This window comes from Cryptomeria japonica, chromosome 8 (assembly GCF_030272615.1).
Source record: "Cryptomeria japonica chromosome 8, Sugi_1.0, whole genome shotgun sequence".
Lineage (NCBI taxonomy): Eukaryota > Viridiplantae > Streptophyta > Pinopsida > Cupressales > Cupressaceae > Cryptomeria > Cryptomeria japonica.
The window spans coordinates 327,655,549-327,727,637 of NC_081412.1; the positions used below are offsets into that span (position 1 = coordinate 327,655,549).

Below are 72,089 nucleotides of genomic sequence, written 5' to 3' on the forward strand. Positions count from 1 at the left end.
CATTCGGACCTGCAAGAAATTTTTGTTAGTTTGTAAACAGAAGTGCTAATCTAACATATGCACTATCTTCTTGCTCAAAAGCACTAACCTGTAGGTCAAAAGCGCTAACCTAGACTGCAAAAGAATGATTTCTTTAATAAATGTGCTAACCTAGGACACAAATGTGCGAACCTGTGATGCAAATGCGCAGACTTTAAGAGAAAAGTGCTAACCTAAAATGCTTATGCGCTAACCTATGATGCAAATGTGCTAACCTAGAATGCAAATGCACTAACCTGCAAAACAAAAACGTTGTCAGAATTCACACATGCGTGAATCTGCATTACAAATCCATTAATTTTACTTTTTGTGAGATTTTTAAAGGTATATCCAAGGTCCATGGGCCTCACGGTGGGCACCAAAATGTTGTCAACTTGAATTTCATCCTCAGAATGTTACCTGCAATAAGTTAGTTTCATAAAATACAAATGGAAATACTACAGGAAATCCAAACTCAACTAATGAAACTACATGAAGTACATATAAAATAAAATACTAATATTACCTTCATGGCTTATGTCTCATTGTGTCCTAACTCCACTGTTCCTGGTTGCAGATGGTGTGCTCTCAAACAATGCATTGATGGCTTCCAAGATGGCATATAAAGAATGGACTGATAACTTGTAGTTAACTGATACTATGATATGAAATACTACATGATTATGCTAAAATGATTATGCTATTACTATTTGCTTGTGCTATTACTATTTTCTTCAAAATAAAAACTCACGAATGCATATGATTAGCTTGCAAAAATGCACTTGAAGTCTCTTGAAGTCTAACTCTCTCTCAACTGAAGCTCTTGATTTTATAGACCTTGAGAGGATTAGATGATGTGGCTTAGATCAACGGTCCTGATCAGATCTGCAGATTTGGATGACTGTGAGCAAAAGTGAAGGTTGAGAGAAAGGGAGAAGGAGAAGACAAGTGTCACTCATCTCACCTTGACTGGGTTGCTGACTGAGAGAATCTAGGGATGGTTGGAGGAAATTTAGGCATGATAGGACAAGTGGACTCAAGTCCTTCCTAAGATGTAGGGGTGTTGGAGAGAATATAGAAGATGGTTATGAAATATGTGTACGTACACAATATTCATTAATTTTGTTGGTTGGAGATAAATGATGAATTAATATTTATGAAATATTAATTTTCTTAGCCACATGTTTGATGAGTTGGAAAAGGGAAGATGAAGTGGAGATGGAGGGTGAGTTGGATAAGAAAGATTAAATAATTTAAGAAATTATTTAATATTTGAGACTATAGGATAGGAGAATAACTATTAAATATTAGATATTTAATTGTTTGGAGAAGATAATTAAATATTAGATATTTAATTGACTTGGTTAAAAGGATAATTAAATATTAGATATTTAATTAATTAGAAGAATAGAATAGATGAATTAATTAATAAAATATTAATTAATAGAAAGACACGAAAATGAATTAAATAAATTAATCTTTTCAAATTAACTATTTAATAGAAGAAAAATCATTAAATAAATATAAAATATTTATTTAATTGCTCATAGCCATTTTTATGTGTATAGAATGATATTGCAATATTTTGTCTTTCTTTTCAAATAATTATGAATGCAATTCAGCAGAATAAAAATGCACCTTCTTGTGTGCTATGTAAAACATCACAGCTCTACCTGGTTGAGCTAGTAGTGAAAAAAGGTAGCAATATGTTTTTAAATTAAAATATTTTGAGACAATTTGGTAATCTCTCTTCTAGGAGGGCAGAAGCTAATCTACCATTTTCATTATTTCACTAGTACATTTGGGCCTAATTTTCGACGGCTAATTGTCAGATTTGCGACGACACCATGTCGGACTTTCGACCAACTTTACCATCGAAAAATCGTCGTCGGGATTCCTAACGATGCCATTTGCATTGGTCGTCTGACGATGTTATGAACTCCTCCGATAGTGGCTATATTTGCTCTCCTGGCCACAAATTTTGGCGGATTACCATCAAAATTCCGACGGATGCTACGTTTTCTCCTCGACGACTGTCTGACATGGAAGTGACATCGAATATACAACATCATTTTTGGATGTTTCATTAGTTGTCATTGGAATTCCAATGGTAAGAGATGATGTGGGTCAAACGGCTTTGTCGTTGGTGCATGAAAGCATTGAACGAGTTCTACTTTTAAAAATTGCATAAAACATTTATTATTTATTTGATTCAGTGTTATTTGCAAAAAATGATAATCAATGATGTTTCCTTTCTCCAATAATTGTCTAGGATCTTTCCGTCAGATAATATGTAACATCGAATGACAATCCTTTCTTTACAAATGCTTATTTTATTTAATTATTATCTGAGCATGAATTAAAATTTATATATGTACGAAAGCAGAACATACAAGCTGAAGAGTCATGTGCAAGCAAATTTCGTAAAAGAAAGCAAGCATGCATTATCTTGAATGACATGGAAACAAGCTCATCAACTGCCTAGAAGAGAGCAATTGGATAAAAGAAGAGGAAAGTGTTAAAGGGTGATAAATAGATAGAGAGTATGCAATACAAACAAACAATGTTTGGAGTGTGTGATGTGATGTCTCTAATTTATGTCTGGAGGGACTAACTGGTTTTAGAGTTCCTTCGAAACCTATTGGGCCACGCTTGGAGGAAATCAATGTGTTCATGCAAGGAGCACTTTTTTTCTATTATGAGAATGATGCTTTTGCACCGAAGGATATTTGGAAGGCAATATCCAAAAATTTCTATAGTGTGGAACCAGAGTTGGCAGACTCAAAGTAATTTTCAGCTTTCAGAAGACCAAGAGGTTATGTACACAATCTCCCAATAGAAGGGCAATTTCAAGAATTACCTCTCCCCCCCATGACTATTCAGGAAGCACTTCCTCAAACAAAGGACTATTGGCCTCCATGGGATCAAAGAAAAAAATTAAAGCATAGACTCTAGACAATGTGGTGGTGTCCTTCGTGAAGAACTCTACACTATAATTGAAAATTCACAAGGGAAACTGCAAGATAGTGAAGAGAAATACAATCTTGAAAAGTGGGAAGAATGGATCTTGGTTTGGGTGGGGCCAAGTCAGGTGGATCCTCTAGAAGTTGACAAGATAGAAATCATATTAGGATTTGAAAAAGATCACACTCGTGGAACTTCATGTGCAAGTGATCAATTGCGGTGTTTGGGTAATGCATTCCAAATAGATACAGTTGCATGCCATCAAGATAAAATTCTTTAATCAAGACATTACCCATTTGGAATGCAACTGTATCTATTTGGAATGCATTACCCAAACACCACAATCGATCACTCGCACATGAAGTTCCACTAGTGTGATCTTTTTCAAATCCTAATATGATTTCTATCTCATCAACCTCTAGAGGAGCCACCTAACTTGGCCCCGCCCAAACCAAGATCCATTCTTCCCACTTTTCAAGAATGTATTTCTCTTCACTATCTTGTAGTTTCCCTCGTGAATTTTCAATTATAGTGTAGAGTTCTTCACGAAGAACACCACCACATCATCTAGAGTCTATGCTTCAATTATTTTCTTTGATCCCATGGAGGCCAATAGTCATTTGTCTGAGGAAGTGCTTCCTAAATAGTCATGGGGGGGAGAGGTAATGCTTGAAATTTCCCTTCTATTGGGAGATTGTGTACACAACCTCTTGGTCTTCTGAAAGCTGAAAATTACTTCGAGTCTGCCAACTCTAGTTCCACACTATAGAAATTTTTGGATATTGCCTTCCAAATATCCTTCAATGCAAAAGCATCATTCTCATAATAGAAAAAAAGTGCTCCTTGCATGAACACATTGATTTCCTCCAAGCATGACCCAATAGGTTTCGAAGGAACTCCAAAACTAGTTAGTCCCTCAAGACATAAATTAGAGACGTCACATCACACACTCCAGACATTGTTTGTTTGTATTGCATACTCTCTATCTATTTATCACCCTTTAACACTTTCCTCTTCTTTTCTCCAATTTCTCTCTTCTAGGCAGCTAATGAGCTTGTTTCCATGTCATTCAAGATAATGTCTGTTTGCTTTATTTTATGAAATTTGCTTGCACATGACTCTTCAACTTGTATGTTCTACTTCCATACAGATATAATTTTAATTCACGCTTAGATAATAATTAAATAAAATAATCATTTGTAAAGAAAAGATTTAGTCATTCGATGTTACATATTATCTGACAGAAAGATCCTAGACAATTCTTGGAGAAAGGAAACATCATTGATAAACTTTTTTGCAAATAACACTGAATCAAATAAATTAAAAATGTTTCATGTAATTTTTAAAAGTAGAACTCATTCAATGCTTTCATGCACCGATGGCAAAGTTGTCTAACCCACACCATTATCCATAATAGAACAAATCAATATAATAGGCTATTATAAAGAATATATACAAAAATATGAAAGAACATTAAATTACCATTACAAAACCATAAACCATTAAATAGTGAAAATAGATATAAATTTGTAAATGTCTCCCTACAAACACCACAACCATAACCAAAACAAAAAAATTTCTTACCCACAAAAACTAAGTAGCTGGTGAGTTGCAAGTCTACAACATCTCTTAGATGATCGAACCGTTTCTTAATTTTGTTCTTCTGATTAGTCAATGGATTTAGTTGCATGTACAAGTTTTCTATTTGACGCCTTCCATTTCCCTATATTTGAGACTTAATAAAATTCTTGTGAATAGAATGGTGAAATTTATCACCCAAATAAATCATATGCAAGGGAGACAAACACTTAAGGTCCATCTGATCTTGAGACATTGATGCCCACTTTAGCATCTCACATCCTAAATTGACAAGACTCATGATTGGGTGTAGTGTCCACCCTTGATTCAACTTATTTTGACTAGTGTTGGCTTTTATATTTCGCTTGATAGACTTATCTAGACTATATTTTGATGATTTGGATGATGATTACTCATGTGCTTCAGTGACTTATGATTGATGTTAGATATTATTGGACATATGCTATTTTGATGATCTATATGGATGTTGGTACTATCATGATTGATCATGTGATTTGATGATATATGTACTCAATGGATTTTATATGCTCACTATGTGATGGATTATTGATAGATTAGATTTATCATGGTTTTGATGATGATTATGATTATACTAACCCTACTTTATGTTTACATATGATGAGATGTTTATGAGATGTGTTTGACTATTGTTTGACTATCTTCATGATAAAGATGATTCCACATCACTCATTGCAAGCGGGATGTGACGTCGCGATTCTCTATCACTTGCTTGTTCTATATATGTATATGTATATGTGGTATTGTTGTTTTGTGGTTGTAGGATTTTGTAGTTACCAGACATCAACTCCACCTGGCTTCACAGGTCTGAGCGTGTCTTAGTTCCAATGGCTTATGTGGTTCGGAGATGGCATGAGATTCCCTTCACATACTCTAGGTCTAAGTTATTCACCATGTTTAGTCAGTGTCTTGGCATAATTCGTCATGTCAGTTAGTAAACTTGGTCCTTTGGTATTGTGAGTCCAGTTTATGCCAGTTGATTTACTTGATGATGTTAGAGTAATTATGTGTAGTTTTCTATTTGGAAATGTTTATTTTAATGTATTTAATTTATAAGTTTTCAATATTTAATTATTTGATATTTATATTTATTTGATAATTACCATTTATTGATTTTATGATTATTTTAATATTTGATAAGCTTTATTGTTGTTTAATATTTATTTAATATTTGCGACTAATCTTTAATGGTATTTGACTATTTAATTATTTATTGACTTTCTATGGTTTAACATTTATTTGACATCTTTTATCTATTTGGTTCTTTAATTTATTTTATTAGCTTTTGGTTTAATTGATTTTAATTCCCTTTTGGATTAAATTTATTTTCATCTTATATTTATTTAATAGTTTGACTTTTTATTTCTAAGTGGGGTGTATGAGAACAATAAATTAAATAAAGAAATAAAAACAATCCCACTTAGTTGAATAAGTATATATTTTTTACTTTACCTACCCTTCACTCTCATTGGTTAAATTCAAAATGGGTGAATAAATTATATTATATGGTGGGTTGGTAAAATATACTCCAAAATGGAATATTTTGATTGGTCGAAATTGAGGCTAGGGTTTTTGGATTATTGTTGCTTTTAATTTTCATTCCTGTGAAGTTTTTCAGTTGGATTTTTGCTATTCTCTGGAAATTTCTCCAGCAAGCTTTCTTCCTTGGTTTTGGATTGCTGCACTCTTGGTTTTTGGTTGGAGCTTGATTGGATTTTGGTTTTGCTTGTGGGAGCTCTTCTTCAACTACAAACCATCACATAGGTTGCAGGTTGGAGGCTTCTCCATTGGTTTCTTGTTTTGCTTTCAAATTTTAAAACTTGTATGCTTTGTGTTTGATTTGATTAAAAATAATAATAATAATAATAATAATTTGGTTTATGCATCCTCTTTAATCTTCCTAGATTTGGAATGGGTAGCAATGGGATTTTAGATTCTTTACTTGGTTTATAGTTCTGGAAATAATGCTTCCTGTGCATTGCCCGTGAATGTTCAACATGAGGAATATCTTGCAGATTTTGTATATATCTTGTGTGAATTATTTTAATGAGATCTCTATTGTATATTAAGGATATTTTAACCTCGTAGATGAGTTCTTATGGAGATTATAAATCTAGGAAAGAGGAGAGTCTTTGTGAGCTCCCAATCTGGCTCTGCTGTAGAGGAGACTCATGGGACTTTTTCCCCTTTTTATTTTCACACATCCCCTTTGTGTATGGATGTTATTGGCTACGTGCAATGTCTTTTTAAATGTATTTGAGTCATATATTATTCTTTCTATATTTTAGATTCAAGGTTGTAGTATTTCCTCAGTTTTTGACAGTGCTGGAGATGTTCTTCCTCCAAAAGTCTACATTATGTTTTCAATTGGAGTTCCTTGGGTGAATTGTATTATTTTATTTTGTTCACATATTATTATAGTTTATTTCGTGCCAATTCCAACGAGTATAAATACGTCATATTTGGTTGTTTATATTTCGAGCGGTTTTGATTTCGCACATAAGTAGTTTTTTGCCAAAATTTAATTTTTTTTATGTGCTAAAATATCAGTCATATGTGTCATTATGTGTATTTTTAAGGTTTTGTCCAGTTTGAAGTCTATTTGAGGTCAGTTGGATTTGGGGTTATACCAAAGGCTTTTTGAGGGCATTTATGATGTTGTTTAAAATTATTTATTATTGGTGATGTCTTCATATGATTTATTTATTTTTGTTTTGTATGCATTTTACTCCATTTGAGTTGTTTGTGCTTCCTCTCTTGTTGATGCACCAAGAGAGAGATTGAGATTCTTGTGATTATGTGCCAACAAGTGGATAGGCCTTGCTGAGATTATGTGATGATTCATTTCAGATTTGATGGCATTTCTTATGACCTTGATATGTTTATTTGGCCAAGAGGCTCATTGATTTTGGGTTCTCATGATGTTAACTTTCTCATGTTTCATGATTATGAGATGATATTGTTGTTCGCATATGGATTATTTGTGATTTCAGATTTATGTATATTCTCAGATCCAATTATGATTCTAGAGCCTCTTGTATTTTCATGTTTGAGACCATGTTAGGGGGGAGTGGGCTTCCTTGTGATGACCGGGGTCACGAGAGATAGGCTTGCATGAGGTTCCTTGTAAGGATGCATGAAGTCTAGACCACCAGGGCACATTGGAGTTTTCCATGATTTGTAAATAAGTGATAACCTAATAATTGATGGGTTGGGTAGTTAGATTAATTAATAAGATGATAAATTGATTGTGCCTCATGACTTAGTCCTAGGGAGGATGATTTAGGATAAGCATGAGAAGGCCGTGAAGACGGTAAGCTAATCTCCCTTAGTCTCTCATAGGTTGAGATGGCTCCACATGTCCATCAGGCTAGCGCCTTGTGTTATTATGTTATTGTGTTATGAGGATGGCATGTGATGACACTCCACTCCTACATGTGTTTCCCCTTATTGATTTATGGTTGTTCTTATTGGATGCACTTATGTCTTGATGAGTTTTATGCCTCTGGGAGTTCATTCTTGTTATATTGTGTAAGTTCTTGCTTGAGAGTCTTTGTGTGGTTAGTCTCCTTGGTTTTAGGTGCCAGCTTAGGTTTAGAGTGCGTGTTGGGAGCTTGTGTCATCTCCTAGCACAGGGGGTGGTTCCTTTGGTTCCACATGGTCAGGAGGTTGGTGCTTTTTAGCCATTGGGATGTTCTTTTGGATTCTACTTTCATGGACATGGATTCTTCTTCATGATGTACTATGGATGTACCTTATAACAGATTTATGTAATGGATAAGATAAAATGTATGTAATGTAACACTTTTTGTATATCATAGATAGAATCTTGTAGTAGAAAGGGCTATGCTCATGATGTATTTAATGTACTTATATTTGTAGATGAATTGTAGTTGGAAATTGGAATTAAGGCCTAGTTGTATTGTACTATTGTAGAGTGGTGATCTTATGAGTCATGGAAATGAATGGATTATAGTTGGAATAGAATGGAATTGCATTATGGATCAGTTGTATTATCTCATGGGATGATTAGAGGCTAGTTAGAATGTTAAATAATCTTGAAAGAGGAATGTTCATGGAGTAATAAATGAATATGTTATAGGATGTTAAATGGATTTAGTAAACATGTATGATTCATATAGATGCATTGGTAGAGAGGAAATTATGCATATCATGGGAAGTAAGTAATGTTGTAGGTTGCATATCTCATGAGTAGATAATTATATTATGATGCAATAATGAAGGTGAAATATATCTTTCACGTGCGTAGTATGCTATTGTGGAAATGAATTTAAGTAATGATGCTAAAGTACCCTAGGGAAAGATTAATGATGTTGTGATATTTCCGCTTGCGTTAATTCATGAAATGAGTAATGATATATGTTCATATTGGTTAATTGATGAACGAATGTAAATAGATGGAGATGTTATGTGTTGCATTAATTGTTATTAGATGTTAATTAAAAAAAAAAGTATCTCCATTTGTATATTATTGTTTAGTTTCTTTAGGGTATTTTGGCGGGCATTACATTGGGACCCAAAAAATGACCCCACATTTCTTGCCTCATGTGTGAGAAAAAATTCAAACACTTTATGTATGATTAGGTATAAAGGAAGCCTACCCTGTCATTTGAAGGGGTCTGCCTACAATTCAAGTGATCTCTTAACTATAAAATCAATTAAATTCCAAGTGAACAAGCAATCAAGCATTCATCAAGCATTGAAGGAGAATTCAAGTTAAAGCACAACATTCATGATCAATAGTCTGCATGACATCCTAAAACCTTGTGTGAGGATTCAAGAAAGATTCATCAAGGTATCATGTTGAATTTTAAGCATTTTTAGATTATATCTAAAGGGATCATTTTAAAGAGGGAGGAACAGGTCTTCTCGTAAAGATGTCTACCTCCAAAAATAGAGGAGATATTTAATAAAGATATCATCTTTTAAATTAAGAAATGGGTAGGAGATTAAGAATAAAAACCTTCCATATTGCACACTTCAAGGTATATTCAAACCTATTTGACCTAGGAAATCCCCCATCAACAAACCTATTTTCGTCATTTTGTGTGTAGGAAATTGATTCAGGAGTTACATGTGAAGAATTTGGCAAAGTAAATGATGACAATCAAAGTTAAATTGTATCTGTCTTGAAATCCTTTTATCCTGATGGCATTAAATTAAAGTTCTTTCTCTATTTTCTGGTGATCTTTGGAGCAGAGGTTGCTTTGCATTTACCTAGGATACATTTAACTTGTGTTGTATCTATGGAAATATGTATCATAGGTCGATGCAATGCAACCTCTGCTCCACCAATACCAGATAGAAGAAAAAGTACTTTAATTTAATGCAATCAGGATAAAACTCTTTCAAGACATATATTAGGTATAAAAGGAAGCCTACCCTATCATTTGAATGGGTCTACCTACAATTCAAGTGATCTATTAATTATAAAATCAATTCAATTCCAAGTGAACAAGCAATCAAACATTGAAGGAGAATTCAAGTTGGTGCAGGTGCATTTGGAAGACTAAAGGACTCAATGAAGCCATTAAAGACTTTTGAAGGTCTTAGGAGTGAAGAGCCAATCATTTATGATGTCTTAAGGTCCATTATGGCCTTTAATGATGAAAATTGTAATAATTTTGTAATTTGTCCTAAAAGGCCTAGTAAGCACCTTAGGACCAACAAAAAGATGTAATAGGAATTTATGGCTTAGGGAGTCTACAAGAGTTTAGGCAAGTTCAAAAAATCATTTCATGACCTTGTGTGTCATAAATTAAGATTTTTTGATCAAATGGTTGATGTAATGCTTTGTACGACAGAGAATGTTGGTGTACGGACTAAGACAAGCAATAACAGCAAATTTTTGTTTTCTTGAAATTTTTTGGTGTTTTGGCTTATGGTAAGTTTGTCTTGAGTGTGTATTTGAGTTCCTAATGTATTGAAGAGACCTTGAACATCTTATTTGCAAGGAAGATGCACTGATAATCCATTTGTCTCAGACTTTAGACTAGTTGCATTGACTATTCTAACATATTTGTGCAATTTAGCATTTGATTTGGTTGATTTACAATGAGAATGGTCATTCCATGAATGTAAAAGGCCTAATATTCACGAGATGGCACTCCTCTAACATGTAAAATAAATTACTAACAAGTTGATGTGCAAATTGGGTGGAGAGCCGGGGTGCTCACCAAAACAGTGAATGTAAGAGTGGAGAAATTGCTTGCTAAGGAGCAGCAGTAGCAAATCTCCCTTAAGGAGGGGCACATTTTATGATTGACAGTGTTTAGACATTTCAAATGAAAGGTGAATCCATCATCATTTGGATGGTATAGTGTTTGGAAGAGGGGTATATGAGAAACCCTACTTTTAAGGGTTTGTGAGAGGCTAAATAAGGGATTTTGCATCTAAGAAGGTTAAAACTTGTAAATAATTGCATTTCCTTAGTTTTGAATCATATACTTTCCAAAGAAACATTTTGATAGTAAATTCTGTGTACCATCCTAATCCAAAAAGCATTCATTTTGTCTACATCCGATAGTCATTGCTAAAATCAGTTTAAAGTTTATTCATTTAGGGACCTTTCATAAAATATTCTCAACTTACACACCATAAAAGGATCTTAAAATATTCATTGTTTATAATGATAAGAATTTGGTTGTTCCATACACCTTCCTTTACTATTTTAAAAATATCATCGACCAAAATATTGTGCAACAGTAGTATGGAGTGTATTTTGTATACACCTAAAAATGGTTTGAAGATAGTTAATTAAATACATACTTATTTGATTAATTCCCCTTCTCAATTAATTGAATTCACAAGCAATTTAATTAATTTCTTTATTCATCTACTAGTAAATAAATCTACATGATTTATTTATATAGTTCATCTCACATCCCCCTTTGATTAATTAATTTTAAATTAATTAATGTCTCCCCATATTAACCAATTCTTCTAATCCCTAATTAAGATTAAAATACTCAAGTTTGTTGAGATTAATTACCATTTTCCAATTATTTGAATTTCTAAATTCAAATGAGCACATGGCTCCTAACTTCAACCACCCATTCAATCTAATCTTGGGTCTAACTAACCCTATCCTATCTTGCACATTCTAACCTCCTTATCCTAACCTCTCATGGTGTGGATATTCTCTCATTGAGACACATGGAACTTTTGCCACATGTCTCCCCCCTTGGACACTTTCCCTCTCATGAGAAAGGCTCCTTGACACTTGTCACCATAGAGATGACAAGTGTCCCTTCCTCCAACCTCTTCTCCAACTTCCTCAATCTTGGCGCTTGATATCTTCAAATCAAATCTGGACCGTCGATTCCTACCACCTCAACTTTGGCCTTGGAAATCCTATAAATACCCCTCATTTTGGAGCAATATAGATCCCATCTCATTTCATCTTATGAATTGTTACTATAGGCACATCCCATCTCATATCAATTTAGGCATTGTTACTATAGGCATTTTGCATTTCACTTATCTAGTAATTAGCTTTGGATTTATCATAGCATGTTCATCTAGGTTATTAAATCATGCATTTCATATCATCTCCATAGTTAATCATGATCAATTATCTACTCAACTCTTGAGTTGTCATTTTGGAGGTCATTGCTCCGCTGAGAGCCCATTAATATAACACTTCCAAGGTCCTCAAGAATAGAGGAAAATGGGACATTTCAAGGAAGGCTTATGGTTTGCATCTTTGATTTAGTTTTCAATTAAGCTTTCAATTATGTTTTTATTGTCTCATTATATGTGTATGCCTAGTGTACTAACCACATTTTTAGCATCACATTAATTGGCGCCCACCGTGGGGCCTAGCCCCTTTGATCTTTAACAAGTTTTCTTGCAGGAAATTTCATTGACAGGTTGTTAGCTCTTTCGGAGTGCAGATTAGCTCTCTTGGGCTCCTGAATCACGTTCTTGGCTTCTTTTGTGGCATTCCGACACCTCAAATGGCATTTTTGGGAGATTCCTCAACTCTGTTTTTATGCTTTTCTGTACTTTAGCATTTTTAGTCTGTACTTTAGCATTTTTGGTATGTATGGTGGCATTTTTTGGTACATTTGGCAGCATTTTCAGTCTATTTGACAGCGCTTTTGGTTTGCAGAGTAGTGCTTTTGGTTTGGAGAACAGCGTTTCTGGTTTGCAGAACAGCGTTTTTGGTGTGCAAAGCAGCGTTCTTGGCACATATGATGGCGTTCTTGGTCAATTTGATGGCATTTTCAGTTTTTTATTAATTTTGCAAATATTGTATGTCGCATTCCTCATTTCTGCTTCTGGACTATCATTTTCTTGAACCTAATTTGCAAATTGTTGGTTTTGTAGGTACTTATTTCACCGTGAAAGACCAGAGTTATAAACTACTTCATCACCAAAGAATGCAATATAAACTACTAACTTTGTTTGTAGCTGCAGGATTTTGCACTTATATTTGTTAAATTAGGCACATAGACTAATTACAATGGAAATGAACAAACATGTCTTACGTGTCTTGATGATAGGCGAGTATGCTCTCACCTTTCTTAGGTGATCAGAAAGCTAGACTCATCCTTTGCTTTCAATTGCATATCTTTAGAGGGCCTGTCACAGTGGGAAAAAGTAATCACCTTGTGAGAATGACCCAAGTGAGTACAGCTGGACCTGAGCATTCCAACTCACTATAATAAATAGGCCTCTGATGATTACAGTCCTAGAGGATGGGATTATTCGAGTTTTCTCTTTGAGATCTCTCATATCGGGCATTTTGTAGGGCCTCACGGTCTTAATCATGTTTACATGACTACAACTTGTTTCGGTACCTTGTCAGGCTATAGGCCTCAATCATGCTTGCATGACTTCAAGGGGTAATTTCAAACAGAATTCCTGACTAAGAACTTTAAAATAGAAGCTACCCAATTCACCTCCGAAAGGGTGATAATCTTTGTGCAAGAGAGATAGTAACTCTCCCAAGACACTTGCCATATCGTGCCCCCATTAACGTTTGGAGTCGGATAATACAGTGTTGAGAATCCATTGCATGAGACTCAGTGGTTGTATTCTGATTAGCTATTGGGTGTGTACCTAAGTCAGCAAGCAAAGGTTTTCATTCTTAGCCAATCTCCTTAGGATAGACTGATTGATGTGTTTTTAACAATTAAAAACCTTTGAAACAAAAATATAATCTAATTTCTGTGTTTGTAAGTCAAATCAAGATATCATCCATTGAAATACAACAAACATTGAAAACTCAAACTTCAAACTATCCAATTCACAAGTTTTGCAGCAGATTAGCTCTTTCAGTCCAAACAATTGCATCTATGGTCCAAACAGTCGCATCTATAGTCCAAACAGTTGCACTTATAGTCCAAACAGTTGCACTTTCAGTCCAAACAGTAGCTCTTTTAGTCCAAACATTCACATCTAAAGATTAGCTCTGTCAGTCCAAACAGTCACACCTACGGTCTAAATAGTCACACTTATGGTTCAAACAGTCGCACCTACGGTCCAAATGGTTGCATTTCCAGTCCAAACAACAACTCTCTTGGTATGAATGTCAAGTTTCTCATATTTTAACATAAACTCTCCAAGGTTGAGCACAATTAGAGTTTCTGGTCTAAACAACAGAGTTCTTAGTCTAAACAATATCTCTCTTGGTCTAAAGGTTAGCTCCTTTGGTCTAATCAACAACTCTTATGAGTTGCATATCAAATTGCTCATGTTGCAACATTAAATCTCCTAATTTGTACTTGTTAGGTCTTAATCCATTGTCTGAGTCTGAAAATCACAAAGTTGGATCAAAATTGCAATCTCCTAAGTTCAAATACTTAATTTGCTAAGTCTACACATCATTATTTGAGCTTTAAAGTCATTCTATTGCAGAACAACATTTCTGGTCTTTTTGTCAACATTTTTGGTCTATTTTTCAACGTTTCAGGTATGCAGAGTAGCATTTCTGGTCAGTACAATAGCATTTTTGGTGCATTTGTCAGCATTTTTGGTAAGTTTGTCAGCGTTCCTGGTCCGTATAGCAACGTTTCTGGTAAATTTGTCAGTGTTCTTGGTCCGTATAGTAGAGTTCCTAGTCATTTTGTCAGTGTTTCTGGTAAACTGCATCAAAATCAGAAAACAAAAGCAACCCATTTCTCAAATAGTCAAACATAGAGACTAGGTCATCTTCTTGGGTCATTAAATCAGGTTATCTTCTGTCAAAAACAAACTCAAGAACAAGACACACAAAGGTCTCAAGTATTCACCTCAAACAAGTTAAAGATCAAACACCTTAAAGTGCATTATCACCCTCTTTGATAAACTGATCACTCAAACATAGTTTCTCATCAGGATCAATCATCCTTTATCACAAAACTACAATGCTTGATCAGAATAACCTCATTTTTTATCATAGGATATATCGTTCCTATTTGAACTTGGCCATATAAAAAATTCACAAAATTTGCACTCCAAAACTAAGATCGAAAAACTTGCCAACAACCAAATACTTGAAAAGATCATTTCCCCAACAATTGCTCACTTATTGCGACACATTAAGCAAGATTTAATCACAAAAAGATTCAAAACACAATGCCCATTTTCATTACAACGCAGAGACATAAGATCGCTGAAACATTGGAAATACCTAAAGATCATAGAGACATGGCATACCAAAGCAAAAGACAAGAACACATAACAAACCAACATATTAGAGAAATCAAACAAGTCCAGAACCAAAATCCAACCATGTCAAAAGTTAACAGGGATTCAAATACATATTTAAAGAAAGGTGGCTCTTTTATGCAACTATTAAAAGGATCCTTAAAAGATTTGGATGAGAAAGATCACAATCGTGCACCTATATCTAGCAATGGTTCATCCCCCCATAAGAAAATTGACTCTCCAAAGGCATCTATTCTGACACTTCTTAAAAAAGTGCGAAAAGCTTCCATAGCATCCTCACCAAATAATACACCCAAAGATGATGTTCCCCAAGGGATATCCATAATGGCCATCAAACCTATTTCAGAGGATCCTATTCAAAGCCCATCTACTTCATATCCAAGCATTGATTCCTTACAACATCCCCATAGCGTTTCCTTGCAAATTGAAGTCCTCATTCACAAAATGCTCATTAAACGTGTCCTAATAGATGGGGGAGCTAGCTTAAATATTTTCTCATTGAGTCTTGTCCATGTTCTAGATTATTCAGAAGATGCAGTTGATTCCCGGAAAAAGATCACCATCAAAGCACATAATGAAGAAGCGCATTCCTCTAAAGGAATTGTGATGTTACCCATCAAAGTGGGACCTTTGTAGAAAGATACACCATGCCAAGTTCTAGACATGGAATTACCATACAACATACTCTTGGGAAAACCATGGATACATGATCTGCAAGCTATACCATCAACATGTCATCAGTGCTTAAAATTTCCCTACAATGAGAAGGAAATCACTATCTCAGTAGACTCAAATCCATTGCAGTGTTGGAGCAATCTAAAACTGGCTCAAGAGGTCATAGTTTCACATAACAAAGAGGCAACATATTCAAGCAGTACACAATCCAAAGAACAATCATTTGCATCAATTCTATCAAGCATGGAAGAACAAATATAGCTAAAAGATCAAGGGAACAAAGAATATTCATTATCATGGAACAACAAACAAGAGCAACTTGAAATTGAAAGGGAATAAGTAGATGTAGGTGTTGATGTAGTTCACACGTATGCAAAACAAATGTTAGGAACTAGCCTACTTGAATCAGAATCACATATGGCTAACATGGACTTAACCGAGGACGATCAAGATTTTCTTGTACGAGGTCATTCTGATGAGAGTATCATCCTAGACATGGAAATACCTACTGAAAGCTCTGAAATCTCTATCATGACTCCCAATATCTCTGAAACATATCAACCTGAAGATCCTTTATCCTTAAGCTATCCTAAACCTATGGACTGGGAAAATGAAGGACATACTGACATTGAGACCTTACCTAATGACCATGCCATATCCTTATAACTTAATGAAATCCAACCTACAACAACTTTCACCAGGGATTCCGCTAATGTATCTTCTAATCAAGTGGGTGCCAAATCTCCTAGTCGCAAAAGTGAAAATCAAGAAAACAATATCAGGTCTAATATTGAAAACCATTTATTGGCAACATTGGACCGAGAAAAAGTAAAAATAAAGGATGCATCTAATGATGAAAACCTCCTCGAGGCACCGAAAGATGGGAGATTTGACACCTTACAGGTGTACTATCAAGAAAAGTCATCTATCTTAATGGAGCTAGCAGTTATCATTGACACAATTGATCTACATCCAACAACAATCTCTTTATCAGAACCAACAAGGAAAAGATATTTGGAATCCGTCAAAAGATGGCAAATCAATTTTACCTGGTCATATGTAGACATTCTAGGGTTGGATCCAGATCTTACAATACATCATCCAAATATCAGTCCAGGAGCAGACATCAATAGAGGAACACAACATGGATCAAAAGCAGACATCAATAGAGGAACACAACATGGATCAAAAGCAGACATCAATAGAGGAACACAACATAAATCAGGAAAAGGCATTCTATTTATCAAAATGGCTACAGAATGGAACATTAAACAACTTCAAGTCTTTGGAGACCCTCAGCTCGTCATCAATCAAATCAATGATGACTATCAAACAAAAGAGGAAAAGTTGATGCCTTACAAAAAGATGGTGGATGATATCAAGAAATATTTTGTTGAAATCACTTTTGAACAAATTCCAAGAAATGATAACAAAGCAGTAGATGCCATGGCCACACTTGTTTCTTTATTACAAACACAAGAAAATCAAGAGCGTTATGAATTCTTGGTTGAGGCATTGTCATACCCTTCTCATAATTATCCAGATTCCCAAACCATCTGCCAACTTATTGGACATGATTCCTCCCGCTATGGCCAAACTTACACATACCTGAGAGATAACACCTTACCTCTTGACCTATCAAAGAACCAAAAGAGAAACTTTATTCACCAATCCTCCCATTATACTCTCATCGTAGATACCCCATTTAAATGAGGTCTAGATGGTACTCTCTTAAGATGTCTTGAACAAGAAGAATCTGAGAAGGCCTTAAATGAAGTCCATAATGACATTTGTGGCACTCATTCAAGTGGTCTTACCCTTTCGAGAAAACTCATACGCTTGGGCTATTATTGGCCAACTATGGAATGAAACTCTTTTCAGATAGCTAGAATATGCAAACAATGTCAGATCCATGGAAACTTGATCTATGCACCAACACAAGAACTTCATGCTTTAGCAACATCTTGGCCAAACTGCCAATCGGGACTTGATCTAGTACTAAAGGAAAATCCACGAAATCAGTCAGATCGAGAAAATAAAGGAAAATTTGAACCCAATTGGTTAGGTCCATTTGTGGTCACAACAATATTTGGGTCAGGGGCATATCAGCTATCAACACAAGATGGAGATCAGCTCGAGGAACCCATCAATAGCATGCACCTGAAGAAGTTCTATGTCTGAAAAAGCAGAAAAATCAAAAAACAATGAAAAAACAGAAAAATCCAAAAATAGTGAAAAAGCAGAAAAATCCAAAAAATAGTGAAAAAGCAAAAACAAAAAAAAATCAAATATGAGAAAAAGTGCAATAAAAATAGATGGTGAAAACCTGGCAAACCGGCGCTATCTATCGGCTAGCTCTGCCATCTATTGGTTCACGCATTCTTCCGCTTGCATTCACTTCCATCCGCATTGTTCATATCCATCATAAAGCCTTTGTACATACGCAGGCATCCCAGGTGATTTCTCGTCATGGTTTGGATCATTGTGTATATCATAATAAAGGTTGTTTCTAGGCTAGGGGCAAAATCCTGAACCTAGCTGGGGGAAAAAGTTTAGATCATTTTGAGCTTAATCAAATAGGTAGAACAACAGTTAGACAACACTTGTCAAGCAAAAAACTGAGACACATCCAACGTTGAACATAAGATCACATTGTCAACCATTAAATATCAGATATTAATCTAAACATGACAAAACACATATCAATGGATGATATATCTTGACTCATGATTTTAACACTTTGGCAATAATGGTTCAACTATTTTATTTGGATTTTCGCTATCATGATTTTTGAGTAACTCTAGGATGTCTTGGACTAGAGGAACGAGGAAGGAACATGATATTTTTCTTGTCTATTGTCTGTAAATTAATCATTAATATGTGCAAAGTTGTCTAAGGAAATGATCATCAGAATATCATGGAAGACATTTCGGACTTGCATATAGAAATGGTTAATATTGCCTGTTTTACGCAAGCAACACTTTGGTCATCTTGGTTCAATTATACCTCGATGCTTGTGCTAACTTGCAATATCAAAACCCAGGAAAGTAGTGCTTAGGTCATCATGGTTCAATTATACCATTGATGTTTGCACTCACTTCCCACATTTTAAAGGCTCAATGATGAAACAAAGCAATGACTCCATGACCGGTCCGATCATTGCATTGCATTACATTTAAGGATAGATTTGCATTTCATTCTGCATGGGATCACAATGCTCATCTTTTCCAAGGCCAAAGCTAACATGGTGTTATCTCTCGTATTACGTGATTGAGTACATTGGACAATAACAAAAATAATCAATTCATTCATCCTGCATGATAAGTTAGTTCATCTCATGTAACCATTGCATACCAAGGCATCATTCATATAAAGCATCAAATCTTTCATTCATTTAGTAAGATCATTCCATGATATTCATCAAATCTCAAATCATATAAAATAACACCATTACATTGCATTGCATCCATCTCATATTAACATGCATGAGAAAATCATAAAAATATCATAAACATAAAAAGCATTGCAATCGCACATACATCACATAGAAATTATGAGCATCACCATACATATTTGCATACATCATGTAAATACTACATCATCATATATCCATCATCCAGAATTCATAAGCATATAAAAATTAAAGCATACATCAAGCATACGTCATGAAAATAAACTACACATCATAATCATATGTCAAATAGAATGCATCCATCATCTCATAGGTCATGTAGAGCGAATAGGATCGACTGCATATCATATCATCAAAACAAAATCAATGTCCAAGGTACAATGATATCACAAAATATATGAAATACATCACAAATATACATCGCGGGAATCATCAATATCTCATCACAAAAGGGTGTGTACATGAATACATCACTGTCTCATATCAGTGTGACCACTAAGACGTGGAGCAAAAAATCAAAAATAATCAAATCATCAAAAAATCAGAATAATCAAATCAATTAGTAATCATCAAAAATCGAAAAATCGTCACAAATTTCCAAAAATCATCAAAAATCAAAAATCATCAAAAATCAAAAAATCATCAAAAATAAAAAATCATCAAATATCGAAAAATTGAAAAAAATAATAAAAAAATATTAAATAAATAAATAAACATCCCCCCCCCCCCCTCGTGGTGGTGCCCGCGGCGCTAGCAGTGCCAACGGTGGCGCCCAAGGTGCCGCCCACAGCACTCGCAACACCCGTGGTGGTGCCCAAGGCGCCGTCCGTTGCACTTGTAGTGCCTGCGGTGGCGCCCAAGGCGCCGCCCGCTGTGCTCGCAGTGCCCGCAGTGGCCCCCAAGGCGCCTCCCGCGGCGCTCGTAGCGCCCACGGTGGCACCGCCCGCAGCACCGGAGGAGCCCTCAGTGGCACTTGTGGCCTCCACCTCCGCCCTCCTTTCCTCCGCTCCGCCCTCTGCTTCACCCCGCGCCACTGGCTGACCATCCCCCCCAAAAAAAAAAATTTCAAAAATGACATTTTTTTTGAAAATTGCAAAAATCAAAAACAAAAATTTTTAATGTATTTTGTTTTAGAAAATACATGCATGCATAAAAATTTTTGGGAGGCGTATGGATTTTTTTTTTTAAATCTGGAAAAACCCAATGCAAATCTTATGCTACTCCCCCAAATATGCCAACATCAGCATATATGAATCTTCCTACAACAGGATATCAACAAAATGTCAGTTCTTTATCTCATTTGATCCTTTCTATCATGTCTTATACAGGCTGAATCCTTCCTGAAACCAAACATTTGATCAAGTCTTATACAGGATATATCATTCCTAAAACCAGACGCTTTGATAATCTTTGTCTTATACAGGAGGTGCCATTCTTGAAACCAGACTTGATCGTGATCTTATCAATCCTATCAATTCAATCAAATTCTATCAATCATCACATCAAACCACATCAAAGTGATCGAAGAACTCACACTTTCATCAACCACAGTTGCAGGAATCATCCAATAGTCTATCAGGAAATCAATTTCGCAAAGATCCAAAAAAACTCCAAAGGTCAATTATCTCAATTGATCTCCCGAGGGGGCATCATCGTACCTCATATCTATCAATCAGTGTCTGGGGCATCATATCGGCATCATATCATCTTAAACATCGAATCAACATCATATCAAAATTTATCATCTCCAAGATCGAAACAACATCATATCAAGATTTATCATCTCTAAATCAAAACAATATCATATCAAAACCAAATCCGCATCAAATCAAGATCAAATCTGCATCCTATCGGAATCAATATCAGCAACATCATAAATCGAGTTTTGTTTGAACCAACGTGTCGTCACACATCGCTTCAAAGAGGGGCAAAATGTATACACCTAAAAATGGTCTGAAGATAGTTAATTAAATACACAGTTATTTGATTAATTCCCCTTCTCAATTAATTGATTTCACAAGCAATTTAATTAATCTCTTTATTCATCTACTAGTAAATAAATCTACATGATTTATTTATATAGTTCATCTCACATCCCCCTTTGATTAATTAATTTTAAATTAATTAATGTCTCCCCATATTAACCAATTCTTCTAATCCCTAATTAAGATTAACAAACTCAAGTTTGTTGAGATTAATTACCATTTTCCAATTATTTGAATTTCTAAATTCAAATGAGCACATGGCTCCTAACTTTAACCACCCATTCAATCTAATCTTGGGTCTAACTAACCCTATCCTATCTTGCACATTCTAACCTCCTTATCCTAACCTCTCATGGTGTGGATATTCTCTCATTGAGACACATGGCACTTTTGCCACATGTCTCCCCCCTTGGACACTTTCCCTCTCATGAGCAAGGCTCCTTGACACTTGTCACCATAGAGATGACAAGTGTCCCTTCCTCCAACCTCTTCTCCAACTTCCTCAATCTTGGCCCTTGATATCTTCAGATCAAATCTGGACCGTCGATTCTTGCCACCTCAACTTTGGCCTTGGAAATCCTATAAATACCCCTCATTTTGGAGCAATATAGATCCCATCTCATTTCATCTTATGCATTGTTACTATAGGCACATCCCGTCTCATATCAATTTAGGCATTGTTACTATAGGCATTTTGCATTTCACTTATCTAGTAATTAGCTTTGGATTTATCATAGCATGTTCATCTAGGTTATTAAATCATGCATTTCATATCATCTCCATAGTTAATCATGATCAATTAGCTACTCAACTCTTGATTTGTCATTTTGGAGGTCATTGCTCCGCTGAGAGCCCATCAATCCAACACTTCCAAGGTCCTCAAGAATAGAGGAAAATGGGACATTTCAAGGAAGGCTTATGGTTTGCATCTTTGATTTAGTTATCAATTAAGCTTTCAATTATGTTTTTATTGTCTCATTATATGTGTATGCCTATTGTACTAACCACATTTTTAGCATCACATATTTCATCTATTTTATGCCCAAATATTTCATCATACCACTTTCTTTTCAAAGGTGACTGATCGATTGCATTGTTTGGGTAATGCATTCCAAATAGATACAGTTGCATACCATTTATCTATCTTGAAAGCCTTTTATCATGATGGCATTAAATTAAAGTTCTTTCTCTATTTTCTGGTGATCTCTATATCAGAGGTTGCTTTGCATCGACCTGGGATACATTTAACTTGTGTTGTATCTACAAAAATATGTATCCTAGGTCGATGCAATGCAACCTCTGCTCCACCAATACAGATAGAAGAGAAATTACTTTAATTTAAAGCCATCAGGATAAAATGCTTTCAAGAAATATATTAGGTATAAAAGGAAGCCTACCCTGTCATTTGAAGGGGTTTACCTACAATTCAAGCGATCTCTTAATTATAAAATCAATTCAATTCCAAGTGAACAGGCAATCAAGCATCCATCAAGAATTGAAGGAGAAATCAAGTTAATAAAGATATTTAATAGAGGAGATATTTAATAAAGATATCATCTTTTAAATTAAGAAATGGGCAGGAGATTAAGAATACAAACCTTCCATATTGCACACTTCAAGGTATATTCAAATTACAAGTTACATTTATAGGGTCTGTCCTATTCGAGCTAGCTACTATTTCAACACATTCTAACACATGTATCTATTTCTATGCAATAATTAGTAGTAGCTACATAGACTAGCATGGTACACAATTTATTTTCTAATAGTGCCCTTCATATGCAATTCTTTCAAGATTATTTAGGTGTATCTACCTTCTTAGGTTATGCAAATGGAGATTAGATTAGGTTATGTATCTACTTTCTTTCTCTGTAATTCTCACTGTGTTTAATAAATTTTATCCCTTTGGTGAAAAGAAGGAGGTTGATGATAAATATCTATGTTGTCTATTAGTTGATTCCCATGACAATAAGTGGTTAATGCTAATACAAAGTAACACTAACAGGAAACTTTGATGACAATCTAATACACATCACTGTTGAACTTACCCCTGTCTCATATAACCCTATGTTGGATAGGCCCCACCATAATTAGAAGATCCTAATTACTACTATCCTAAACCTTGCATTGACCATCATAATTTCACAGTGAGTTGAGTTAATTAGTCCATTAGCGAGATTGGGAAAGAGTTTGGTATTGAGTTAGGTGTTGGTGGAAGGTTTAAGGAGGTACACTATCATCATAATTAATGTTAGAGAGTTTTGTGTGAAGAATAATGGCCATGAAAGGAGTGACTATCCTAAGTTCTTGAGACAGTCACAAAAAGTGAGTGTTGCAGCAGTGAATCTTCCTTTGACCTTTGGGTGTTTGGGAGGGTAAAGACACATGGTGGTATATGTTGAGTGGTTGGGAGGGTAAAGACCCACATATCAACTATCTACTTTGACATCCTAGGATGGTTTCCACCTACTCTAAAACCTTGTGGGCACTCTCTGTCTGATACTAACATATACATAACATGTGCCTCTCATGTAACCCTATGTTGGCTAGGCCCCACCATAATTAGAAGATCCTAACTACTAAAAACACTAGATTCTCCCCTAAAAGGTTGTTGAGTCATAGAAGGCCTAGCTTGATAGCCCTATAGTATCTCATACCTAAAATATCCTTGTGTCGATGATGGTCACATGTGACTGCCCTATGGCCCCTACTATGCTCTAGACCTTTGTCCCTAATATTGATACTATTGGGTTTTTCTTTGTAAATCATTTAATAAGTCTAAATTATCCTTTGAAGGATGGGGAGGCCTATGGACACTTTAGTCCCTTCATCAAGGTTACAAACTTCTCTCATGCCTCTTGTGTCCTCCCATGTACCTCCTTTTCCATAAGAGACTTTTCCATGGCAACCCTAAAGTCATTTGGATTTGCCATGTGTAGGAAAACTAAAATTTTGGGCTTTCCACCCCTAATGAAATAATTGACAATTAACTTGCCTTGAATGTAATCTACAAACTACAAGAACTCCAAAAACTAACTCTCATGTTGAGCCACTATGAAACCTTATTATGTAAATTGTGAAACTCATCTATGCATCTCCATCAAAAATATTTTGAAATAGAACACACTTTGAAGCACTCCAAAATGGTATTTGGAGAGGGTTTCCAATGTGAGTTGGTGCATTTTATCCTCCCAATACCACAAGGTGGAAGCAAGTTCTCTCAAAAATTGCATTTAAAATTATGCCTTTAGGTTGCTCATCTATAGATGCAACCCAAAGCCTAAGTCCAAGCTAAGTAACCAAGACTTATCCTCAACCCCATTTTTGGATCTTAAAAATGTAGAGGATTGGAGATGAAGCAACTCTTGAATATGATCCTTTGGCTCATGATATGTGCTTTCTATAGTCTATACCTCTTGTATTTATGCATGATGAGGCTAGGTAATGTGTATTGATCAATATTCTATCTCCTCTATGTGTATTTCCCAAATTCAAGGTGAACTCCTAATAAACTCCCAAGATGCAAGTATATGCTCCTCTACTACAAGTGGATCCTCATGGCTTGTAATATTTGAGGTCCATACTCAGGCTACTCATCTTGGTGAAAACTCTCAAAGTGATATGACCCTTCCTTCCATTTCCTACACCCTATTTTCTAACCCACACCTCATAACCTTTACCTCACTTCCTATCATTATTACCTTCCATATATCTTTCATATCCCCTATCTTAACCTCCTCCACTTTCCTACATCCTATCCTAAACCTTAACCTCATACACACTTACTTTTACTTCACCTACCTAACCCCATTCCATCCTTCACATCCTTTGATCTCCTCTCATTCACTTTCCTACCTTCCAAACCCCTAACATATCCTAACTTACTCTTTCACCATTACATCCTTCATCACTTACCTCCCTATCTTATACTAACCCACACCTCATAACCTTATACCTCTCAGCTTCTATTTTATACCACCTTCCTAATGGTACACTTATGCTCCCTTCCAAAACACCGACAAAAAATAGCACTCGATCACTAAACAGTGCTCTCACGGTTCTGCAATAGGGATTTTCTGTCACAACCATATATACCAGCATCCATAATTAGGATATATTTTACATAATGGCACTCGATCATGCAGGTTTAGTTCATCCCTCTCCTTAATTAGGATATATTTTAAATATGGAAAGTAGTGTTAATATGTTTCAGGCTTACTGTATTGTTCATTATTTAAAATGCAGTCTTTAATTAATACATGATTGTAGGATTGTTCAACGGTTTAGGTCTTGTAAGAAATTCTTCTTTTAAATCGATCATATCATATTACAAAAACCTCTCACCATCTCTAATATTGCCAATTAATTTGATAAATCTATAATAAACTTTAAATCTAAATATTTGAATATGTATAACAATGAATTTGTTGATTATACCCTACCTTTTTTCTTCAACCGGATCTTGTAATGCCCAATTTAGAGTGAAGCGATGATAATTGAAATGGTCACCCTGACAAACACATCCTTTGGCTCAAATGCGAAAGGAAAGGAAAGTGACACTACGATAGCTGACCATTCCTACATCCTATAGCGATTAAACCCACAGGGAACCTATGTTCACCTCCCTCCTTCGTGTTCATCGGGGGATGGCCCAACAATAACTTCTCGACTTACTAGACCCCCACTTGCAATTTCTTGAGTGCGTAATTGATCTAGGTTCTTTCACTGGAATCAGCATGGGAGGAACCACTTCATTCCGTGGCTGGAGCACTAGTAGTAGATAGCTAGGATAGTTGACAATTAAACCCACAGGTTCCCTGCAGAGGCGGGATTTTGTAATGGCAGAGGCAAGACGAAGAGGCGGGATTTATGAAATGACTTGGTCTTTTCTTCTTTTTTTTTAAGTAATGCCCACAGTCGTCAGAATTTTGATGAATGCGGGCACTTTTTCTAAAAAAACACAAATTTCATTGCCAATTCCTTCTCTGTCGAAACCAAATGTTGCATTATCGTCAGAATTCTGACAAAAGCAGGCATTTTTTCAAAAAAAAATAAAATTTGAACACAATATACCTTCTCCATCGAAAACCTCCATCGAAATTTTAGGCCAAATGTATTAGTGTTTGTCTTTTGTAACTCGACCCATTGAACACCAATCATCTGATTCAAAGTGTCATAATTTCTCAGACTATGCTCAATGAACGACAGTCCTTTCAAAATTACCTGACTGACTAAACTATCTACCACTTTAACTATGGCCTATGATCGTTTGACAATATCTAACTTATCAGAATTTATAAGTTCTATGATGGATACCCTGAGGATTAACTAGTGGTAAGATTTTCATTTGACCAAGTATATTGAATGAAGGAAGTAAGAGCACCCACATATTGTGCGAGAAAATGATTCTTTCTTTCTGCAGCTTTAGTTCTCCTAGATAGGACAAAAATAGAATGCTTGGCATGATAGATATCTCCCTTTGTTGTCACGAGTCCCATGTCAATTCTACTTATATTAAATTCCCCTTCTGTGATTTCTTGTTTAGTTTTGTCTACATTAGGGTCAAAAAAATTTAAAACATGGTGCTTTATTTGTGAGTCCACAATCATCCTAGCTATCCACCTTGCCTTTTTAGGTTTGGGTGTCTCTCCTAACAGGCTTGTTACTATATCAACTCTAATTTATGTGGTTGGCAAGTATTGTTTACTTTGTTTCTCAATTGCCTTACTTATTTATCCATGGAGTGGATGAAGAGTTTGATGCGCTTTTGATAGATAAAGTGTTAATGGTAGTATTAGGGTCAACATTGGATTATTAGAAGGAGGAGTATGTGGATCTACATCATCGATCAAAGAAACTAGTGGGCTCTATTCTCCTAATTGGTGAAGAAAATGGGTGTCTTCCTTACTAGAAATTATTTGCAAAGATATCCTTTTCTTTTTGGGTGGTGTTATGGTACCTGCTTCATAGATATATTTCAGCTTCTGATTCTTTTCAGGTGGGTCATTATCTCCACCGGATTGTGAATCTGCCTGAGATACACTAGTTTCTAATGTTAATTTTCCTGCCACCCTTTGAGAAGTTTGAGCAATTGTATTGGTCTCCTTGGGCATTCCTTTTTGTGACGAGGAACTAGAATGACTTTTAATTGCATAATCCAACCAGGTCTGCGACCTATCCAGAACTTGGAAAGTTTTGTATTTAATATTCATTTATTCTTCATCCTTTGACCACTAAAAATGCGGAAAGATGGAATTCTAGTATGAGTTGTCTATCAGGTCTGAACCATCATCCATAAAATTCTCTTGGATAGTAGAAATAACATTTAAATTTAACATTTGACTCAAGGTTAGCCACATAAAACCTCTCCTGAAAACTTCATTCTCATCAATACACTCTTTCCAAAAGTCTTCTAGGTTGGCAATGTGGACATAGTAAGTTTACCCATAAAAAATCTTTTTCACGTAACCCTTGTTGTCAAAATGGGTCCTCATGGGTTGAGAAAGGAAACCTAGCTCAACTAGAAGCTTGTCAGAGAACTTTGCAAATTCATTATTTTTACAAGAAAAATGAGACAAGCTCGGGGGGAAAGAATATCCATTTTTCCTCATTTCAACATATTTTATATTCACAAAGGCCATCTGACAGCACAATTTTAAGAATACAAGGTAATTAGAGGCATAACTAGGTAGTCTCAATAGGGCCGTTTCATAACCTCCAACCCTCAAGTAAGAGAAACTCATGAATTAAATATAGGAACTACCACAAATTTGGATTAGAGTCATGGCTTCCTCCGATATTATTTTCTCTGAGTTTCGCTCAATATTTCTAATGACTGTCATGAGGAAAGTGTCATAGATGTGAGAGAAATTCCTAATACATTCTCCTCTCTGTAACTAAGGTAAAAAATTGTAAACAAGGGCGCCATCTAAAAGATTGCCAACTTGTCTCAAGCTTGGCCAAGAAGTTCTCTCAGTAACTATCACATACAAAAGCATGGAGCACAAATGAAATTTCTTCCTATCATTAAAACTGATGAGTTATTCATGGAGATAATCACATATCAATCTCGCCCAATCAATCTAATTCTTATCATCATAGACACTAAGAATAAACAGACACATCCACTCTTCAAATAATTTCCTTCCTAGTCCACCAACTACTCGGCACAACACAATGATATCAGTGATATCATCCCTGAAAATATTTGTTTTTATCTGAGAGGGTAACCTAGATTTCCCAGGTCGAGGAGATTTCAACCAGGCTTGTGCAATTATGTCTAGGTACCAATTTGTTGGGTTATGGAAGTATACCCATCCTAACTGGAAAGACAAATTCATCTGCCCTTCTCTTTCAAGAATGCATAGAGAGAGAAATATTGTTTGTGTCTATTTTATCTATCAAATTTTGGTTTGCACTCTGAATTTTCTAGGAATTAGGATGGTAATGTTGTACATAGGAGACAACCAATTCAAGGCATGCAACGATAGAAGGATAACCTCCAGCCTGGGAAAGAGAAGGCTCAATGACCTTTTGCATAATGGGAGACTTCTCTAAACTATGCAACCTCTTTTGAATATCATGCATGGTAAATGGATCAACCTTTGCATCTTTAATATAGTCTAAATTATTTTCTATGGGCTGAGAGGGTTTGGGCACCATGGAAATCAAATGCAAAAGTGCTAGGGTTTCTACAGGAGAGTGAAAGCTAAAATTAGGATAGAACGGGAAAGAGCACTAAGGAAAGTAAGTGTTCATGAATGCCAAATTAACAAGCTTCACCTACTTTATCAACGAGAAAATTGGAAATTTTCAACAATTTCAAGGAAAGAGATATATGAATGCTCCAACCTGAATGCCCCTTCAAATATTTCAGAAGTCTCAAATGCAAAAGGCATGAGCAAGGTTGACAGATATATTAAAACCTAGAGAAATTAATTCTTTTGTTTTGGTGACTGTTGTACTTCTTTGGAATTTGAAACAAAAATTTCATTAATTCTCATTTATTGCTCATTATGGAAAATAACTTTTGCTAACACCACAATGCGGTTCATTGACCTCGGAGTTGCTACCATCAGAGCATTAGCTAGTCACGTCCTTTAAGAACTACGAAACAAAAGAAATGTGTGTGCTGAAAAATTCCTATCGTGTGATCGATCGATATGTGACTCGTGAGGGACCCACTGATGTTGTATTATCCTGGTTTGAAGTATAGGATGAAAAAAGACTCAACAATGATGAGAGATAGTGATTTAACTTCCATTAAATAACGATAAATCAGAAAGGTAAGGTGGGGCTCCTTTTGGATGTAATCGAGACTCAATGCTTAGAGGGACAAATGATTATTAGTCGATCAAGGGTTTTGAGAACTACAACAGATAAAGGACTTCTATGATGAAGTGAAATTCATAACATAAATCACCAATTGTTTCAATGTACAGGGTGAGTAACAACTGGCTCTGATAGGGGACAAGGACTAGGGGGACGCAAAGAACCTAGACTAGCATGGCATACTGTCATGCCCAAACTTTTGGGCACGAACGGAATATTTTTTTTCTTTAAATAACAACCTAATAACATTAAATTTGCTAACATGAAACGCACTAACAAGTTTTGTCTTAACTATGTTTTGAGTTAACTCTAACCACTAACTCAAGTAAGTGAAAATAATTTAAATTAAATACAGAATATTAACCCTCCAAAGAATTTATTATTATCTCATCGATTAATAAATAATAAATTCATTTAAGCAAAAACCCCTAAATTAATTGACAAGAGATATTATTACTCTCAATTAATCTTTTTAATTATAATAGAAATTAGTTAAATTAACTCTAGCAATTGGATTTTTAAATCCCATGAATTATTTTAACAATAATTATAAAGTGTCTAAAATTTGACTAAAGGGCTAAATAAATCCAGAATAAAATTTGCCCTATAAAGTTTTAATCTCGACAAGCCTAAATTTAGGTGAACTAAAACAAAATAATCCCCTACAGCCAAATTAACCTACAAAGTCATTATAAATTCCCTAAAAGATTAAACTCCAAAATAATTTTAAAAATGAAAAACATCATATTTAAATGTTTATATAGCATATATATAAAATATGAATGTTTAAATATAATAATTAAACTCAAGATAAATTTATACATTCATAAATTAAACTATATATATATATATATATATATCATTAAACAATATATATATATATATATATATATATCATTAAACAATATATATATATATATCATTAAACACATATATATTTATATAAGAGGATATTTATTTTCTAAACAACCATTATTATAAAAATACCCCATGTAACCTAACTAAACAATGATAACCTAATTTTTTTTGTATAAACTTAACCCTTCATTTATTTATTTTTTATTATTTTTCATGCTACCCTAACCCGAACCGGGTTAGGGTTTTATATTTTCTTTTGTGCAGGGAGGAGGGTCGAATTTGCCAAGGCGGACGAGGAGAGGCCGCATGGGGGGGTTTTGTGTTGCAGGTGGTGGCGATGGGGTGGAGGTCATGAGGGGCTCCCCGCAGGGACGGCCGCAACCGTACCCGTGGGTCACGACCCACAGAGGCAGCCTTGCCCACCGCTGTGGGACGCGGCCCACAGTCCGATTGCGCCACCACTGTGGGGCGCTGCCCACAGGGGGGGCAAAGCCTCCCCGACTGTGGGTTGTAGCCCACAGAGGCAGCTGTGGCCACCGCTGGGGGGTTGTCGCCCATAGCACGAGGGGGCCGAGGCTCCTTGAAAAAAAACCAATGTCATTTTTTTTTTAAATTATATTTTTTTTTATAAAATAAATAAATACATATATATATTTATATATATATGGTTATATTCACATTATATATATACAAATATATATATATATGGCTACATTCACATATATATATATATATATATATATATATATATATATATATAATTTGAAACTATTTGCTTTGCTTCCTAAAATTATGCAAAAATTAACCAAGCATGGACATCATGAAAATAGGGCAAATTTCTTTTATTTACTTTAACCATTCTGTTTACATTTATTTTTTCTAAAATCACTTAAAGCAGATTTTCAAAACTAATAGATTTAAATAAAGCATTTCTTATTCTATTGACAATCTATTTGCTAATTTTAGAGATGGATTACTAATTCTAGATTTATTTACTGCCAATAAAAAAAGTGACAGAAATTAATAATTTTTAACAGCAACTATATTAGACTAGAATCATTTAAATTAACCTTAGAGATAGACATGATAAATCTATTAAACTAGGATTAGTATTTGGGAATAAATAATTAGGACTAATGCTTAATTTTCTCTTACTAACATGCAAGCTTTCTACTTTACTCATTTCCATTATTTCAATAGCTATAGGAACATATTTCCAAATATAAACATTTCATTTTTGCAATAATAACTTAAATAGAAAAATATTTTTTTTTGATAAAACAAGAAATAGAAAACTGTTATCATTTCCAAAATAGTAACTTTTACAAAGGGGAAGAAAACCCCACTTAGCCTCTCTTTACTATCAAAGGAGGCTCAAACAAAAAAAATACATTTCTTTTCAAAATAAATACAACATGCAACCTTTCATTTACATTTCTGCAACTAAAATATAGCATTCCATTCCTTAATCTTTTTCTGCAAATCAAGTAAAACCAATAACTCCTAGCTTGTCTTTTTCTTTTCTTTCCAAGTAAACCTACAAATAAATCATAAGGCTTTGACCATGGAGTGCTCACCTCCCAGCCTAGGCTTACTAGAAGCCACCCCCAAGCTTTGAGAACCAAGCCCTAGACAGGTTACACACATGCAAACACAACAAGCAAGGGAAAAACACACAACAACACTTTCCCAACCAAGGCTACACTTCATCACAAAATGTGATGTTTTTACATGGGTGGTAGTGGACCAAATACCCTGAGGAGACTGCAAGAATGGTAGATCACAAAACCACCTCATGGCAAACAAAGATATATCATAAGTTCATTAACCCCACATCCTTATGCCCCCCCAAGGCATTCATGCCATACTTTCCCTCCTTATGACCCCAAATGCATAAACTAGGCCATGCAGCAAGGGTCACATATACACCCCTTGAGATCACTCTCATAATGAGAGCCTCTCACTTGAGGGTTGTCAAACTCCTACCACCCACAAGACCATCCTACTCTCCCAAGAGTAGAAGGCCTTGGTTACTCCCAAATCATAGGAAATCTATAAAAGAATAAAAGATAGGTCGCATAATAATTTTCACAAAAGAAAATACAACAAAACAAATTTTACATACAACAATATTTCCAACATAAACATGCAACGTAAAAAGAAACAAAAGGAGAAGATGAACCAACCTTCAATCTACCCAAAGGTTTGCTAGAACTAGTTTGAGGATGAGTAGCCCAATTCCACAAATCCTTTCCTCTACACTTAGCCAAAATTCTATCCCAAAACTATTCTTTTCAAAATTGCATGATCTCCAAAAATGGAGAGTGGGTGATTACCCACAAAATCTCTAATCCTTGCCTAAAAAGACCTCAGTGAGAGTTCTCATGGGTTTCTAAAACTGAAAAAAGGAAAAAGTAAGAGAAAGTGGAAAAATGATCTCACATCAAAAAGGAAGGTTATCTAACCTAGATGGCACCTTCTAATTTGAATTTTCGCTCACCTTAGGAAACCCACTTTTTGAGGTGACTAAACAGTCACATGGGAGTAGTTACATGCCTAAAAATACTCCTAACCCATAGGTATACCTTATGAACTTTAGGAAACACCTTTAAACTACCCCTAGGAGTCCATTTGACCCCTTATGAACCCATATGAAGTTAACTTTCGGGTCAAACCTGAGTTGACCACTCCAAAGACTCTCTACCCAAGGAAAATTTAGAACCACATTCAAATGTTTGAAAAATCTATGGTTGAAACAACTCCCTCCAAGAGACAAGTCAAAAATCAAGACATAAATCAACAAATGTGTCAAGTGACACAATAAAATACTTTACAAAATTACACATGAAATTTGTCTCTTGTTGGATTTACACAAATTAATAATTTTAATTTAACACACATGCAACATTTACTTTCACAAATAAAACACGATACATACGGGGTGTTGTCTCTCCAAATAGACAACCCCTGGCTTTACGAAAGTACATAGGTCTAGGTTTGGTTCTCCATAATATTTCCATGGTCGCATGGATAATTTTCCTGTGCATCTCAATTACACATTAGTAATTCCAAATAACCTCATATAATATTTAAACACATGAATAAGAATACACGTCAAACACTCTGTATACAATTGACATTTAAACAAAATCAATATATCTTGTATCAAAATAAATCCACATAAGTAATTATCATAATCCTCATAATTTTTCTCCATACATAAAGCATGCATCCTATTTCTATTATCATAGTAAAGTCCTGCAAATCCAATAATGACATACATCATCCCAAATTTATCCTATTCTAGAATCATATAAATTTCTATATCTATAATGCATAGAAATGAAGCATTAATATAAATCAATGTTATCCAAATCATGGAATCATATAAGTTCTAAATCAATTATGCATAAAAATAAGGCATCCATAATAGTCTCAACATGAAAATCACTGAAATTCTAGGATGAGTCGGGGTAGGGCCTCACACATACAACCTTATTTCTAAGGGCTACAAAGTCACAACAAAAATGGGACTTAAACTACCAAAAAACAAGAACTATAATACAAGAACTTGGTGCTTCAAAAAAAAGTTGTAGAGTTTCAAATCTTGCCCATTGTAGGCAAGAGGTAATTGCATGCCATCAAAATATGCCAGGTAGAAATGATTTTATCCAGCCATCTTCCTGATCACAAATAGGCCTATCCATAAAGAACCAAACTTCTTGTGTGCACCTTTATGTTTTCTCTAATGGTCCCAAAGAAAAACAGAATCTCCTACAACAAATTCCCTTCTTTTGTTTTTTTTATCAAACACCTTCTTCACCATTTCTTGATGTTTTTCTATTCTGTCAACTGTATCATATCTTTGTTCTTCTAATTTGCTCACATATGTATTCCTCTTTTCTAAAGAATACTAGAAATATTCATCTTCAACACTTTTTTTGAGTTTTGATGCTAATATTTCCAACGAGAGGGTCAAATCACTCTCAGCCCCATAAACCAATTGAGAAAGGAGACATTCCTATGGCTCATTTGTATGAAGTCCTATCGGCCCATAGAGCATGATACAAGCTTTTATGTCAATTCCTCTTATTATGGTCTACCAATTTCTTTATAATAGTGATGAGATTTTTGTTGCTTGATTATGCTTGCCCATTTTCTTGTGGATAGTAATCTAAATATGGAGCAAGTTTAATCCCATAATTATAACAGAACATGGTTAACTCAAAAGATGAGAAACTAGTGGCATTATCAGCTATAATTTTCTTAGGAACACCAAATCTAGACAAGCTATTTTCTTCAAGGAATTTGATAACTACTCTGGAAGTAGTATACTTGACAAAAACAACTTCTACCCATTTAGTAGAGTAATCTATAGCCATGAGAATGTGAGTATTTTGGGCACTTGAGTTTAGATTAATTGGCCCTATGAAATCCAAACCCCACTATTGGAAAGGCTCTTCAATAACCACTGTTCTTAAAGGTAGAGTAGTAACTAAGGTCTACCAATAAATTTAAGACTTTTTCACATTTTTCTACCCAATCATATGCACCTTTAAAAAATCCAAACCAATAAAAACCCTCTCTCATAATTCTATAAGATGTTACAAAGGCTGAGAGGTGCCCACCACAAACTTCTTCATGAAGGGTTTCCAACAATTTGTTTTGTTTCTCTTTATCTACACACCTCAAAAAGTTACCATCTACACCCTTCTTGTATAGATTCCCTTCCCACAAGATATATTTAGTTGCTCTCAGTTTCAAATTTCTCTTATACTTGGGTGACATCATAGCAGGGCATTCTCCATAAGTTAGGCAATATGTGACATCTTTAAACCAATCATCAAGAGTATTGGTGAACAACACCAGCAAGAGATCATCTTGTTGCTCTAGTTTGTTTTCATTTATCATGGTACATAGGACCTTTCCTCTAACCAAGGTGTTTGGTTTAATATCAACATCATACTCTTGAACCTTTTCAATACAAGCACCCCTCTTATTCACATCAATATCTTGTTTAGTCAAAATACTCTTAAAAACAGAATTAGGAACAAAAAATTTCAAATGGGAATGAAAAATGTAGAACCTAAACTTATTCAAACCTTTGATAATAGAAAAATCATACTTTTCAGTCTATGTATATTTCAATTCATGTTTCTTTAAGGGTTGACTCATAAAAGCTATGGGTTCTTCCATACCTTGATCATCTTTCTACAGCAAGAAAGTAGATAAAGTATGCTTTGAGGTATAACTATAGATGATAAATTATTTTTGAAAATTTGGGTGTATCAAAGTGGGAGTATTGGCTATAGCTACCTTTATGTCTTCAAAAGCCTTCTTCCCCTCTGAGTTCCATTTAAAAGTTGGTTGGCTTTTCAACATTTCCATAATATGCCTTGTCAACTCAGCAAAATATGGTACAAATATCCTCAGAAAATTCACCTAGCCAAAAAAAGATCCAGTTGCATCTAAGGAAGAGGGGAGACTCAATTGATAGATTTCTTTGACTCTCTCAGGATCAATCCTAATTCCATCTTTCAAAAAAATGTGTCCCAAAAGCTTTCCTTCTATGACCGCAAATATAGATTTTTTAGGGTTTAGAGAAATGTTGAAATCCCTACATCTTTGTAATACTTTCTCTAAATCTTGGAAATGGTTTATTCTCATTTTTTGAGAAAATAGTCAAGTCATTGAGATAATTGACAATGATTTTATTCTTTTCATCACCAAAAGTTAAGTCCATTGCCCTCTAAAAAGTGGCTCCAACATTAATAAGGTCGAAAGGTATCCTGTTATAAGCAAAGACACCCACAGGGGTAGTGAAGGCAGTCTTGTGTTGATCTTCTGGGGCTACTTCTATCTGGTTATACCTAAAGAAATTATCCAACATGATCATTTATGATCCTGACATTGTCAGTAGAATATGGTCCATCACAAGTATTGGATAATTGTCCTTAAGAGAAGCTTGGTTTAGGTTTCGAAAGTCTACAAAAATTATTATTTCTCTATTCTTCTTTCTTACAAGTACAATATTAGTGACCCATGTGGTGTGATGAATAGGATATATTATCCTTGCTTTCAACATCTTGTCAATTTCACTGAGAATAGCATCAAAAACTTTGGGATTGAAGGTTCTTTGTTTTTGCCTGAATGGGACAGCTCCTGGTTCAAGAGAAATATGGTGTATTTTTTCATTCCTGAACCTTTTGAGATCAGCATAACACCATGCAAAGAAACTGCGTATCTGATTAGTAGGGAAATCAATTTCTTCTTTTCTTTAGGCATACAATATTTCCCTATATAGACCATTTTTTATCTTCTTCTATACCTATATTCACCAGTTCATACTCGGTCGATGTTAAGTTGGGGTCAAACTTCTTTCATTTGATATATTGATTGTGCATCAAAGTCTTCAATGCAATCCCAGACTCTTCCAATAATGATTTAATCTTCCATTTTTCACAAGATATTGGCCTCAAATTAGCCTTAGCAGAAGTTGGCCATCTCCTTTCACTCTTAATTGCTTAACTCCCATTTCTTTGGTAGTAGTTAGGCCTAATAATAAAGCCTCATATTCAGCAGTATTATTGGTATTTTCAAATTCTAGCTTATAAGCTAGAGGAAACTAATAGCCATTTGGATCAATGAGGACCACTCCAGCACTAGATCCTGAAGAAGAATATGTACCATCAAATTCCATAGTCCAAAGTCCTTCTTTTAATTCATAAGAAACAAAATAATCACTCAAACCTTCGGAAGAACTGCACATATAGGTGTCAGGACTAGTTTCCACACGCAAGACTTCCGACATTCGATCATCTGACTTTATCAAACTAAATTTGGCCTTAGGCTTAGGTTCTAATCTAACTTTCTTACCATTCACTGGTATAGTAGAAAAAGACCAATCCTTCTAAATGTCTACTCCTAGGTCTTTACAGAAAATTTAACTCAAAAGCATTCTATAACTTGTTTCCAGATGCAAGACTTCTGACATTGGATCATCTAACTTTATCACACTAAATTTGGCCTTAGGCTCAGGTTCTAATCTAACTTTCTTACCATTCACTGGTATAGTAGAAAAAGACCAATCCTTCTGAATGTCTTCTCCCGGGTCTTTACAGAAACTTTAACTCAAAAGAATTCTATAACTTGTTGGGATGTCTACAACTAAAATGGTAAGCTTGAGTCTCTTAGAAGGATAAGAAGCCAAAGTTACTTGAGAATCTTTGACTTGACCTAATATGGGGACTTGGGAAGAATCCATTGAAAAAAATCAGCCACTAGTGGAAGTAAGGGTCAAGCCTAGAGCCTTAGCCACTTGAGATGGTATCACATTGTCAGAGGCTCCAGAGTCAATCACACAATTACTTAATTTGAAACTTGCAATGAATAAAGACACATAGAACAATTCAGACTTCAAGAAAGGATTCATTGGGTCTGGAGGTTTTAATTCTTGAGAGGAATTGAGGCAACTAGGATCAATGTGGGCCAAGGGATTATCTTTAGTAACATGAGAAGTCATATATTGTATGGAGGACTCAGGTCTAATGAACTTAACAAGTCGGTCTAGTTCGAAAGGATTTAGTCTAAGTTATTCAGCTGGAGTAATTTGTATCTTTGTGTTCTTGCATGACTTAATTATATCAAATGAACTGGGAAAAATTTCATTTGTAGTAGCAGAAGGTACCTCAACAGGTTTCTTAGTTTGACCTATTTCTAGCTGCTTAGAATTGGATGAAGAGCCTCTAATCATAATATACTTAGGATGTGAGGTAGTATTATCATTATTGGGCTTGTCTTTTGAATCCTTCTTTTGTGCATATTGACTTCTAGTGAGTACAATGCAATTTGTATTATCTATCTTTGTGAACAAGTCTTCTCCTTCAGCATTAGATTCATATTCAAGGAAATTTATATTGGCTTCCCCTGAAGGGGTAGGTTCTTTAACTTGATACTCTTCTTTCTTATTTGTGGTAATCATCTATATGGATCTACTAATCTCCAGATAGGATGCACCATCATGATCCCATTAAATATCATTTGATTCCTTTTGCTTGAAGGAGGACCTTCTAAGGCTAGTCTCTGAGATGGACCAACTATGCTTAATGGCTTAGTAGATGATCTTGGTCCATCTTGATAAAAGGGTTGTTGAGACCCCTTAAGCATATGTCTCTTGAGGGTGATAATGTCATTGGCTAACCTCTGGATTACTGGGTTAATAGAATTGACCTCCTATGCCTTACTAGTTTGTACTTCTCTCTTCCATTTCCTAGAAGTGATTAGGTCATATTTTATTGAAACGGTCATATGTTGGGTCACTGCCAAGTCATCTTGTGGGTTCCTCATGAGGAGAAAACTAACTTCAGAGGGTATTAGTGAATAAATATCTCAACAACATGTCATTTGGTGTTGTGTTAGTTGGTATTCAACTCACCAACTTGTTGAACTTGGCTACAAAATCCCTCATAGACTCATGCATTTCTTTCTTCATAGAAAATGATTGGTCTACCAATACATAATCATTTTCAGCAGTTTTAAACCTATCTTCAAACTTAATCTTCATAGTATTCCAATTATCAATCACTCCATTGGGTAAATGATAAAATCAATCTGCTATTTTTGTCAAAGATTCAACAAAAATCATGACTGCAACATCTTCATGTTGAATTCCTAAGATCAAGAAAGATCCAAAGATGGCATGCATATGTTCATTTGGTGTGACTTTCCAATCACCTTTTAACTTAGGTATGATCTTTCCGGATCCCTTAGGAAGGTCATGCAAGGGCCATCTTAAGCTGAGTGGACCAATTATTGCACCCCATAGGACTACCATGTTTGCAGGCTGAACAATGGGGAAATTGGTTGTGTGGGTAAGGCAGTTCATGCTAAATTCATGACTTGACAAGAATTACTCGATGATGGAATTTTAGGACGAGGAGGGGAAGTGTAAGGAAGTTAAGTAGCGGAACAACTTCCTAAACTAACCTTGAGAGGAGGGTAATGCAAAAACTTTTACATATCATTACAACAATTATAGAAACTTAACAGAATCAACATAATATCACGCATACCACAACATAGAAACACAGTGATTTACATGGGAAAAACCCTTTTGGGAGAAAAACCCCACACTCCAAAAGCCACCCAATATATTATTCAGCAATCAACAAAAGATTACAATATACTTGCAGAGCAAGCTCTTCACAGGAGTACCACTAATCAAAGATTCAGAGGTAACTCAATAGCCATAAGACTCTTACACACAACCTCTATCTCATGCACCTCATATATAGGAGATACAATACAAGAAACCATCAAATGGTATTACAAAACCATGGGCTAAAAACACCCAATAAAGTGGAGCCAACCTTTTTGTTGGGACCCTAAATTTTTGGCAAAATTTAGTGTTTTCTAAAATGAAAAACATTGACAGTCCTTCAAATAGCCACTCTATGCACGTGCCATCACTAATTTTTTGTATTTGATTGACCAGGGAGGGCACTTTCATAGAGTTACTGAAGTCCTCCTTACTGACATCAAGCTTTTTCAATTTATGGATATTGGCTTGATAAGAATGGTTTATTTGATAAGGTTATTATTGTTACAAGTTCATTAATGAAAGACATGAATAGCAAGCCATATTTAATGCCAATACCTAAGTTTATGATAGTAACACACATGACCTAGCTTTATTTCAAAGCTTGATGATGCACACAATGGTGGATGTTCTAATATTGATGATTTATATCAATAGTATGATTTAAATTTACCAAGGCTATTAAGTGGTGGATTATATGTTTAGACTGTATGTGGGTTAAAATGTGGCTCCCACCAGGGTAGAGCCCAGCATACAGTTCCCATAAGGGGACCCGACCTTCATCACCAAGTTACAAACCCTAAGATATAAAATGGCTTGTTATTTAAATCTTAATGATTTGAATAATAATGCTTCTAATGGTTTACATTATATTTTTGGAGAAAATAATACCCAAGTGAAAACAAAATTTATATAATTTTTACATATATAACAAAATTTAAATCAATCAAAATTATTTAAATTAACCATTATGAGTGTTATCAAAAACAAGTTATATATAGAATATAAATAGTTTAGTGGTAAAATAAAAACCATTAAAATGGTTTGTATAAGTAACAAGTAAAAAATGGTGGGCCCCAATTTTGATGTCTCATTGATTAAAATAATGGTGGTGGCCAAATATATAATATTTAAAAAGAGGTTCTCATTTAAATCATTGTAACCCCCAAAAAATTCTAGAAATGAATTATCTTCATTTTAGGCAAGACAAAGGTTATCTCCAGAAAGGAAAAAAGCTTCCCCGAAATATAATGTTACACCGAAAAAGTTGAAATCACCTTAATTCAATAATAAAGCTAAATACGATGGACCCCCAACTTTTTCTACATAGCAAGGGATATCTATGTGATCAGAAAGGGGTTTCACCAAAAGAAGAAGCTACACGGAAAAGAATTTTAAAGCAATAGAAACTTTCAAGTACACATAATTAACAATCACTATCAGCATTCCTTAAATACGTACCTGCAAACCAAATTTAGGGTGACAGTGTGTGCAATAGAATTGTCTGCTACTTCACAATTTCAAAATATTCAAATTGAGTGTGATGATACTGTCTTTGATGCTTATGTGATGGGAAGAGAAGATGCACCTAGGATCATGGTGTTGCAGGATTGGTGGGGAGTTGACTATGAGATTAAGAATCATGTAGCTAATATAGCTAAAATGGATTCTGGTTATAAGACACTCATTCTTGATTTGTATCATGGGAAAGTTGGTTTGGATGTTGTAGAAAAAATACATTTAATAGATGTCCTTGATTGGATAGGTGTTGTTAAATATTATAAAGGCATCTACGAAGTGCTTGAAGGAAAATGGTTCAAAAAAGGCTGGGGTGACAAGTTTTTGCATGGGTGGTGATTTATCTATTGCAAGTGTCATGTTAGTTCCAGAAGCTGATTATGTTGTTGCATTCTATGGTGTTCATATTGTCATGAAGGATTGTACCTGTTATGCTAAGTGCATAACCAAACAATCCTGTGAAACATGGAAACACCTTCGAGCCTATGGGTTGCTCAAGTTGAAGGTGAATCTTCGGATACCAGACCATCTTCCTATCTTGATGGATCTCCTACACTAACTTCTTGTGGGAAAAGGGGCAAAAAGCTTGCATGTAATAAAAAACCTATCCTAATGGAGGTGATACACCAAAATTATTGAGTTTTAAAATACTGCACTAAAAATATAACAGTTGCAATACTCAATGAAACACTTCACAAATCAATTAGACCACCTAATTCATAAACAATTTGTGAAAAGGTTCAAAGCTATCCAACTTTTGCATGTAGGAAAAGTGAATTTTTACAACATGCAAGGAGTTGAAAAACCAGGTGAACACAACCCACAATTTGAATCATTGTGAAATTATCACACTTCTGCAAAGAAAAAAGTGTGATGGAGAAAAGGATTGTAAAAATCACAATAACTTATCAAAACACTCACCTGACAATGAGAAAGCAAGAAATACTGAAAAGGAAATAACTCTGTATTGTGAAACTGAATGAAATATAACTCTTTTACAATAAATGAAAAACTATTAAGTGTTGAGATACAATGCTTTTTGTTGTATGTGTAAGAAAAAAGAAAAAACCGGGGGGGGGGGAAGGAGGAGAAATGAATATATAGAGCCCATCATGTACATCTCCTTCACAAACTCTAATAGAAAAATCTGCATGAGAAAAACTCTTGGGCGAATTTGCCCAAAAAACTAAAAAAACTCGTGCCAAAATATATCAAAAATAGTCATTGATGCTAAAAAATGGCCTCCAACTAATGCTGCATGAAAAAGACACTTTGTGCCTAATGTAAAATTGTCTACCAAAAATAGCTCCCCTAAAAATAACTATGTTATCTGAAAATCTTGCGTGCCCTCTAAAGTTGTTGTCCATTGATGATCTCTATCTTTAGCATGCGTCCATGGTAGCAAGATTTTAGAATAAATATTAAGATTAGCCAAAAAGACTTCCCTTTAATCTTTATTATGTAGTTGCATGATAGTCTTCCCTAAATGCATTCATGTAATAAATATTAAGGAGATTTATAACTTATCTACCTTTAATATTTATTTTATAATTTGTTGATTATGAATACATGTTGAAGATAGAAAAATAATCTCCCATGCGTAAATACCATCTTAATTATTTTATTTATAAAAATAGAAGTATTTGAAATAAAGATTGAAATAATCTTTATATTGCCCTTTTTTTATACTTCTATAAATATAAATAAAATAATAGCAAATTATTATTATTATACTTAATATATTAATAATGGTATGTATGCTTTTATTTTATTAAATACCATTATTAATATACTAATTATATTAATAATAATAAAAAATAACATGACATCAAGTCTTTAAAAGACTTTTAGGGTTTTTAAGCCTCCCACAACTATCACATTACATGCATTGGTTTTGCTTTTCATAAAAATAAATAAAAGAAATAAAGAGCATTTGATAACCTTGGGGCATGCAACAAAAGAAGAAAACCCTTAAAATACTTCCACTCATTCCTTATGCTTCTCGAGGAAGACGACACTTTGTACTTTCTTGAATTTGAACTAGGGCTTCTACAGGAGCTTGAACTGGTATCAAACAGGCTTTCAATTGGGGTTTCTTTTGCTTGGTATGTAGATGCTTTCTATGGTATTTGATCTATCATTTAATCTCTTGCAAAATAATTTGTTGTAAAAACTTTGTCTTGAACCATTGCATGCTATAAGGTTTTTGGCATTTATTCTTTATACATGCCTTCTTTGTAAGTGATTTCGGTTGTATAACTTCTTTATTTGTGCGACCTTGCAATAATTTTAATGTTTTCCTTGGACTGCACCTTCATGTTGAATGTGACTCTATTTTGGTCTTTGTTGACTTTTAGTTGTCTTCTTCACTATGGTTTGTGAGATTAATGCTCTATACGAGGACTGTCATTATTTTTTTCAAAAATTGTCTTATAATGTCAAGTCTTTCCTTGATAGAATCCTATCATTGAATATAATTAAGTTTGAAATATCTTATTTCATGTTTGATGTTGTCTTCTATGGCTTTCTTAACTGCACTAAAGCTTTACATTGATACAGCTAAGGTTGTTCTTTGATAGTTCTTGGCTGCTAAACTTATCATTGTTATTAGGGCAGTGAACTGCAAATATATATCCATTATGTTGCTAACGTTGAAAATCTCTTTTGTTACTATGAATATTGCTATAGAAATATGGCCTCTATTATGACTAGAATAGTCCATTGCTTCTCAATGTGTGGTTTCATTTTTCAGTTTTATGCTGATCATTATGCTTATTGAAAGGCATCACTGTGCTTTTATATCCCTACATTCATTGTGATCTTTTATGTTGAAAAATATAGATATTTGATCATTGGTTGTGATAACACTGTCATGGGTGCATTGGTTGCCTTAACCCTTTGCTTAGATTTAGGACAACAATCTCGAGGTTTTATAAAATAATGCTCTAATGATCTATAGCTGCTATGACACCAAAATATGACTCTATTTTGGGCTTGATCTCAATCTCTGCAAGTATGAGAATACTCCTTCCTCTATATAAATGCTTAGTCAGACCTATTCTTAGTGCCATTGTACTTTAATACTACAACAAGTCTCTTCTTAGATCATTATCAAATTTTCTTTTGAAGATATAACTATTAATATCAGTGTGGTGAGCCTTTTGGCCTTATTCATCATGCAGAAACCTATCTTACTACTTTCACTGTTCAATGAGGCTCGTATGCCTCTGTGACTATTTGGAAATGCTATGTGCTGTCAGATTTATACATTTGCACATTATTGATAAGAAAATACAAATCTTTGTTGTTTACTCTCTTTCATTAAATTCATGATCCTTTTAATATCTCAGACCCTTTGACATCTTTGAGCTATTAAGGTCTTTGATTCACATATCTTCTCATAGTTTATTAGTTGTTCATGCTCACTTCTTTTCTTAATGTATCTTCTGACAGCAACTATAAATGTTTTAGAGCAACTCTTTTGTTGTAGATTCTAAAAAAAAATGTTTCTTTTTCTGATAAATGTATCTTGTAATATACAAGCTGGGTTTGCACCAAACTTATTGTATTATTTTCCATGAGTTTTTCTATATTATGTAAAAAATCAGAAAAATTAGGTTTTGGGTTTCTTAGAAATGATGGAAACAATATGACTGTATTTTTGACAATATTGTGCATTTGTTCATTTGAAAAATGCTACCTCTCTTCTTTGTGTTGACAATACACTTGGATTTTCCCCTTGAAAATATGTATGTACAATCTATGATTTGTCTTTCTTTATCTTTTAAGATTATTGACCCTATGGATGGCATTTCTTTTACATTTCATTTTTGCTAGGAATGTTAACTACTCCATGATAATGTAATTGCTTCTATAAAGCTGTTCTAAAATTGTAGTCATTGGGATATAACAATCCCTTATTATTGTCTTATTTAGCTGAGATCTCCACCTTTTTTTTTATTTTGACTCTTTAATGATGGTTATGAGAGCTTTACTACTATAACTATTGATACACATATGACTCATTATAGTTGTTGTTGTGACTTTGGTTGGTAATCATGAACTCATGGCATTGATCAATACCTTCACATGACTGATCTGAATATCACCCTTGTGATACTGAGTCAGTTACATACTCATTATATGATAGCTATATAGGTGCCTTTAATACTCTTTTTTTTGCCCCTAAACTCAGAAAGACTTCTTCTATTATGAGACTCTACCAGGGGTTGTCCAACCTTTTAGCCTATCAGTATGGTTTCACTAGACATTGTCGTATCATTTATGATAGTGATCTCATTGGTTCATTGTTATGGATGGCAGGCCTCTATTCTCTAAAGTCTTACTAACACACTAGCATGTTGGGCTCAACCCTTGTGAGAGCCTCATTTTACAACACATGCTTACAATGTACTATGCATTTGTACCTACACATGAAACAAACATGTTAAATAAAATGTGATACTTGTTGTTTTCTCATGGCATTTTCTCTATATTGACTCTTTTCCTTTGATTATGATCTGATTTCTTTCTATTTTATAGTCTGATATATATGTCTATGAGTAGATTGTTAGAATATTAATGATCCTGAGCTCTAACACATCTATTCTACACCTTGCAGGTACTGATGAGAGATTGGAATGATGAAGAAACGAGGATGCAACTTCAACAAACCAACAATTTTCCATTCAAAGGCAATGACGAATCCTTTCTCTTCTCCCTATTCTTCGTATACATATGTTTATCATTCTACTTTCTGCACCTTCCTCAATCATACCCATTTATGTTATGAAAACACCTTTCATGCAATCCTTTGTAAATTCTTTGAAAATCATTGCATAATGAATAAAACCTTCATATTTTGGCCAAACTTATAAAATGAGGAAATTTTGAAAATATTTTTGTGTACCTACCTTTAGTTTCATGTGTAAAACCTATAATAGGTCACTAAATTTAGCTGGTGCAAAATTTAGGTAACAGTTCCTTCTTCAAAACTAGTAGATCCATCCTTAGCAAAGTCACACGTGTAGGATCATTTTGGAGAATATGATACCTTTTTTGTATTCTCAGATGTGACAGCAGCCAAGTCTCTTGAGGAGAAGCTCAAGGTATCAGTAGTTTCCCATGAGGTATATATTTACCCTGGTAAGGGTCATGCATTTATGAATTCTTCTCCTAAGACCTGTCAAGAGTGAACATGCTGAAAAGGCATAAATACAAATTCCACAATCACTTCCAGCATTCCCTTCGTGAATGTGGAAGCATAAAAAGATGTTTGAAAATTGGTAAAATAATTTGCCTCGGGGTAATGTGCTCTCGTGAAGTGAAAAGGTTGTAGAATGCATACAATAATTTTGTAAGGGAGCTCTCTAAAATATTTGAATTAATGAAGCTCTCTAGGACACATACTAATATTGTGAGCTATGTTTGCACTCTGGTTGCATGCAACAACATAGGTAGAAATAATTAGGGCTATATGCCCTTCGATCAGAGGACTAATCTATATTGCATTACATATATTTTTATCTGCACAATAGTATTCAACAATGGGACATTGATGAAAAATAAGACTTTATCGATATTCTGGCTGGAAACCTACATGTGTACATTGTTGGCAAATGCACCATCCAATGAGAAATTGTAGGTGATTGAAGGTATTGTCATTGATGGCAACCTTACAATCATGTGATACCGGCAGGCAGACATAGGCACCAATACTGACAAACTCTACATTGGCATACAGATCACCGACACCAAAAAGAAGATTACCGACACCCTGGCCGACAGGAATTTTGTATAAATGCATTTTGTAATTAATTGTAAAATATTTTGTAAGCCGACATGGTAGATTGTAATATGAATCATATGTGTATGAAATCATTGTAGATCATTTAGGATATGAGATAATGTGAAGTATGAAAAGAAGGTAGCAGACCTAATATGCGAATTATTGGATAAGGGTTTATGTAAATTGCAGAGCTTAAACCGGTACTGAATCTGGCATAGCAGATGCTGATCTGAAGTAGTACAAGACATTGGATTAGTATAATCCATTTTTGTAAGTTAGTGTGACTTCTTTTGTAATTGAGCAGTGAGCTCTAGGCACTTGGCCTTCCTGCATGTGTAGGCCCCTATTGTAAGCAGTAATATTCTCTTATTGGCCAGTAAGTGAATATTGTGGGTCACAAATCCCACCGAGGTTTTTCCCACACTGGGTTTCATCATTAAAATATTGTATTGTGGTGTGCTTTTCATGTTGTGGTTTCTTGTTCTTATTTGCTGCATTATTTCTGGTTTACCGGTACACAATTTTAATATGTTTTTCATGTTATAAGTTAAGAAAATTATATTATCGGTTAGATACTGATTCACCCCCCCCTCTCAGTATCTTTGGGAATACTAACCATTGGTATCAGAGCTTGGTCCTCTATTTTCAAAAGTCTAATAGCTTGAGGAAGATTTTGACACCAGTAGAGATGGAAATTTTGAGAAAGCAATTGGAAACATCTCTTTTAGACTATGATGCAGAAAAAGTAAAGAATATCAAACTTGAGGATGATATAAAGGCTGCTCATGATATTATTCGAGGACTTCAAGAAAATTTCACTATAGCAAGGAATAAAAGAAGAGAACTTTGTGAGAAGATGCAGAATGAGGAAGATGAAAAAGAAACTCTCAATGATCTGGTGAACCAACTGAGACAAGATAACTGTACAATAAAGAATGAGATGCAAGATATGATTATGAGATTTTGTAAATAAATTGAAGATAGAAAGAAAAATGAAGATGATTTGGCTAGAAGACTAAATGATGCTAGAAATGAAAACACAAAACTCAGTCATGAAAATGATATGTTGAAGACAAACTTGATGCATACACAAAATGATAGAACTGAACTCATGAGACAAAAAAGAATCTTGGAGAATGAACTGACTACTGCAAATCAACACAAGGAGAAATTCAAGAAAAGTTCAGAAGAACTTGTTGACATGCTGAAGAATCAGAAACCTAATGGTGATACAAATGGCCTTGGCTTTGAAGTTGGTGAAAGCTCTGGTACTGCAAACAATCATGATCATAGCAAACCAATAAGACAACCTAATGCTTACAAATTTAATGGTAAATGATTTAACTATAACAAGTATGATCATAGAGAAAATCAATGTAGATCTAGAAATTATCAAAACACTAATACACCCACCGGTCAATGTTCTAAATGCAACAAAGTTGGTCATAATTCAGAAAATTGTAGAATGAATATAAGATGTTATGTTTGTGGAAGATTTGGACACCTATCTAATCAATGCAGAACACATACTGGCATAGGAAATGGGAAAGCTATTCAGAAAAAACAATGTGACTTGTTATGCTTGTAACAAGTGTATGCGGGAAAAGTGGGTCGATAGAACTGAATATGTGAAAATATGTTCCAAAATACCTGTCCACACACACACACAGGACTTTTTGGTGCAAGCTATGGAGTAATGAAGTATTACTCAGCTTCCCAAGGTTGGTCCCATGGTTCTCTATCTTACAATGTCCCTCAAAGCAATGTTTTTGCTCTCAGATCACTGAGCAAAATGGTTTAGGGATGGCAAATGCAAGAACGAGGGATGCTTTGATAGATTTTAGTATGAAATGCATCCTAAGCTATGCATGATTCTAGAAATGCAATAAACTAGATGAAAAGATTAAAAAGGTTAGTATGAGTACTATCCTAACATGATATATTAGTCTATGATTGAGCTAAATGATAAAGAAATATTCTAAACATGCATATTTAGACTAATTCTTGATTTAAAAGAGGCTAAAATGTTGAGCATAAAATGAGATATGAAAGCTTGAATGTATTTGAGCATAAGTGTGATACTACAAATTTTGGAGGATGATTGAAAATGGAGGAATGAGAGCTCTATTTATAACAAAAACAGGGCAATGGATGGTCAGGATTGAAAGAGTTGATCAAGGGTTGAGTTTGAAAGTTGGGGATCCATGTTTGCAATTTGCACCAATGAAATGGTGACAAGTGTCAACATAGAGTTGGGTTGAGAGAAGGGGTTGGAGACATTAAATGCCTGAGAAGACCTTAGGGTTATCTAGAAGGTAAGGGTCAAGTCTAAATTAAGATTACCCATTGGATTAAGAGTTAATCCAAGGATAAACCCTTGTGCAAATGATTAAGAGATAATCATGGTCAAAGCATTAAATGCTTGATGAGACCCTTGGGTTGGATGAAGGTTGAGTTAAAAGAAATTCTTTAACTATGTAAGAGGGTTTGAGTTAACCATTAATGGTTATGAAGACTTTGGGGAATTAAGTGGTTGAAGGCTTGAAGCCTTTAATGGTTATCAAAGACTTTGAAGAATTAAGTGGTTGAAGGTTTGAAGCCTTTAATGGTTATCAAAGACTTTGAGGGTTTGAGAAGTGACTTCCCCTTGCTTAGGGATGTGACAAAGTTTAGAAGATGGGTTAGGCTAATTAGAAGCGATTAGAAGAGTCTAGAAGGGATTAGAAAGAGGTTTAGGAAGGCAAGTGGGAGATGTAGGAAAATGCAAGTGGATGGAGGGATAATAGGATTTAATTGAATTAAATGATTTAATTCAATTTGGTTGCAATTTGGGGAAATTAAATAAATTAGATTTATTCAATTTAGGATAACTATTTAATTAAATTTGAATTTAATTAAAAGTGGATAGGGGGAGATTTAATTGAATAAAATGATTTATTCATTAAATGGGTATAGTGAATTTAATTGAGTAATTTACTTAATTAAATAGAGGAATGCGGGTACTTTAATTAAATTGGATTTAATTAAATAAAGAAATGAACATAAAATATTCATTTAGGAATATGGTCATTTTTATACGTCTACATTTTGCCCCTCTTTGAAGTGACATGTGTGCACATGTTATTTCAAAGAAAATGATGTGTTATCATGATTTATGATCAAATGCAATTTTTGTCGCTCTTTTGATTTGCAAGTCGTGCCCCAGATTTGATTTGATGCGTGATGCCCCAGATTTGATATTTGATGGTGATGCCCCCTCGGGAGATGAATCAATTTTTTTTAAAATTTTTGATTTGATTTGATGAGTTGCATGTGATGTCTAGGATTTCGTTGATGTAAAATATGTGTAAATTGATTCATCTCCCGATAATGTATAGTGTGTAGGGTATAGGGGAGACCGCGACCATAGTACATGTATATTGGGGTAACCCTAATTTCATTTTCCTCCTATAAAAGGGGGAAAATAGCTTTGATTTGATTCATTTGTGCTTTGTTGACTTTGAAGAAAGAGAATTTGCTCTGAAGAGAAAATGCCTATTCCGTATTCCAGACACCGTTTCGAGCGCGTTCGGAGGTACCGGAGACCTGCAGCGTATGGACCACCAATAAGTCAACATTTTTGACCCTCTTTTGATTTCGGATTTGGTCGTTTTTAGTCATTTTTTAATTTTTAAAACTTGGGTTTAGCATTTTAGCGCGTCTAAAGCATAGATTAGCCCATACGAAGTTTTAAGTAGTGCATCAAGTTTATTTTAGGAGTGCGTCCGAAATAAAATAGGGTAGCGCATAGGAAATATAGGTTAGCGCATAGACACAGAATAGCGCATGGCGATAGTTGGGTAGCGCATTAGGTCAGCAGGTTAGCGCGTAGGGTTAACCTAGCGCATAGGGGTCACAGGGGTTGCATGGGTAAGGGGGTTTAGCGCGTAGGGCTAACCTAGCGCATAGGGTGAAACAGGTAGCACCTGGGAGGGATAGATTAGCACGTGGGTAGGTTTTACCGCATAGGGTGGTTTAGGTGGCGCATGGGAGGAAAGATTTAGCATGTAGAGTCAGTCTAGCGCATATAGTAAACAGATTAGCGCGTAGGAAAGACAGCCTAGCGCGTGGGTGAGTTTTAGCGCATCTGGAGTCTGTTTTAGCGCATCTGGAAAATTTTGCAAAATGATGTGGTTTGTAAATTTGTTGTGTCGTGCTGTCATGATTTTATGGATTTGTCCAATATGAGTGTTGATATAACTTGTTTTGATTTGCGATATTTCAAGTTATGTATTGATATCAATGTGGTGTTTTGATCAAAATATGATTGATTTGCGTACCTTGTTTCAAGTTCAATGTGTGAAGCCTGATTTGTGTTATAAGTTGGTATGGGTTGAAAACTTGAGTTGTGTTACAAGCTGATATGGGTGGTAAACTTGAGTTGTTTTACAAGTTTATGTGATTGTGGAGAATTGAGTTGTGTTACAAGTTTTGATATGGTTTTTGATAACTTGAGTTGTGTTACAAGTTGATATGAAATGATAGGATTTTGAACTTGATGTAGATGAGCAAATTGTTTCATGTTGTTGATGTGAGTTTGATTTTGATATCTTTGTTTTGATGTGGAAACTGATATTGGATTTGTTTTGTTTGTTGACAAGAGCGATTGGGTGTGGCTCAGTCGAGGGAGAGATTTCTGAGACCGTGGACATTGATACCGTGGTTATCTCAGGCTGATCTTGACATCATTGAGAGATGTGGGTTGACCTCCCTTTTGGATATGACTCAGTTCATTGTGAACCGAGGGCTACTGATAGCACTGACAGAGAGGTGGCATAGCGACACCAACACCTTCCATTTTGCTACTGGAGAGATGACAGTCACACCAAAGGACTGTTACAGGATCCTGCGGATTCCTGTAGTAGGTGCGCTAATACCGTACGAGCAGTCGGAGGAGGGTGGGACAGAGGCACTGTGCTGTATCTTCCATGACGAGACAGTCTATGGCTATGAGATCCTGTGGTAGGAGTTCCTAGACCTGGATTACGCACCCCTGCCATTTGTACTAGCAGGGTTTATTGGTGGATTCCTTTGTCCTAATCGCAGGTCAAAGGGATTCTCGGTGGGATGGGGGCTGGTTTTGGAGGAGATGGTCACATAGGGCCGGCGATTTTCATGGGGATCAACTATGCTGGCCCATCTTTACAGGGGCCTACATGAGGTGGTATACCTTGGTTATGGCAGTTTGTCAGCTGGCGTGACACTATTACAGGTATGGTGCTGGGAGCACATTCCAGCAGCGAGGCCACTAGCAGACAGGGACAACCCCGTGGGATGCGCATATGCATATGGATACAGGGGTCTAGTTGTCCAGTGCAAGCTGGGCAAACTAGAGCATTGGAGGAGAGTGCTTGATGATATAAATACGGTCACCTAGTGACCATACATAGGATGCGAGGTGTGGGCAGAGGATGGGCTGGCCCTTTGTTTTTATGACCAGATACCTGATCGGGAGGACCCCGTTTGTGATAGAGAGATTTGTGGTGACCTGAGTTTTGAGGCAGTTTGGGTGCCAACAGGGTATTCCATAGGGAGTGTGCTTATATGCATGCCAGAGGTAGGATGTAGTGGATTGGGGACCAACCATTGATAGTGCAGTGGCAGTGGAGGAGTTTGTCGGGTTGGCAGGGTAGATATGGGATTATGCCCCGGAGATTTAGGATGCGGGCATGACCGAAGAGTTTGCTAGATTGTTTGCTGCGTGGGCGGTGGCCAAGATATCTGATCCTGAGGAGATGAGGCCAGCTTTTGATTCTGATGAGGAGGAGGGAGAGGGAGATGATGATGATGATGGAGAGGAAGGAGGAGATGGACAAGGGAGAGGAGCTAGAGGGAGGCGGGGAGGTAGAGCTAGGAGAGGAGATAGGGGTGTGGAGAGAGCGGTGAGACAGGGGGTGATAGACAGGGGGAGAGGTGGATTGGCGATTGGAGCCGGTGAGAGGGGAGAGTGGGAGAGGTACTAGCTGCAGTGGGGGGTGGTGATGAGGCGAGGCGACCAGCATAGAGGAGGAGGACGGATGTGCTCCCACCTCCAGCACCAAGGACAGGCAGGGTTGGAGGGGTTGCCCCGGCATAGGTACCACTGTGGGTTCGGGTCCCTACACATATTGAGGATGCACAGATCCGGACCCTACAGGTGACTGTACAGCAACTGCAGGCACAGATTTTGACATATCAGCGGCAGATTTCACAGTTGACCACTAAGTGGGACTCCGAGATAGAGAGCAGGGGGCGAGCGGAGGAGGTGGTATCTAGTATGCAGAGAGCAACAGCGGGTGGTCCGATGAGAGACACCCTGAGAGAGCTAGCATTGAGAGCTCAAGAGGCAGAGTATTATCGGCGGCACTATGAGGTTGTGGTACCCAGGGACCGGCGAGTACAGAGCTTTACACAGTCGAGATCCAGTCGATCTCTAGATACTGGGTCACGGTCTGAGAGCCGAGGTGTTATAGAGCCACCGAGACAGGACCCTCCTAGGGATCCAGGGGCGGGCGCATCTGGAGCTAGACCATCTCCATCAGGGGATAGTCATACTTGAGAGACGTGGTCTCTGTTGTATTTTTGATCATTGTTATTCTTTGTACTGGACACAGTGTTGATACATTTTGTATCTTTTGATCATTTTTTGAGATATATATATATATATATATATATATATATATATATATATATATATATATATATATATATATATATATATATATATATATATATATATACGGCACCATTCTCTTTGATCATGTGGTGTGTTTATATGGATGCATGTTATGTGGGTTATTTCTTTATGATGATGCAATGCTTAAATATATGATATAATGTATGATGTAGGATTTATGTTTTTATATGCTGTGAGATGTATCTTGAAAATGAGATGTATGATTTGATATGCAACTAAATGTAAAATAATATGCAACTATGTTAACATGATATGTAATTAATTGGAAAATGATGTGCAACTAATTATAAGATGATATGCAACTATGTTAACATGATATGTAATTAATTGGAAAATGATGTGCAACTAATTGTAAGATGATATGTAACTAATGGTAAAATGAGATGCAATTAATTGTAAAATGATATGCAACTATGTTTTTGGTAGCATCCTCATTCTGTATTTGCCATCCGATATAGCCATATGTTGTTTGCTTTCTTTTTAGGTATCATCATTGAGCATTGATTTGTTTAGGATATGTTGAAAATTTATACAAGCATAATGGTATAATTGAACCATAATGACCTGAGAAAAATTGACCTGATGTTTGATTTTGCAAGATGGCACAAGCGTCAAGGTATAATTGAACCAGGATGACCTGAGTGCGTATTGCGTAAATAGACAAGATTAGATCATTTGTATGCATGAAGTGGAATCAGGCCCTCAGTGATATTCGACGTATCACAGCTCGAGGCAAGTATTCACACAGTACAAGTGATCGCCTCCTAGACAGAAGACTAAGAAAATATTGAAAGTTCTTCATGATCTCTAGCTTTGAAGCATTTAGTGAGACAAGGAAGAGAATCCAATAAGTCAAAAAGTTCAAAATGCAAAACTAGTTAAGATTTTTATGCGATAATGCAACATTTAGTACTTCAGAAAATCATCCATCCTTGGTATTTTTGTGAATTGTTTTGTTTTCTTTTGCGATGAAGCGTAGTTTTTGGTTTGTTGGATGTCATGCTTTTGAGTTTTGCAAATAGCCCTGATGTCTTGAATGTTTGCAATATTTGAGATGATTTGAATGCCCCTAGCTGAGTGTGCCTCTTGATGTGAATATGTACAAATGATTTCCAAGCCATGGTGGATTAGTGGTAAGAGGATATATATGGATAAATCAGGATAGTGACTACGTTAAGTATGTCCTGAATGGATATTTGTTAAGTGTCGGGCGATGGCCGATAGTGTTTGTACGGATAAAATGGTATGGATATAGATAGAGGAGCCATTCTTTCACAAGAGCGCCTGTTTACCAGGTTTTCACCATTTGTTTTTATTGTACTTTGTTTTTGCTTTTTTTTTTTTTTTCTGGATTTTTTTTTTTTTTTGCTTGTTTTGGCTTTTTCCGTGCACTAGACTACTTAAGTGTAGTATTTCTTCAGATGGATGCTGTTAGTTGGTTCGTCGAGCACATCTCCTTCTGAATTTGTTAGCTGATAGGCACCTGATCCATAGACTGATATGATAACATAGGGACCCAACCAGTTAGGTTCAAATTTCCCTTTCTTTTCTCGATCTTGCTGATTCCTTGGATTTTCTTTGAGGACTAGGTCACCAATTTTGAAGTTGCGGGGGATGACTTTGTGATTGTAGCTCCTGCACATGCATTGCTGATATGCTTTGAGATGAGTATAAGCATGCTGATGTCTTTCATCTAATAGTTCAAGTTCTTGTAGTCGGTTAACTCGATACTCTTCATCTGGGATTAAGCCTTTCAAAGAGACTCTGAGAGATGGGATTTCTAATTCCAAGGGTAAAATGGCTTCTGATCCATATACCAATGAGTATGGTGTTGCTCCTGTAGGTGTGTGGATGCTGGTTCTATATGCCCAAAGTGCTGGATTGAGTTGTACGTGCCAATCTTTGCCTGCATCATTCACTGTTTTCTTTAGGATTTTTAGTATTGTTTTGTTAGATGCTTCCGCTTGACCATTTCCCTGCGGGTAGTATGGTGTAGAGAACCTATGTTGGATGTTGAATTTTTCACATAGTTCTTGGACATCTTGATTCTTGAAAGGCCATCCATTATCTATGATGATTGAACTTGGAATACCATATCTGCAGATCAGATAATTGAGGATAAAAGAGGCAATTTGTTTCCCTATCACTGTGGTCATGGGAATTACTTCTATCCATTTGGTAAAGTATTCTGTTGCTGTTATAATGAACTTGTGTCCATTTGAAGATGAAGGATGAATTTTGCCCACTAAGTCCAATCCCCACTGACAAAAGGGCCAGGATGTTGTAAATGGCTGCAGTTCTTGTGCTGGTGCATGTATCAGATTACCATAGATCTGGCATTTAGGACATTTCTTAGCGAAGTGATATGAGTCTTTCTCCATTGTAGGCCAGTAGTATCCCATCCTTAGAAGCTTTTTAGCAGTACCACTTGAATGTGTGCCACAAATACCTTCGTGAAGCTCATGTAAAGCAGAATCAGAATCATTACGATCAAGGCAACGAAGAAGAGTACCATCGAGACCTCGATGATACAAAGTATCGGCGGTAAGGGTGTAATGGGCAGCTTGTCGGATAAAGTTATATTTTTGGTTATGGGATTGGTCAATTGGTAAGATATTGTGCTTGAGGTAGTCGTATATCAGTCCATATAACAGAGAATCTGAACCAGTCAAGGCATAGATAACCTGGGATTTAGAGTGGTCATAGGCGGGGGAGAATAGTTGCTCTACCAGGAACTCGTAACGACTCTGTTGCTCTGGAATTTGTAGTAATGAAGCGATAGTAGCGCATTGCATCAGCTGCTTTGTTGTTCAATCTTGGTATTTGCTCGAAGGTGATGTGCACAAAATACTATTTGAAGTCATCCACCATTCGCTTGTAGGGTAGTAGCTTGTCATCCTTTGTCTGATAGTCATTGTTGATTTGATGGACGACTAGTTGTGAGTCTCCATAGACTTTTAACTCTATGATTTTCCATTCTGCGGCCATTTTGATGCCTATAACCAGTGCCTCATATTCAGCCACATTATTTGTGCATGGAAACATAAGCCTATATGATCTTGGTATAGTGTGTCCTTTAGGAGTGATGAATAGAATGCCAGCACCTGAACCATGTTGTGTATAGGATCCGTCAAAGTATAGGGTCCATTGTTTAGTAGAAAGAGCAAGAATGCCCCTATCTGGAAATTCAATCTCCATGGTATGTTTGCCTGGTAACGGTGCTTCAGCCAACTGATCTGCAATTGCTTGTCCTTTGATTGCTCATCTTTCTGTGTATTGGATGTCAAATTCACTAAGAATCATGACCCATTTAGCCAATCGGCCTGTAAGAGCTGCCTTGCTGAGTAGATATTTGAGAGGATCAATTTTCGTGACTAGCTTGATGGTGTGTGCTAGCATATAATGTCGAAACTTCTGAGATGCGAAGACTACTGTTAGGCAAGCCTTTTCAATGAATGTATAGTTGAGTTCATAGCCATTCAATGTCCTACTGATGTAATATATGACATGTTTCTTCCCTTGTTGATCTTCTTGTGCCAATAGTGCCCTCAGCGATATATCTATTGTTGAGATATATAAGATAAGAGGCTTTCCTGTGACTAGTGGTACTAGAACTGGTGGATTCATCAGGTACTATTTGATTTGGTAAAAAGATTCTGCAGACTTGGTCTCCCATTTGAATGGTACATTTTTGTGTAGTAAATGGTTAAATGGTAAACTTTTATCTGCTAGCTGAGCGATGAATCGCTTGATTGATTGAAGTCATCCTTGTAGAGATCTGAGTTGACTGATATTCTTTGGTGGTGGCATGTCCATAATGGCTTGTACCTTTGCTAGATCTACTTCAATACCTTTAGCGGAGACAATGTAGCCTAGTAACTTGCCTGATGTAACCCCAAAGACACACTTCTTAGGGTTGAGCCTGACTTGGAATTTCTCCAATCGATCAAAGATCTTTGTTAGGATGCTGAGATGTTCTGCTCTGGTGAAGGATTTAGCGAGTAAATCATCCACATAGTCTTCCATAAATGTATGCATCATGTCATGGAATATTGTGGTCATTGCTCTTTGATAAGTGGCTCTTGTATTCTTTAAGCCAAAAGGCATAGCATTCCAATAGTACGTTCCCCAAGGATAGGTGAATGCGATTTTATCTTGATCTTCTGGGGCTATTTTGATTTGATTATAGCCTGAGAAACCGTCCATTAGTGAGAGAATTGCATGGCCTGCTATGAGATCAACAATTATGTCGATACTGGGCAGAGGAAAGTCGTCCTTTGGACAAGCTTTGTTGATGTCTCTGAAGTCAGTGCATATTCTGATACTACCATCTGGTTTTGATACTGGAACGATGTTGGAAATCTATTCTGCATAGTCAATGGGTCGGATGAATCCGACGTCTAATAATTTCTTTAGTTCAGTTTTGACCATGAGTGCCACCTGTGGATTCATCTTTCGTAGCTTTTGCTTGACTGGTTTAACTCTTGAAGAGATGGACAAGTGATGCATGATTAAGTGTGGATCTACTCCGGGCATATCAGCATATGACCAAGCAAAGTTAATTTTTTGTTCTTTAAAAAAAATGATGAATGCTGATCTTTCTTCCTCTGTCAAAGATACTGCAAGGTGTAGGTTTCTAACTGCTTTCGGGGTACCAATGTTGATTGATTGAGTGGGCTCAATCAATATGGGTGATCGCTCATGAAAGTGCGCAGGAAGAGTGTCAAGTCTCCCATTGTTAGGTGCCTTAAAAAGGTTTTCACCCTCAGATGCGTCCTTTATTTTTACTTTTTTGTGATCTAGAGCTGCCATTGACTGGTTTTCAGCATCAGATCCTTTATTTGGTTCATTTTTGCGACTGAGAGACTTGGCACTCCCTTGTTTGTAGACATCGTTATTTTGTTCACTGGTAGAGCTTGTTTCCGGATTTATGATACATAGGTAATGGATAATAGATTCATCATCTGGAAAAATTGGTATATCATGGATTTCAGGTTCATCCCAGTCGATGAGGTCAGGAAAGACAAGCAGTAAGGAATCATTAGGTGGATCAAGTTCGGCTACTATGAGTGTTAGGACAGAGTTTTTATCGTGATTGTTCTTGGTTTTAAAGAAGTTCAGGATTTCGTCAAGGCCTTCGATGGTATTATCTTCTACATAGACTTGTTCATAATGTTTTTGTTTGCTTTTCATGGCGTCATAGATATTCTGTGGTCCAAATTCAAGAGGTCTATCTCTTGTGCTATGTTCTTCTTAAGAAAGAGATATAGAATTAGTATCATTAGGGATATCTGTAATAGCATTGGAGCAGGTACCCTATTCATATTCATTGGAATCAGTCTCCAAGGCATCATCCCAGATTCTATCAGTGTTGTAAACTGGTATGTTGTATGGTGAAAACAAATCTTTGACGATAGATACCATTTTGATAGTTTTTGTTGATTCTATGTCAGATCCGTCTTCTATTTTCTGTATTTGTTCATAGACTGTGCTTCTTTGGGGAGAAACAAAGGTATCTAGAGATGATTCTATTTGTTCTTGAGATATTGGTGTTTGAATATGAGCTACTGCTGTAGATATGGCCCTTTTGTGTTTTAGAAGCTTTTCCTGATGTAATTTCTAATCCTGACGTTCTCGTGCCTTGCGGATTGTTTCTGTTGATTCAAAGAGTGCTTCCTGCCAGGACTCTTCTTTGTACTTCATATTTACTTTCCATTGAGGTTTTGTAGTTAGGTGCGGTGGTCTTTTTAATAGGAAGGTAAGCTCACGACCCAATCCTGCTTTGTTTCTATTGGGTTGTGAAGGAAGATTTATAGGTTCAGTGACTCCTTCCTTGCATTTTCCAATAGGTCCTTTACCATCATATCCCATTTGATGCATGATTAAGTATCCTTTTCCATATAGGTGTGTAGGTAGAACAATATCCAGAGCGGCTGCTCTATTATCTTCTTTCTCATCTTTGTATAACCAGCTAAGAATATCCTTGTCTTCTGATTCATGTGCCAGAGTGCCCAATTGGATGAAGGTACCATCAAATTTGGTGATGGGCTGAGTGACCAGATATGTTGATGTAGTAGGCAATCCATGAGATCTAGGTGATGTTGGCAATTTGGCCAAACATAAAGGCTCCAAAGAGTATTCTCCCATACCTTGGTCTTTGATTTGCATTTTCTATTTGAAGTCTCCCCATAAGGAGTTGGATTTTGCTGTTTGTTGATCTGATGTTGAAGATCGCTGCTTTTCTCTATTATGAGGAACCAAACTGTCTTGGGCTGCCCCCATTGCATTGCAATGTTGAAATGGATTGTGATCAGTAGATATGGATACTTCTTGTCTGTCATAAGGAAATTTTACTCACTGGTGATATGTGGAAGGTACTGCTTGCATTTCATGTATCTAGGGTCGCCCTAATAAAATATTCTAGGTAAGGTCTATGTCCAAGACCTGCCATATAGTATCCTTTTGTATTGGTCCTACTTGAATGGGTGATATCACAGTTCCTTTATAGGACCTTTCCTCATCATCATATGCCTTTATGGTAATCTTCTTGCAGGGATCAATAGACTCCTCTGAGAAGCCTAATGCACGGATAAGTTTTAAAGTACATATATTAAGTCCGGCTCCTCCATCTATTAGGACTCTTTTTACTCGGTGTTTGCAAACAATGACTTCGATATGGAGAGGAGTATTATGCGGATGGATTAAGGAAGCATCGTCATGTTCTGAGAAGGTGAGGTTATGAGGTCCAGTCATATGGGCGCCCATGGCTTGAAATCTATCTATATCCAAATTTTGAGGTACATTGGTTTCCAATAGCGCTTGTTCTAATATGTCTTTGCGCTTTGGTGATAGTTTCAACAATTCCAATATAGATATCTGTGCTGGAGTTTTATGTAGTTGGCTAACCAAGTCATATTGGATTTTTGGTGTGGTAGTTGTAGGTGCAGTATGTCCTTTCAAGACATATTTCTGAGTTCGGGTTGTTACATTGACAGATTCATGATCATGCTTATCTCGGATGGTGATGACATTTACTTGAAGATCTTCAGCTGATATGTGATTTATGGTGTTGTTGTAGATATGGTTGATACGAGCTCTGCGTGTATTATCTGAGGTTGAAGCTCCATCTTTTTAATTTGGAAGAGGATTTTTAAAGGCTCCATGATCACTATTTGTTTTGAGACCATCTATTGTTAAGTCACCTCGATCAATCATATCTTGCACTACGTGTTTTAACCTCATGTAATCGTTCATCTAATGACCCTTGTTACGATGGTAATCACAATAGTGTGAATCATTCCACCAAGGTGGTTTGATTTGGGGTTCATAGTTGCTGATTGGAGGCAAAGAAAGAATTTTGTGTGCCAAAAGTTCTCTGAATGTTGATTCTTGTGATTGCTTCAGTGGTGTGAAGATACGCTTTTGGAAATTGTTTGTATTGTTGCGTGAATTGTTGCTAGGTCCTGGATTCATGTTTTTGCTTTGAGTATCATTGGTGTTGTTTGTGTTGAGTTGTCCTTGATCGGTGTTAGGTGCATACATGTTATCATTTGGATTAGCATTCTTAGGATTTTTCGTGTTTTGAGGATTTCCAGATAGTGCGAGCACTGGTTGCTTAAATTTGGGATCATATGATTCATTGTTGCCTTCGTTTTTGTTTCAAGTCCAAAATCGAGATTTGTCAAGGTTGGTGTTATTCTGGTTATTGTAGTTTGATGAGTTTGTTCCCTCCTTGTAAAATTTGAGTGTTCCCTTTTTGACACATGCTTCTTCTACTTGAATGCCATTCTCAATTAATTTAGCGAAAGATGGTATGCATTGAAGTTTTAGTCTATAACTCATTTCACTATTCAAGTTATCGATGAAGATTTCCATTTTCTCCTTTTCGGGAATATCTCGAGGATATCTGGATACCATACATTGCCAGGGTTGAAGGAATATCATGAATGTTTCATTGTTCTTTTGTTTGGTGTTGCAAACATCTAGCATGGTTATGGCATGTTGGATGTTGTAGGAATATTGGGTTATGAATTTGTTAACCAATTCATCAAATGATCTGACAGGTGGTGTAATTTTGGATAACCATTCCATGGTTTTCTCTCCCAAGCTTCTGGGGAATAACCTCATCAAATAGGTGTCATCATGAGAAAATTCAAGGCTCAGTGTGCAAAATTCTCGAACATGATCTTGGGGATCACTTTTCCCATCATATTTATCAAATTTGGGAACGTCTGAGTTTGGAGGAAAAGGCACCATGTTCAATCTTCTATCAAATGGATAGGGACAGATTTCGTTTAAAGAGTACCGCACTGTTGTCCCTTGTTGCATATCCTGTATTTGCCTTTGCAACATTTGCATTTGTTGAGTAAGGGCAGCCAAAGGTATATTGTCTTGTCGAGGGAAAAGTTCTTCCCTTGTATTTGTTCTCAGCTGAAAAGGTGTGGTAAATGGTATATTTTGCTCTAGTGTTTCTAGTTCAGGTATACGCATTTCTGGTATGCGTTGTTCTGGAATGTGTTGCTCAGGTATGTGTTGTTCAAAGTTATGGGTTTCTTCTTCTCTTTGTTGTTCTTGATATGCATATTGTCAAAATCTAGTTTTAAAGATGTTTGAGTCTAAATCTTCGGGAAGTTTAATGCCTTTACTTGTAAGCATGAGCAGATATTTTTCTTTGTCATTTTCCATGAGCTTTTCTACAAGCTTTTGGAATGAGGGGTTTTCCTGACATTCCTGAAGAAGTGCTTTAGTAATTTCAAGTTCTTCTAAGGGTGGAACTTCAAAAGGATTTGACAATCTTCGATTCATACTAGACTCAGCGCGTGTCTGGCTTTGTTTGTTTCTTTGAGAGCGAGTAACAAGCATTTTAGTAAAAACTCTCAGTGATGAAAGGGACAAAAGCCTCGTTGATGTGTTGCTCGGGGGTGGGTGGTTCTGGTCGAGATATGTTATAAGTGATACACTCGTTGGGCAAGAATGTTGGATTGATTTTTCCTTCGCTGTTTATGATTTGATTAAAAGCAAACTTTTGGCAGTATGCTCTTGTCTTCAAGGGTTCTTTGTCAAATTCGTTGGATTTGTTTTGGATATAACGTTTGACGTGATGAAGGAATACCCGATGAGATTTGAATAGTTGACGATTAATATATAAAAACTTGTTTCTTTTGATGAATTTGGAAAAACTAGCTTGTTGTTTCTTCAACGTGATGTTACGATAAAGGTTCTTTCTTCTCAGAATATGAGGATTAGTCATGCATGAGTGATCAATGGTTTCCTTTTGATTTGTTTGGATTCAGTTGATCTTGTTTGAAAAATTTCAAATCTTACTTTATCAGAGTGAAGGTTTAGATGCCCCTTCACGATAAAGTGTGTCAAATGATATGGATAAAAGCTTCCCGATATGGAAACTTGATTTAACAATTTGAAAATTTTAAACAAGTGGTTTTTGTGAGATAAAATCCGTAAGATGGTAAAGGATTCTGTTGATACGAATGATGAGGTTTCTAGATTATGATAAGATAGACATGTTTTATCGTGCGATTCGTTTAGGATTTTACAACGTTTGTTTTGACACAAATTAGCTTAAGAAACAGTCTTAACAGTTTGTTTTTGCTACTCTTGTTTGATGAAAAATGATGTCTAATGGAGAAGGCTTCTGAAAAATATTTTTGAAATTTTTAAAATTCCTCACTGTTTTGCCCTCTATTTTTGTGTTTTGGATCACGCGCTAAAACAGAGACTATATGCACTACCAAATTTACCCCACGTGCTAAAATGCGAACCACACGTGCTAGGCTGCCCCTAGACACACGCTAAAGTTTTGAATGTTCAAAAATGTTTTCTATTTGTTTTGAAAAAGCTATGTGCTACCCTGGGCCTACAACGCGCTAACCTGTGAACCTGATGCGCTACTGTTTAGCCTCTACGTGCTAAGCTGATGTTTCCACGCACTAGACTATTTCTTTGATGCGCTAAATGAGTTTACACTATTTTGCCTTGAGATGAAACGCTACTATTTGGAACCGACGAACTAATTTGATATTTGGATGCGCTAACAAAAAGTCTGCACGCGCTAAGAAGTTGCTCTTATGCGCTAAACTGCCCTGATTTTTCCTTTGGTTGATTTTTTCAAATTTTGAACTTTTGTTGTGAAATTTTCAAGTTTGATGGATGATTTTTTGAAGTAGTAAATGCAAGCATGGCACAAAAAGTACAACCATTTTGCCTAGTCTAACAAAAAGTGTATGTTCTATAAGGATGTGTTCAAATCCCCAATGTTTTAACAGGTTTTGATACGAATAATACACTTCAGAAAGACTCTTTAGTCAAGGGTCATAAATAACATCATAGCCCACTAGTCTCGATACTCTGTCAGCTCAAATAGCCATGTCACCCCCTAGAGGGCGCCCGTTTTTTTGCCTTTTGCCAGAAATTAACCCAAAGTGAATCGCTTCACAATTGAGTAGCTATCTTGGGAGATATATGGTGAGTAATCTTGGGGGTGGATTCTTCCCCACCCTTGCACTATGATGTTATAAATGTCTGGTTATTAACTTAGTTCAAAGCTTCTATTTCTATGGTTCGTAATCAGGCTTCCCGTTCGACCGTCAGTAATAAACTCCCTCAGGAGGCTTCCCAACCTTTAGAACAAAGGCTTTACGTATCTCAAGGATACTGGGGGAAGGCTAATCGCTGCACGCAACCGTTGAAAAGGACTTTCGTCACTTTCCACATTTGATTATAGTGGGTTGGAATTCTTGGCGTCAAAGTCGTTCCCCACTTAGGTTGTTCCCTTCACACCAACCATAAATGGCTTTAAAAGTTGATTTCAACTCCTCAGGAAGGTAGGCCTGCTAAAGGTTTTATTGCTTGAAGTAAAGAAAGCTTTTAAGAGTGGTCTGGATTTTTGATCACCCAGTTAAGGGGAGAGCATATTCCTTCCACTTTCGAGACAAGGCAATCAAGTTGTTCTTTTTAGCCTTTAAGACAATGATTTGCTAACTTCTATTTGGAGATGTTGCTCCAACAAGCATGATGTTCTTTTTAACCCTTCATAGCAATGATTTTCTAATCTAGGAAAATAATTTGGTCAACAAAGCAAAATTTTGATCTTTGGTGGTCAACAAAAGAAATCGATAAAAGAAAATTTTCCAACTCTACCTGCAAGAAATTGTCAGAGTCCTGCAAAATTCCAATCAAATAGTTAGAAAAATCCAGATTTTGGTGGACTTCTACAAGTCTAAATTTAATTTCGGTTACAATTGTTTATTTTTGCCTTCTGTCTGTGATGTGCTATAGAAAGGACTATACGCGCTACAATATAACCTAGATGCACTAAAGTTATATCTAAATGCGCTACACTGTTTGCTAGATGCGCTACTCTGTGCGTCGGAAGCGCTGCTCTGTTTTTCTCCCGCGCTGAGACCTACAGGAAAAGTAATGATCTGATGCGCTAAAAGATGGACTTCACGCGCTAGATGGTGAAGTGGATACGCTATCTAATAGACCCGAAGCGCCAATCTATTTTTCAGATGCGCTACTCTATTTTCGCGTTGATACCTATAGGAAAATATTAGTGGAAGTCATGCGCTAAAGAAAGGTCTTCACGTGTAGAGTATAGACTGCACGCGCTAAATAGTAAGCAGGGTGCGCTAGACTGTTGACTGGATGCGCTAGTGAATGTTTCCTACGCGTTGATTCCTATTTCTAACGGACCTGCAAAAGTGGTTAATTTTAAAAACCGATTTGATATTAGGGTTCGAGCCCCACGGTAGGCGCCAGAAATGTATGCAGGAAAAGTGGGTCGATAGAACTGAATATGTAAAAATATGTTCCAAAATACCTGTCCACACACACACACAGGACTTCTTGGTGTAAGCTATGGAGTAATGAAGTATTACTCAGCTTCCCAAGGTTGGTCTCATGGTTCTCTATCTTACAATGTCTCTCAAACCAATGTTTTTGCTCTCAGATCACTAAGCAAAATGGTTTAGGGATGGCAAATGCAAGAACGAGGGATGCTTTGATAGATTTTAGTATGAAATTCATCCTAAGCTATGCATGATTCTAGAAATACAATAAACTAGATGATAAGATTGACAAGGTTAGTATGAGTACTATCCTAACATGATATATTAGTCTATGATTGAGCTAAATGATAAAGAAATATTCTAAACATGCATATTTAGACTAATTCTTGATTTAAAAGAGGCTAAAATGTTGAGCATAAAATGAGATATGAAAGCTTGAATGTATTTGAGCATAAGTGTGATACTACAAATTTTTGAGGATGATTGAAAATGGAGGAATGAGAGCTCTATTTATAACAAAAATAGGGCAATGGATGGTCAGGATTGAAAGAGTTGATCAAGGGTTGAGTTTGAAAGTTGGGGACCCATATTTGCAATTTGCACCAATGAAATGGTGACAAGTGTCAACATAGGGTTGGGTTGAGAGAAGGGGTTGGAGACATTAAATGCCTGAGAAGACCTTAGGGTTATCTAGAAGGTAAGGGTCAAATCTAAATTAAGATTACCCATTGGATTAAGAGTTAATCCAAGGATAAACCCTTGTGCAAATGATTAAGAGATAATCATGGTCAAAGCATTAAATGCTTGATGAGACCCTTGGGTTGGATGAAGGTTGAGTTAAAAGAAATTCTTTAACTATGTAAGAGGGTTTGAGTTAACCATTAATGGTTATGAAGACTTTGGGGAATTAAGTGGTTGAAGGCTTGAAGCCTTTAATGGTTATCAAAGACTTTGAAGAATTAAGTGGTTGAAGGTTTGAAGCCTTTAATGGTTATCAAAGACTTTGAGGGTTTGAGAAGTGACTTCCCCTTGCTTAGGGATGTGACAAAGTTTAGAAGATGGGTTAGGCTAATTAGAAGCAATTAGAAGAGTCTAGAAGGGATTAGAAAGAGGTTTAGGAAGGCAAGTGGGAGATGTAGGAAAATGCAAGTGGATGGAGGGATAATAGGATTTAATTGAATTAAATGATTTAATTCAATTTGGTTGCAATTTGAGGAAATTAAATAAATTAGATTTATTCAATTTAGGATAACTATTTAATTAAATTTGAATTTAATTAAAAGTGGATAGGGGGAGATTTAATTGAATAAAATGATTTATTCATTAAATGGGTATAGTGAATTTAATTGAGTAATTTACTTAATTAAATAGAGGAATGCAGGTACTTTAATTAAATTGGATTTAATTAAATAAAGAAATGAACATAAAATATTCATTTAGGAATATGGTCATTTTTATACGTCTACAACAAGATTGGACATATTGCAAAATTTTGTAAAAGTAAGACCCCACCAGCAAATAACAAAGGTCCTAGTTTGAAGGGTAAAGAAAAGGTTGAAGAGGTAAAGCAATAATTCTCAAAACAATAGATCAGAAAGTCAGATCAGAATGTTGATGGGAATACTCCTCCACCGGTAGAACAAAGTAACACTCCACCGGCAGGAGACTCTTCATCTAACTGAAGAAAAATCCTTTGGGGGTTTAGCAACAAATTGAAAAATATGCTATTATACCCTCGGTTGATGGTGAGAAGTTGAATTATTTCTTTACCGGCAGATGAGTTAAGTTGAGACCTAACCAAAAAGCATTAAATGCGGTAGTTGGAGAAAAACATTATAAAGCAAGTGTTTTTGGCTTTTTTTTTATTCACCGAGCATTCAAATCCTCAAGAGCGCAAAAATTCCTGAGAAAAGGCAACCTTAGCAAAGAAGAGAAGCAGTTCATCCAAGAACTCATCCCTAAGGCAGATTGAGGTATTTATAAACATGGCATCCTCCTCTATTCCTGAATTTATAGTAAACCCTACTGTAATTGAGGTTATCAAGCGCCCTAGACCCATATTCAGGCTTGTTCCTGAAATAGCTAAGAAAGATGATAACATAGGTGCATTCTCTCAAATTCCTAAAGGAGTAGTATATGTTGAAGATCCTAGAATATACATACACTATCATATAGAGGAATTAGGAGATGATAAAATTAAGAAAATGTATAGAACTATGATTTGTAATGAAAATGGCAATATCAAACCGGAACACAAGGTAGTAGAAACCCTAGGTTTTCTAGATATTCTTAGCATCCTTGATTTTCCTAAAGATGTGATAAGAATAGTCCTAAGTAGAGTTCATGGTGAATTCTTCTAGTTGGATTCAATTCATAAAATCACCAAAGAAGTTGTTAAAGCAGTAACAGGGTTACCTTCCACCGGTAGCAGACCTGACAGAACTAAAAGAGTCTCAAATGACACAATGATGGATCTAACGGGCGCAACATTTGACAAAAGGTCTCTAAGGGTAAATGATGTGAAGGACATCAATGTCAGATTTATCAGTATGATCTTAGGCTACAAAGCTACACATGCGAATAGGTTGAACTCAGTATCTAGCCTATGTATTAAAAGTGCATATGACATGGTTAATGATAATGCTAGAATAGATGTGTGTGAATGGCTCAAAGATTAATTGATAGATAATCTGAAAAAGATCAAAGGAGATAAGAAAGGAACCTTTAGATTTGGAAATTTGCTTGTATGTTTATTGTTGTACATTACTAAGCAAGTACCCGGTATTGGTAGAAAAGATTTTGGATTTGATATACTGGTAGGAAAGCAACTATTGGATCTTTTAAACAACATGGGAGAAAACAGCGAGAAAAACATAAACGAACACTTTCAAGCACTGAAGACAAGAATAAGACTATCACAAGCAATTGTAGATAAATATCAGAAGGAAATATGCTTTGTAATTAAAAAGGATGAAATCTATATGGAGGCAGTTGTCCCTAGGACTATCTGGGTAACTGAAATGGGATATGAAACAGATGATAACATTATTGAAACTTATGCAAAATCCCTCCTTGAAGCACCAAAAGAACCATCTGAGAAAGTCTTTGGCAGTGCTGAAGGATTAGAAAGTGGTATTCAGTCTAGGAAAAGAGTCAAGAAAGTTGAACAAACAGTAAGGAAAGGCACAAGACAAGCAAAAACACTTAAGGAAGATGTATTGAAGCAAACTAGTATCAAAGAAAGTGAGTTGGAAGGACTTCAACCAGAAACTCATCTTTCACCAGTTACAACTTTCTCTGAGAGTGATATGTCAGCGGTATTCAAAAGGGTAGAAAGGAAAAGAAAAGCCTCACCGGTACCCTCACCCACTCCTAGAAAAACAAGACAAAAGCAACAGGCACTAAGGCCTCTAGTTAAGAAGTTGACCCCTAAGAAGAAAAAGAAGGTAAAACAAGATATTGCTCCACTGGATAAACTCCTTAGTGAAATAATAGAAGATGGAAAGTTGAAAAACATTAGCAAACTGTACAACACACTTTCTGTTGATGACAAAGAAAGCATAGAAAACAGTGTAATTTTACACTTGGATATATACAAGAAATTTTTGTTCAAAATTGTTGATGAAATATCCAATTATTTGTATAGAAGACTAGAAGCTAGAAGGGTAGCCATTGTTGAGCTGGACAAGAAGATAAAAATTGAAAAATTACTTGCAGTGCATCTAGTAAACTCACCTGATGAGATAGACAAATTAATCAGTGAGGCCAACCGGACAATATTTTCAACTGCTCACCGACATGTAGCACTGATGGCACGAAGAGTGAATGAGATAATAGAAGAAACTGCAGACCAATGGGACATATTCTTTGTTGAAAAAGAGAAACAAGAAGAGCTACTAAGACCTAAAACCATCAGGGTATACCAAAAGGACAAAGATAAAGGGAAAGGTAAGGTAGGTGGACCTCCAAGCCTAAAGATAACTGATAACTTACCCCCACCTCCTTCGGATACTCCACCAATAGAAACTACAAACAATCAACCAACTACTAAGAGTATGGAGACTCCTCTAGAGGATACAAATCCGGAATCCAAAATTTTGTACACTATGAATATAGACACACAAGAAGTAAATGTTGTGGTTGACAGAGAAACCACTGAGGACCAAAGGAAAGATGTGGCTACTAAGCCATGGCTGCAAATGTTGAGGTTGAGGTCAATGACACTATAAACATAAGCACATAAATACCTACTCAAATAGAGCAACTGGTAGAAGACACCACTGGTAAAACATTAGAAGAACCGGTAGATAAAACTGAAAAATAATCAGGAGAACTAGAAATGGACAGTACAGAGGTACAAACTGAGAAACTGGAAGTGCATACAGAGACTACATCTGAGAAACCGGCAGTTGAGAGCTCAGAGAAACCTTCTGAGATAGAGATGGAGAAACTGGAATAGAAACAAGTTGAGACACAGGTTCAGACTGAGACAGTACCACTGACCAAAACTAAAAAGCCTAAACCTTTGCTAATAGAAATGCAAACACAAACTGACCTACCAGAGGTCGAAACAAGCAAGGCTATCACTACAACCGGCAGCATGGATATTGTGAAAACAGTTGGGCAGACATCTGGTACTTCAATAGTAGAATTTTGGCCTACAAATGTGATAGAGGTCTTACTGGACTCAATAAAGAAAATCATAGAATGTAATGCACAAGTCTATAAGGCTATCGATGACACAATACCTATTCTCAAATTGGTAGCACCCAAGTGCATTGTAGATAACAAAGATTCTTTAGGTCAACTAAACACATTGTCTAAATTCATCACCAGCAACATTTTGACATTTGATCAAATAAATGAAGACACATTCAAAGAAAGGATGATTGAGGAGAAAAAGAAATTCTTTGAAGAAATAGTGAAGAAAAATAAGGAACAAACGGAAACCTTATTATCGACACTAGGAGAAACAATTTTGGATTTTAAGAAAATGTACAGGGATATTTGCAAAACCAACATCTTGACATAGGACATAGATTCAGAGATCAGCAAAACACAAACTAAGATTAACAATATTGCTAACAATCTAATAGGCACATCAGATTCATTTTTGGAAATAGAAAAGAAAATTGCAGATCTTGAAGAGAAAATTGAGAAGTTAGAAAAGGATAAAGAGAAAATAAAGGATAAGGCAAAGAGCTTAAAATGTAAACTTGGTCCTAAACTAGATTACCTCATTTCTTTGAGAAAGAAATTTTTGAGGCTCTGGTTCCCAGACTTAAGACACCAGAAGAGAAAATGCACATACTCACCGGTACAGTTCAGAGAACACGAGGCATTATAGGATAGCAAAAGATTCGGTGACAATTTAAATTTGGTTTTGGTAGATATATTCCAGATTGTAACCCATCGGTTACAAAAATCTAGGCAGGAACCACACTCCACTGACAATGAATGACAACCTTTGTCATTTATGTCAAAGGGGGAGTAGTGTGATGAGAAAAATGATTAGAACAGGACATCATCAGCTCAGGGGGAGCATACATTTTTGCGCACATAGTTTTGGTAAGACAATTTTGGCAAATTCTTTTTGGACATCTTTTTGGACACTTATTGATTTTTCTCATGAGTGTTGCCATCAATGCCAAAGGGGGAGATTGTTGGAAAATGCACACTCCAATGAGAAATTGTAGGTGATTGAAGGTATTTTCATTGATGGCAACCTTATAATCATGTGATACCAGCAGGCAGACATAGGCATCGACACCGGCAAACTCTACACCGGCATACAGATCTCCAACACCAAAAAGAAGATTACCAGCACCCTGGTTGACAAGAATTTTGTATAAATGCATTTTGTAATTAATTGTAAAATCTTTTGTAAGACGACATGGCAGATTTTAATATGACTCATATATGTATGAGATCATTGTAGGTCATTTAGGATATGAGATAATGCGAAGTATGAAAAGAAGGTAGCAGACCTAATATGCGAATTATTGGATAAGGGTTTATGTAAATTGTAGAGCTTAAACTGGTACTAAATATGGCATAGAAAATGTTGATCTGAAGCAGTACAAGACATTGGATTAGTATAATCCATTTTTGTAAGTCAGTGTGTCTTCTTTTGTAATTGAGCAGTGAGCTCTAGGTACTTGGCCTTCCTGCATGTGCAGGCCTATATTGTAAGTAGTAATATTCTCTTATTGGCTAGTAAGTGAATATTGTGGGTCACAAATCCCACCGAGGTTTTTCCCACATCAGGTTTCCTTGTTAAAATATTGTGTTATGGTGTGCTTTTCATGTTGTGGTTGTTGTTCTTATTTGCTGCATTATTTTTGGTTTACTAGTACACAGTTTTAATATGTTTTTCATGTTATAAGTGAAGAAAATTATATTACCGAACAAATACCTATTCACCCACCCCTCTCAGTATCTTTGGGAATCCTAACAATGAGCCAACTATCAAAGTATAAATAGGACATATAAACTGCTCAATGTCTTGGCAATATGGTGCCTTAAGGAATACAATGATTATGATAAAATTTATAAGTAGTATATACATATACATAAAGGCACAATATAGTTGGATTTCTACCAGATATTATAGATGGAAACACTCCT

At 35.9% G+C, this 72,089-nt stretch overlaps 1 pseudogene; it reads left to right on the forward strand.

The window, feature by feature from the left end:
• Positions 1–12,667: 12,667 nt before the first annotated feature.
• Positions 12,668–46,347, forward strand: LOC131061547 (uncharacterized; annotated as a pseudogene).
• The last annotated feature ends 25,742 nt before the right edge of the window (positions 46,348–72,089 follow it).